Source organism: Rhopalosiphum padi, chromosome 3 (genome assembly GCF_020882245.1).
Source record: "Rhopalosiphum padi isolate XX-2018 chromosome 3, ASM2088224v1, whole genome shotgun sequence".
NCBI lineage: Eukaryota > Metazoa > Arthropoda > Insecta > Hemiptera > Aphididae > Rhopalosiphum > Rhopalosiphum padi.
Genome location: NC_083599.1, coordinates 5,659,686 through 5,730,259, shown reverse-complemented (window position 1 = coordinate 5,730,259; position 70,574 = coordinate 5,659,686). Strand labels below are relative to the sequence as shown.

At 47.6% G+C, this 70,574-nt stretch overlaps 5 protein-coding genes and 1 long non-coding RNA gene across 6 annotated transcripts in view; all 6 read right to left on the bottom strand.

Annotated features, from left to right (window-relative positions):
• LOC132926471 (uncharacterized) overlaps positions 1 to 2,334 on the bottom strand; it is a 3,034-nt gene extending 700 nt beyond the window's left edge. Inside the window, exons 1-2 of the long non-coding RNA XR_009661451.1 lie at positions 2,148 to 2,334; positions 1,939 to 2,022 (exon numbers count right to left, since the gene is read on the bottom strand). This is a non-coding gene — a long non-coding RNA (uncharacterized LOC132926471). The remainder of the gene's footprint in view (positions 1 to 1,938; positions 2,023 to 2,147) is intronic.
• A 1,706-nt stretch (positions 2,335 to 4,040) lies between these two features.
• LOC132924739 (uncharacterized) lies at positions 4,041 to 7,131 on the bottom strand. The gene is made up of 3 exons (XM_060989188.1): positions 4,587 to 7,131; positions 4,308 to 4,531; positions 4,041 to 4,208 (listed from the first exon to the last, which is right to left on the bottom strand). Exons 1-3 carry the CDS (start codon positions 7,129 to 7,131, stop codon positions 4,050 to 4,052), a joined length of 2,928 nt encoding a protein of 975 aa, XP_060845171.1. The 3' UTR covers positions 4,041 to 4,049.
• A 7,965-nt stretch (positions 7,132 to 15,096) lies between these two features.
• LOC132924738 (uncharacterized) lies at positions 15,097 to 15,801 on the bottom strand. Its single transcript, XM_060989186.1, has one exon. It carries the CDS (start codon positions 15,799 to 15,801, stop codon positions 15,097 to 15,099), a length of 705 nt encoding a protein of 234 aa, XP_060845169.1.
• An 8,527-nt stretch (positions 15,802 to 24,328) lies between these two features.
• LOC132924737 (uncharacterized) lies at positions 24,329 to 25,690 on the bottom strand. The gene has a single exon (XM_060989185.1). The coding sequence runs from the start codon at positions 25,688 to 25,690 to the stop codon at positions 24,329 to 24,331; it is 1,362 nt and encodes a 453-aa protein (XP_060845168.1).
• A 15,229-nt stretch (positions 25,691 to 40,919) lies between these two features.
• On the bottom strand, positions 40,920 to 42,731 carry LOC132924736 (uncharacterized). Its single transcript, XM_060989184.1, has 3 exons — positions 42,095 to 42,731; positions 41,895 to 42,051; positions 40,920 to 41,844 (listed from the first exon to the last, which is right to left on the bottom strand). The coding sequence occupies exons 1-3, from the start codon at positions 42,729 to 42,731 to the stop codon at positions 40,920 to 40,922; spliced, it is 1,719 nt and encodes a 572-aa protein (XP_060845167.1).
• Positions 42,732 to 51,299: 8,568 nt separating this feature from the next.
• LOC132924735 (uncharacterized) lies at positions 51,300 to 52,709 on the bottom strand. Its single transcript, XM_060989182.1, has one exon. The coding sequence runs from the start codon at positions 52,707 to 52,709 to the stop codon at positions 51,300 to 51,302; it is 1,410 nt and encodes a 469-aa protein (XP_060845165.1).
• Between the last annotated feature and the right edge of the window lie 17,865 nt (positions 52,710 to 70,574).

Here is a 70,574-nt window from a genome sequence, read left to right as displayed (position 1 = left end):
TCAAATGGAAATGTCGAACAATTATCCAATGCACCAAATTTAATATAATCATCACATAAATGAGTTAATCCATGCACATTGTGAGATATGAGATGACGACCATACAAAATTTCAAAGTTCTTTACAAAATTACTCAACAATTTTTGTGCTATACTAAGATGACAACCATAATCAGGGCTCAATAAGATAATCATCGCCAAACTCAAATTAAATAAGTGTGTCCAATGTTTATTAGATAATACTGGTTTAGTAACAGTACAACCTAAATAAATTATAAACATACGTAATTCTGTAGATTTCCAACGATTAATGAGTTCTAGGCTTCTTGGTTTTCTAGCCATTTCACAGGGTATGTTAGTTTTTAAGCTTACCAATGCCTTTGATATTTCTTTTATTTTCCATTATGCATAACGTATTGGAATTGGCCCCTTTACCCATAATAAAATTAATTTTCTGACAACACCTAAACACACTAAATGTTGGTAGTCTAGAGAAAAATCATTGACACAATTAAAGTTTGTTAAAGTACTTAAAATAGAAATGTTTCCAATATGATGCTCTTCTTTGGATTGAGTAATATAATTCTGATGACTTCTTTTATGAGGCTGTCTATCTGGTGATGTGTATGGAAAACATATTCGGTTAAGCAAGTAACACCTTGAGCATGAAAAGAAACCAGAATGTCCTTTGATTTTTAATAAGAAAGATTTGGCAGGTGCGTCACAACATAAAGTATGGATTTCAATTTTAAAAACTTTGTTATCAATTTCTATACCATTGCTTATTAAATCATTTGCTTCCTCGACAAAATATTTTAAAAAATTATTGCTGTCTAAAGGTTTTTCTTTCCCATAATAAATGCCTATTGGAAACACATCACTTTTAGGGCGTATATAAGCCAATATTGGCCAAAATTGTTCTGGGCTACTTTTAAATAACGGGAGGCCATCCACACCAGCAACAATTTGGATAACTGACATATTATCATTTTGTAATAGACTACTAGGAATATTTCTTTTTATTCCAGTAGATAGACCAAAATGATAATACTCTCCGGGTTCGACTTTGTGCAAATTAGAAACATCTATTGGTTTGGAATGCAAAATAGTTCTTGAATCTTTAGGTATTGATTGAAAACATTTATGTTGTTGTAAAACACTTAATAAACCATTAAGAGCAATATGACTTATTTTGTATTTAATAGCCCATTCTCCAATGAATGATAAAAATGCTTGATCAGATTTAATATTATCATTTAATGAAATTGAAACACTACTTTCATCTGATGAATACCAATTATTATAACTAACATCTGAATCAAAACTAATATTTAAATTATTTTGTACATCAGAATTGGTATCAAAAGAGAAATTAGTTTCTGGTATATCAATCACACTATCAGATAAAGGCATAAATGTACAGTCATTAAGATTTAAATTTAGATTGGACATAGAAGGAACATTTTGAGTATCATTAGATGATAACAGTGGTATGCTATTCAGTTCTTCTTCAACTCTTCTCCTTTTAGACCGAATACTCAAGTTGGACTTTTTATGAAATGACATGGTTTCTATTGATAAAAAGAAAATAGACCTTAAGTACTTGAACCACTAAAAAGGTTACAGTAGAAATAAATAAAACCAAATTTTTAAGTTATACGTTTCAAATAAAAAAAAATAATTAGCCTAGCTATATGAATAAATTGCTTTTATTTTTTTAACATTATATTTAATATTCATGCCATATTAAATTTAAATGTAAGTACACTGTATACATTTCCTATACGAATGATTTTTTATGAAATTTAACTTTAATAGTTAAAATTACAATTTTATTTTTAAATATAAAATCATATCTATAGTATTTTATTGGGATTGATGTGTGCATAACATAAAAAATTGACACTTAGACATTAAAAATTAATAAATAAGTACTTACCACAAGTTAAATTGTACGGCTTGACACGAGTCAGTACACAACGTACGAAATACAAATTGAACAGAACGACTGATGAAATTCTACCTTAAAATAGTTAATATTACAATTTTATTTTTAAATATAAAATCATATGTGTTTTATTGGGATTGATGTGTGCATAATATAAAAATTGACACTTAGACATTAAAAATTAATAAATAAGTACTTACCACAAGTTAAATTGTACGGCTTGACACGATTACAAATTATAATTTCAATTACACGAATTGAACAGAACGACTGATGAAATAACCATCAAACGATAATATTATTAAATATTATAATTATTATAATATTATATTTTAATAAGTAAAATATCACCAATAATGTGACGAACACGGAAAATATTGTTGACTCGTAGACAAGAGACAAGACGTGTACGAAATAACGCTTCAAAATAACTACAAAAATAATCTTATCCCACATTTGTTATCCGTTATCGGTCAATAATATTTTGTTCTGTGGTCAAATATAGCAAGCGGGTAGGTAGTGGTGCGCCGTGCGATGGCTTTGGTAGATCTTTTTGGAAAAACTATTTATAAATTATAAATATAATACATAATAACTAATAAGAAATAATAATGACGTCATTGAACATGAACAAATAAAATTATTATTATACTATTTTGTGGTGTATGGACGTATGGTACATAATAGCTACAGTCGTAGATTACTTATAATTTATATAACAAAAATATTATTTGTCTTTAATATGTTTCAGTAACGAGTAACGTAATAATTCGTAGTTACTATAGTTGACATTTTTGTAAATATAATTATAATTAGGTATAAAATATTAGAGAAAAAATTAAAGAATAAGTTAAGTATATTATATATATATATATATATATAATGATAATATAATATAATCGGCTTTCAAAAATATGTTAGTAGAATCACAGTGAATCACCGTGCCTGACGGGTTCACAATGTTCACGTCATGTAAGTCTACTTGCACGACGATGGCGCGTTTTGCTCGCCGATATGGCGCGTGTGAACTTAACTAAAAACCCGCGCGTACGATACGCGTCCATATGAAACAAGTCTAAGGCCGGGGCTATACATGAAGGATATCATACGCCGCATTTTCATCCGCGGCGGAAAATGCTGGTCGGCTTGCGTTTTGGCGGACGAACACCGGAATAATAAAAACGCTAACTCCTAATTTTCATTGTATTAAATTAGGATGGACTATACTGGTGACGAAAAATGTCGCGTTTATACCTACATTTTTAGATAATTTTGTACGTGGCGGAATACGCTCGACGGATACGCATTGTGGCTTGTATAGTGAGTCCGTAGGAAAAAAACAGTCTTCTTTTCTGATTGTTGCCCTCATGGATGTTTTTCCACATTCATGCCACCAGCTCGACAGCCCACCAAGATATCAACCTTACAAGGTCATAATCAGAAATTTGCACTGCATAACACTATAAATATCTGACGCATTCTTGGAGCGTCATTTGAGGGGGGTCAACTTGGGAATTTGCCCTAGTCTAACATTTACATCAACCTTAAGTCGGCACATTTAAAAATTGTAAGAAGTATTATTATTTTTAATTACTAAAGCCATTTTATAAATTATAATATTGAACATTGATTTGCAACTATAGTTGCACTAGTCAAACAAAAACTGAAATGACACTACTGTCTTGGAGTTAGGTCATTATTACCATATTATATAATAAATAAATATACCTATATAGTATTTTAGAAAATAATTATATTAAATCCTATTCAGTGGCGTGTCATACATGTGTGCGATGTGTGCAAATGCCACGGGCCCTCGGCTTGAGGGGCAGGGGCGGACTGGCTCCTTCAGAGCGGCCCGGGAATTTTTTTTCAAGCGGCCCATCGCCCATAAACCATTGTCTAAGGTCTTTTCGACGGCGTTGCCGGAACTACTTAATCATTATATTGACATATTGTCTAAGGCCTAATCTAATACACTATTACAGCACTTACGTTTGAAATACCAGACATTTTCTCAGTTGAATATTTAAATTATAATTAATACTAACAGAAGATAAATAAAACATTTTAGAAATACATGGTAATGATTATTTATTAGCTCAAGGAATTAATAATTTATGGAGTGTTTTGCTTTTTTGGGCTAAACGGTCTATAACAATTTGGTATGGTATATCACTTAAAATACTTTTTTCTGTAGCCATTAAAACAAAAGCTTCTAGGTTGTCCTGTGTCATACTGTTCCTATAAACGGTTTTCACCTGAAAAATAAAATCGCATTCATTTTTACAGTATAATAAACAATTCAAAATTCAATAAATAAATTTATATTTATTTTATTATTTAAAAATGTAATGTACCTGCTTTAATTTTGAGAAGGATCGTTCACAAGCTACTTGCGTAATGGATAAAGTTAATAATATTTTATAAGCTTTATATAGCATAACATATGCTTTACTATACATATTATACTTATGTAATAAAGTAAAACAACATCTCAAACAATTTCTGCAAGACTCCTTTTTAATTATAGTGCATACGTCGTTCACTACAGACTCCGATTCATCATTTTCATCACCACTGTCTATAAAAACCATAAATTATTAATTTACAGAATACTTAAGTGTATATTATTTTACCTGGATTATCGAGGTTTTCGTGTTCATATTCATCTTGAATAGTTTTCTTAATATTGGGCCATTTTTGTGAAAAATCTATTAACTCATCTCGTAATAAAACTTCAATACGTTCTGTCATACGAGATTCATCATCACCGAACTCTGACTTTTCATTTTCACTCAAATGCTGACATATAAGCTGAGTTATTTTTTTAAAAATATTTTTTCCTGAAATACTTTCAGGTTTCATTGGAAAATTTCGAGGGTCAAACAATGACATGTCGGTGTACAAGTCCTTGTGCTTAGTAAATCGTTCCTGTAAGCTTGAAATAATAGAATCCATTATGCAATTAAAACCACTTATTTTATATCGTTGGGCTGCGTCAGTTGGTAATTCATCAGTAGTTTTAGTTTTATATTTATCTTTTTTACCACGATATCTAGTGAGCGAAAATGATGTTTCTACCTCAACTTCAGAATCCATTTCTTCTAACTTTCTGTTTTGAATGACTGCGAAAGTTTTAGCAGTTTCATATATATCTTCAAAACATCTGGATTGTTTTTTTAATGTATCAATCGACGACCGTACTAAACGATGAGCTTGCATAAAATCTAGTCCAGACGTTTGTAAATAGTTGGACAAAGGATTGGTTGTTTGAAATATTTTTAAATAAATATTGGCTGTTATTATAATCTCAAATTTAGTTAAGCTGTTAAGTAATGTCAAAGCATCAGATCTAGTGTTTTTATTAAATTTTTCTGAAGACGATATTAAATATAATGAATGAACTAAATCTACAAACAGTGCTGTATCTGAATTTCCATACTGGCCAAAAATTCTATTAAGTGCATTACTCTTTGACCACCATCGTGTTGAATTTGCTTTGATCAAACGTTTTAATGAATTTTGTTTTGAATGACATTTTTCTAATTGATTAACCCAGGTGTCCATTCTACGATATGATTCACGAAAAAATACAGCACATTTATTTATCAGACCAAATAAACTAATGGAGGGCACATTAGTCTCACTAGTATCTTTCATAACTAAATTCAGCACGTGTGCGTAACACCATGTATGGATATGTCCTGGAGATTTATTTTCAAGCCATGTAGTGAATCCTGCATACTGACCTTGCATGTTTGATGCACCATCTGTGCTATCTGAAATGCAATTAGCTATGTCAAGATCATGTAATAATAACGTTTTTTCAGTTAATTCAAATAAATTGCGTCCCTCGCCTGAATGACTTTCCACCATTGATAATAGATGCTCTTCAACTCGATCTGTTACGTAGCGTATAATTATTGATAGCTGATCTTTAACTGATACATCTTGAGTGCTGTCAATTTGAATGGAGTATATTCCTGCTTCTTTTATGTTTGCTACAATTTTTTCTTGTATTAATGATTTAAGTATTTGTATGATATATGTAACTGTAGTTTTTGAAATGAAGGTGATAAGATTTCCTCTGCCTTTAGTTATACTAGAATTTGATTCAAGTCTGTTTTTGCTTTTATTAATTACGTTTTCTAAATGATGCCTTAAAACATCGTCAAATTTTGATATTAAACATAATATTTCTAAAAAGTTGCCATGACTCACATTATTATTTTCTAAAGTATATGAAGATTCATTTGTATGAGATCTGTAACTCATACAATTTTTTCCGATACACTTAATAGTTTCAATTATTCTTTCTAGTACTCGGTGTCGTTCCATAACTTCTTTACGTCGAATTTCCCTGGCTGATGAAAACAACATGTGTGGAATATTTGCTCTATGCTCATGATAAAGAAAAGCATCCACTGATTTAACATGGCAAAATGTATCCTCGTGTTCCGCGATACGTTGATAAACATGTTTCCAACTGTTCATGCCCAAAGTAAATGGGTTGCTATCTGTTGACGCACAAAATGCAATGCATACTGAACAGAATAATTTACTCTCAGCTTCAGAAAAAGTCAACCATTTTCGATGTATCCCGTCTGTACGTTTATATGCTTTTTGTGGATTAAATGGAATATTAATAGTAGGTTGGTATGGATGAAATTTAAAAAATGCATCAACTTCATACTTCTCTGGTTTTTTGAATTTGTCAATAATGTTTGTTGCATTTTCGAAATCCACAATAGTTTCTTGATTATTGTCTTGTTTTGTTTCAGTACTACATATAAGTTTTATTGAAGTTTGCTCACATTCTAACTTATTTGTACTTATATTTGGGTTAATTTTTTCTGGATCGTCTATATTAGGGAAATCCACAATACTTCCTTCATTATCGTCTAGTTTTGTTTTAGTACTACATATAAGTTGTATTGAAGTCTGCTCACATTCTAACTCATTTGTACTTGTATTTGGGTTCATCATTGATAAAGTTGGATTTTTGAGGGTAACTGATTCGTTCAGAACGTTTTCGTTCATTGCCATATTATGATTTATTTTTTTAATAAACATGTCTCTTAAGTTGCCACATCTTTTTGCTTCTTTGTTTAATAATTTCGCCTTCTTATCCCGTTGTTTTTCCGCGCCTCCTTTACGTTTTTTTGTTTCATCAATATTCATGATTGCTCTCTTAAAATAATTTTTTTAATTTTTTAATTTGCAGGGTAGATATTTGGTTCTAAAATTTTTACAAAATATAACAATTAGGGATGTTTGATGTAACCAAAAGTTAAATGAGGATTATTAAAATACAGTAAAACGCTAAAACCCTCTACTCAATTTTCAAGCCTTAATTATTAAAATTGAATGTTATATGAATTTTCAAAAACTGCCACTATTATATCTTTCTATATAGTTATTTCTAATAATTAATTAACGATAATTAAATACCATAAAATAGGGTGAATAGAAAAAAATGCAAATGTAAAATTTTGTAACTTTGATGTCCACCCTATTTGCTATCAATAGGTTGGTATATTTCTTTTATATTATTAATCGGTAATCGTCAACCAGAACAAAAGTATATTTTCCTTCTGTGACGTACAAAAACTAAAAAGCTACATAGGTATCATAATTCTTTTTACTTTTTATAGTGTTAAATAAAACCATATTGAACATTTACTATTTATAATGTTTAGTTATCCATAATTTTAAATAAAACACTTAAGAGTAAAAAATATTTGAAATTTTCTATATAAACTTTAAAGTTTTTCTCTTTTTATTACTGAAGAACCTCAATATATAATATAACTCAATAGTAATTTATCATGTAAATAAAATTATATTTTATATTATAGTTATAATTAAGATACATAAATTATAATTGAATAACAATATAACATAAATAACAAAAGGTAGAGTTAAATTATTATTTATTAATAATAATCTAAAAATATTACGTTTGGATGCAGAGCCTTGGTTTTTATCAGCATTTTTATTCAAATACTATAGAAAAGTATAAAATATGTGGTCTTAGGGAACCGTAACAATATGAATTAAGAAGAATTCAATTTAAAAACGACAAAACAACAACACTCGTTGGGGTACAAAATTCAAATAGCTAATAGGGGATAGCAGGATAGGCCTCTAAAACTAATAATTCTATTATATTTTAAACCATTTAACCAATTTTTAATAATGATTGAATATAGATTAAAATGTATAGGCCTTATAACAATAACTTTATTTTTTTTACAATAAATTATAATAATATATTATTTAAAAATTGATTTGACTTACCTTTAAAAAGCTGAAGTTATAGTACAAAATACAAATGAACTAGGTAATAAGTAATATTTATATTTTATATAATATCACAGACGACAGTGTTGTTAGTCGCGGACGAAAACAGTATATTTTTAAATTATATAACAACTAAAAACAATAATACATCGAATTAATAATATATCGTTATCGTATATTATAAACAACACGGCGACGGCGGCCGGCAGGCGGCAGCGTAATTTATATTTATATAAATACCTTATGTTTCGTATGTTTCTTAGAAAAGCAAATTTATATTTAAGGTACGATTATTATCGTATTGACGTATTATTTATGTTATATTCTATAGATTTTAAATTTACCAAAAACTGATAAACTCTTATTATAATCTAAAAATTGTAATTAGTTACTTGTACAACCAAATTGTCCGGCCCCATAATTCGATTATTTGACCGGCCCATCGGGAAATTTCCCGATCTCCCGATCTGCCAGTCCGCCACTGTTGAGGGGCCCATTATTGCTCAACATTCCTTAAAAAAAAGTAATTAAATAAATACAGTTATGTACGAAAAATTAGAACAATTGTTTTCAATTTCAAATGGTTCTCATTTTCTCAGTCTGATATCAGTATATCATTGTTATAAAATATAAATTTATGATGTATATCCAATATCCATATTATTTAGAATAAAAAGATGTAGGAGGGGGGCCTTTTTTAGTTTTGCACACAGGCCCGTTTTTGGTATAAACCGCCACTGATCCTATTCAATGATTTTATTTTTAAATGAAATTAATGTATTGTTAATAAAGCATCATTATCATTACGAAAATAAATTCATCTAGGATATATAAATAATCAGATTTAAATGATATTATGATATTTTTATCCCGATATTATTTTATAATTTCGTTTATGATGTCTTATATTAATACATTTAAAATATCATTTAAACAATTCATGTATAATAACATAATGATATTATAATCAGAATATTATTTTAATATTTTGATTATGACGTTAAATTATTAATATTTTCATAATATTATTTAAAAAAATCATAATTTGATATAATATAATTATTTATATTATAACATTATTTTTTTAATGAAGATATGATATTAATGAAATATTATCATTACGAAAATGCTATCTGGGTTTTGTTATAATAATAAAAAAAAAAAAAATTACTCGGTGTTCGGGTTTGGGGTTACCCTTGAAATAACCAAAATCATACGACCCCAGGCCGTGATAAAATTTAGTGTTCGAGCAACACTGCAACACGCTTTGTCTACTGAACATTAGTGCCCTACAAGAAGACTTCATACGAAGATTAATGGCATAATGCAACTGAACAATTTTTATTGATGGGTTAAATGGATCCATAAATCGGCTAATAAAAGGGATGGTGGATTCGGGGGACAAGTGGAGACCATGAGCGGCAACATAAAATCTACATTTAAACCAAAAAAAAAATATATATGAATAAAATAACAACAATCGATATGCAAAATGAGTGAACGCAAAAAATTACAAAAAAAAATTAGCTCACAGATACTGTCCAAAAGTATCGTCTTCTTTGGCAATTTTATCAACATAAAAACATATTTTAGACCACTCGGAATGATGGATGTGCCACTTGTCAGAGGTTACGTTACCGGCACCTTTCATCCTGCTTAACGACTTGGACGAAAGCCTGGCCAAGGCAGGACCAAAAATAGTTTCAATAAATCGTTTCCGCCAATTCACATCAACGGAATCCAATGATACAACATCCTCCTCAGCAGAGGAATCGGAATCATATTCAGAATAATTCTCTTTTTTCTACGCCCATTTGCTGTAGGTAGCAGGAGAACCAGTCCTGCCGGCCCCAACGTGTTAGGTCTGGGTCGGCTTGGTCCGTTTGCCGTTGTATGGCAGGCGGGCCAGACCATCCGACACCAGCCACCTAAGACAAGTGTCGGTGCTATAGGTGGAACCTCTTAGCACGGACCAAGTGAATGGCCCGTGAGCCCCCCCACCACGGCAAGGTGGGTTCCGTCGGGGGGGGGGGGGAACCTAACCTAACCTAACCTAACCTGACGTGCTGATTTCCACACCACCCTTGAGGTACAGCAAATGGTGCGTTTTTTTTAAGTGGTTTCCCCAGTAGGCCTAATCCACTTTTCACGGATGTGAGAAAAAAAAAAAAAATTAAACAATATCTAACCTTCGTACCATATCTTTTTATTCAGGTCCCTAACCTTGGTCCTAATCGATACCAATGACCTTTTATGGATCTTGTTGAAGGGCGATGTCTTCAACAACTTCATTAAACCTTCGGTAGTGTTAAGAATCCCATCGTTAGTCAGAATGAGTCGTCTGAGCACTTTCTCTTCTTCTGAAGAATACTTAACCCTTGTCGGGGATCTAAATTTTAGCGCATTTAGACCAAACGTCAAATATTCGGTCGGCGAAGGCAGTGATGATGCACGATGGTCTGGAGACGGATTTACGTCTTAATATACATACATCAGAGCATTCGCTCACGTTAACCCCGACATTTGGATCAAACTTAGGACTATTTGAAGAATCCTAAAAAAAAAAAAAAAAATAATTAAACGTCGTACACAATTCAGACAACTGAATTTGTAAAAACAAATAAAACATTATATTATCATACATTGAAAAAGTCGATTTTTTTCCTGCTTAAAAGATGATATCGATTAGCTTCCACCATTTCAGCCTTTGTCGAAATAACGATTTTCGACTTCGGATCATCAATGCCCACGAACACCCAGTCACATCTAGAAATTATCGAAACATCAACAAAATAAAACAAAACAAAACATATAATGGACACTTACGATTTGCTATTGGTATTATTGGGGAACACATACATCGCTGGTATAACTTAACAGTGTCTAATCACCGCGGACAACCTCAATTTTACGGCATGAAAATCATCCCTTTTCTCAAAAATTGATTTAACTATGTCTAGCCTGTAGCTATGGGGATCAATCAGCCTGGCAAAAACGTCTTCAAAAGAAATATTACGGGCGACTGACAGTTTTCCCAGAGAACTGTCACAAGATCCACTGCCATAATCCCGAACAAGTCTCTTTATGGAAAAACAGTTAGTCGACTTCACTGCAGTCCCCATACCACATTCACCAGAAATCATATTATACAACAACAACGACCATTGTTCAGCAGCCTAAGCATAAACGATATATAAAAAAAAGTCATAAAATACAAAAGAAAAACAACAATCAAACTCACCTCGTTAGCAGAAGAATGGAAAATATCATTCTTTAGTATTTCCATTAAGCGGCATAAATCTTTTCTAACAAACGAGCCAATTGGCACATGACCAAAAAGATTAAAATTGCTAAAGTTCACGTTCTTGCCAACTGCTGATGGATTATACCTCACAAACCCGTCAGCGTCACGTCGACTTTTCCGGCCACGGCCCGGTACAATCTGTTTGCAGGGAAATAACAACGACAAGCGGACAGAATCCGAAAATTGAGATTCACCAAACACGTGAAATCTCAAAATTATCTCCAAGTCATAAATCTCGGATAACAACTAAAAATAAAACCATAAAATAATCATTTTTTTAAGGCAAACATAAACGACATTAATCCAATAGAAAATATTGAAAAACATATACGAACATTCCTCTCGAATTTATGCTTATGTGCAACGTCAATGGATTTATTAATCCGTCGAAGAACTGAAACTATTCTGGAATCAACATAAAATGGCCAGTAGAGAAAACTAATAATTGCTGTTTAACACAAAACTCCAATAAACGAGAGCCATACGTCGCCATTAGTGATAATACGAAAGATGAGTTTTCGCCTGTGACAACGCTTTCAAGACGGACGCCACACCCGGTCACGGCATCCGAAAGAAAGTTGGACATAGACGATACGAATTGCGAACCAACGTCGCTGACTTTCCTGACTAATGACACTCCGCTTTTATTTACAGACCGGCCACCGAGTAGCAGCCAAGTGACAACCCCGACATCACTTAACCCGCGACGGAGTAGGTGTATGGCGGGGTTGTATCCCTGTAAATATGTAGCGTTTGGCAACAAATTCTAAAAAACAATTATAATTAATATTTCATTTTTGTTATAATAATAAAAAAAAAAAAAATTACTCGGTGTTCGGGTTTGGGGTTACCCTTGAAATAACCAAAATCATACGACCCCAGGCCGTGATAAAATTTAGTGTTCGAGCAACACTGCAACACGCTTTGTCTACTGAACATTAATGCCCTACAAGAAGACTTCATACGAAGATTAATGGCATAATGCAACTGAACAATTTTTATTGATGGGTTAAATGGATCCATAAATCGGCTAATAAAAGGGATGGTGGATTCGGGGGACAAGTGGAGACCATGAGCGGCAACATAAAATCTACATTTAAACCAAAAAAAAAATATATATGAATAAAATAACAACAATCGATATGCAAAATGAGTGAACGCAAAAAATTACAAAAAAAAATTAGCTCACAGATACTGTCCAAAAGTATCGTCTTCTTTGGCAATTTTATCAACATAAAAACATATTTTAGACCACTCGGAATGATGGATGTGCCACTTGTCAGAGGTTACGTTACCGGCACCTTTCATCCTGCTTAACGACTTGGACGAAAGCCTGGCCAAGGCAGGACCAAAAATAGTTTCAATAAATCGTTTCCGCCAATTCACATCAACGGAATCCAATGATACAACATCCTCCTCAGCAGAGGAATCGGAATCATATTCAGAATAATTCTCTTTTTTCTACGCCCATTTGCTGTAGGTAGCAGGAGAACCAGTCCTGCCGGCCCCAACGTGTTAGGTCTGGGTCGGCTTGGTCCGTTTGCCGTTGTATGGCAGGCGGGCCAGACCATCCGACACCAGCCACCTAAGACAAGTGTCGGTGCTATAGGTGGAACCTCTTAGCACGGACCAAGTGAATGGCCCGTGAGCCCCCCCACCACGGCAAGGTGGGTTCCGTCGGGGGGGGGGGGAACCTAACCTAACCTAACCTAACCTGACGTGCTGATTTCCACACCACCCTTGAGGTACAGCAAATGGTGCGTTTTTTTTAAGTGGTTTCCCCAGTAGGCCTAATCCACTTTTCACGGATGTGAGAAAAAAAAAAAAATTAAACAATATCTAACCTTCGTACCATATCTTTTTATTCAGGTCCCTAACCTTGGTCCTAATCGATACCAATGACCTTTTATGGATCTTGTTGAAGGGCGATGTCTTCAACAACTTCATTAAACCTTCGGTAGTGTTAAGAATCCCATCGTTAGTCAGAATGAGTCGTTTGAGCACTTTCTCTTCTTCTGAAGAATACTTAACCCTTGTCGGGGATCTAAATTTTAGCGCATTTAGACCAAACGTCAAATATTCGGTCGGCGAAGGCAGTGATGAAGATATCTGCGAAAAGCCGGATACCGTGGTTGGTAACGCAAGCGACGTCGCGTCCGTGGGCGTACCCGATGGCCCTGGTCGCTGGCCTGTGCTTAGACCGCTATATGGGCGCCGATGGGGACTTCACTCCCGTGGTGCCACGGTGGATGATGGAGTGACGCGATCAGTGGCACCTCCGACGTTTCGCGGTTGCGATGGTTGACTGTGTCCTCCTTTGTGTGTCCTGGGTGGCTGGATGGCCGGTTAGGCGTTGGTCTGCTCTTCTCTCTCTTCTTCTTCCTTGGTTGCGAGGATTGACTCGAAAATAGCTATAAGGCCGAGCCGATTTTTGTGAGCCTGTGCGAGCAGCCTGGACCTGGATGCTGCGTCGTCGGATAGTGCGTCTAGTCGGGGACCGCACAGGATTTCCTCGACGTCTTCAGGCACCGGTGGTCTTCGCAGGATTTCGACCATGCGGGAGCGGTCGTCCTCCCACCTAGGACAAGCGAACAGTGTGTGTTCGGCTGTGTCTTCGGGGTCCATGCAGTAGAAGCAGTAGCTATCCTCGGCACAGTTCATCCTGTGCAGGTACCCTCTGAAGCAACCGTGGCCGGTTAGAGCCTGAGTCAGGTGGAATGTCAGGTTGAGTGGGGGCTTGGTGAGCCATCGTCCTACGTCCGGGATCAGGCGATGTATCCAGCGTCCATTGGCGGACCGGTCCCATCGTGCTTGCCAAGCCGCTGTGGAGATTGCCCTCTCCTGCTTTTTAATTTCTGGTGTGCTGGTCTCTTCGTTTGTATCATCTAGGCGTAGTCGGATCCTCGCCCTCTCGTTAGCCAGTAGATCGGCTGGGACCATTGTCGAGAGTACCGAGGATGCGCAGGCGGATACTGTACGGTAGCTTCTCGTGATGCGGAGGGCTATTCTTTGTTGGGCCCTCGCGAGTTCGGCCCGGTTCTTTGCGGTCTTTGTCGCTCGAGCGGCCCACACTGAGGACGCGTAAAGCATCTTACTATTGACGACTGAGGATAGTAACGCTCTTTTGGCCTGCGAAGGACCGCTCAAGTTAGGCATCAGTCTTCCAATGGCCAGCACTGCCTCGGTGGCTCTCCGGGAAGCTTGTTCGACGTGTTTGGTAAACATCAGTCTGGAGTCGATCTCAACGCCCAGATACTTCATGGAACGGGTGCACATGGTTTGCGCACATTTACTAAAATTACAACTCATTTGCGCACATTTTTACAACTCGTTTGCGCACAGATTATTTCTTGTGTAACCACTGGTTTGCGCACACATTTCCCTTCCCACTTTTACAGACTTAGGACTGTCAATGAATATTTTAACTTCAATGGTGTGGTTAAAAATGTATTTTTTGAGTGCTATGTGTTAAAAAATATGTACAAGTAATTTTTATTGTAGCGGTAATTTATTTATGTTTATTTTAATTAGATACCTACTTATTTCAAAGGTTTACCTTGGAAGTGGTTGCCCATTTGTTCCAAGTAATTTAATTGATCAATTTCGTTATTTGTATACTTTGTCCACAAATTTTTCATGTACTCAATTGTTTGTAACATTTCTTTCCGACGATAGTTATTAATATTCATTTTTATTGAATTCAGTTTAAGATCAGTTTCTGATTGAATGTTTAAAATAACATCTATTACTTGGTATACGTGTGGATGAGGGTTATAGAATTGATTATTAAAATGCCTATGAAATGCTTCAGCTCCGTTCGTTGTTCTGGGTAAATCATCTGGTTTGCCTGCCCACAGGGATGGATTGAAATTTGAATTAGGTAATATATATGATGAAAAAACATAATCGGAGAAGTAGAATCCATCAGGTGGAGCTATAGCTATTAAATTTGAAAATGCTATTTCTATTTCATCAGATGGCAAGTACGGCAAACCAAAAAAATATTTAAGCCATTTACCTACCTCTGAATTATTATTTTTATATTCCTGTAATAATTTACTACTTTTTTGGATTCGACGAAACCAAGATTGAACTAAATGAAATGTGCAGCATACAATTTTACACTGTGGAAAGACATTTAAAATTGAGCTATGAGCTGATTTTTCAAAATCAACATGAAATTCTTTAATAATAAGTTGCCGATCGAGAATGTGAGTACAAAGATTTTGAAGTGTTTCCCACATAGTTGTGTATGTTGACGTATGTTTATCTTCTAAAAAACAAAATACTACTGGTACGTAAAAATAATTTTGATAAATATGAATAGTATACAGTTGTGTGAATAATTTTGGGCAATAAGAAAATGTTCCATCTCCAAATACATGTGGAGCATCACATAAAGCACTTAAATTTGTTGAGCATGTAAACAATACTACACTATTATCGTCACTGAAATACAAAAATTGTTCATCTTTAAATTTAACTTGAAATTCTTTCAGCTGTAATACATCCTCGTTAACAGTATTTGGGTGTTTTGGGAAATGTTTTTTTCTAGTTGCATACATTGAATTTCGTAACAAATGCATGTCACCATGATTTAAATTATAATCTGATTTTAATAATAATTCTCGTCTAATAATTTTACTTGGTTGTGTATGCATTTCTTCAACGGCCTTTCTCTTAACAGAACTACGGATAATATCTTTATGTACTGCGTTCTCAGAATATTCACTGTGATTATGTTCGTTTTTATGATTAATAATACTTGTACACTGAGGATTTAATGTAGCAATTGCCTTACATTTTTTATTGGTACATCGTAATGAAAAATTCCCACATTTTAATTTTCTGTACTTCGAAAACTTAAAATTGTTAATAGAAACACACATTTTACCGCGACGCGTATAGTATATATTTGTTATTTCGTAATCCATATTTCTGTAAACACTGTACGAGAGAATTGTCGAAACTAAAATTAAAAACTTGTGTTTGTGATTTCAAAACGATTGTACCAGTTTATTGATGGGTCATAATTACTGATAAAGTTTATCGAAGTAATATTGCCGATTACAGACCATTATTTGCGTCTAAAAAGCAATTATCCATATACCTAATATCATTGTTTGCACGTGTGTTGTGTGTAGCTGTGTAGGTATATAATAATAATATTATGTACAAAATATAATCATGACTATACCATATTATTGAATGTCATTTGTTGTGCGCAATCGAGTGGTTCCTTCTACAATATGTTGTGCGCAAACGAGTTACATGTTTTCGCAGAGAAATTTTAAAATGTGCGCAAACTAGTTGTAGCCTCATGTAACGACCGACCGGTATGGCGTAGCCGTCGACTACGAGTTCTGGAGTGGTGAAATTGTTTTTCATCGTGAGAACTACTGCTTCCGATTTTTGAGGTGCGAGATGTAGACCGTTTTGTCGCATCCATGCGGACACGGTGTCAAGAGCAGGGTTCAGGAGGGCGGTGGCTGCCTAACCGGTTCTTGCAATGCCCAGGACACAGACGTCGTCGGCAAATGCGACGAGTTGCACCATGGGTGGCATTTCCAGGTCGAGGAGATGGTCGTAGAATATGTTCCAGAGGGCCGGTCCTAGTACGGAGCCCTGTGGAACGCCGCAAGTCATGTTCCGCCGTAAAAGATTCTCACCGACCTGGATGGAACGATTTTGAAGGTAGGACCTGATCATGCCGATCAAGTAATGGGGAACTTTTTTATCCCGAAGGGCGGAGTTTATGAGAGGCCATGGCGCTGTGTTGAACGCATTTCGGACGTCGAGCGATATGGCGACGCATATGTCGCGATGTTGTACGGCGCCGATTGCTGCTCCGTGTGCGGCTTCCAAAAGTCGACCTATCGCATCTTCGGTGGATCTGCCTCGTCGAAATCCGTACTGGTTCGGAGATCGGCGGCCAGTGCGGTCGAGATGCTCTTCGAGCCTGGACAGCAGCAGTCTTTCTAGCAGCTTACCGGAGGAGTCTAGCATGCACAGAGGCCTGTAGCTCGACGGTTCGGCTAGTGGTTTACCTGGACCTTTGTGCAATAGCACCAGTCTCGCCAGTTTCCATCGTCTGGGAAAGGTGGTGTTCGTCAGACAGGCGTTGAAAGCGTCGAGGAGTGCGCGGGGGCTGATGTTAAATACTTTGTGGACCAACTCGTTTGGAATTCCGTCCGGGCCGGTTGCCTTACCGGAAGGGAGTCTCCTGCAAGCCTCTGCGAGTTCGGAAAGCGTGAACTCGGGAGGTAAGCGATGGTCGTTGTCGTCGTTATCTATCAACAGAGGGATCAGTGCCGTTGGTAGGTGGAGGGTTTGGAAACAGGTGGTCAGCTATTTCCATCTCTCTGCCGCGTGCTTCCACTCCCGGTCGTCGACGGCCTATGTGCTTGGTCACCACTTTGTAAGGCAGACCCCAGGGGTCGGAGTCGACGGCCGCGCACAGCTCGGACCAGCTTTTGGCCTGCGCGTCGCGGATGGCGTTGCGTAGCTCTTTTCTCTTTGCGGTGTAGGCCGCGCGGGGAGCGTCTGTGCGGTATGGGTGACCGTGCCTCCGAGCGGACCTTTGGAGCGCTCTGCGTAGCTCGATCGTCGATTGGCGAAGTGCAGCCAGGTCCTTTGACCACCAGTGGACTTGTCTCCTGCCTGTTCTCGGAGAAAGTCACGTCGATCACGGACTCTGCGATAATGCGTCGGTAGGTGGCTGTGGTGCCGGTGTTTTCCGTGCTCAGGTTCAGACTGGCTGTCAGATCGGACAGCTGGTCATCTCTCTGGTCGTTGCGCGCCGATCCCCACTCGTGAGACCAGGATTTGAAGTCGCCGCAGATCAAAAGGTGAGTTTGGGCGTCACATTCCAGAGCGGATCGGTGGATGTCGTCAAGGAAGGTGGCGAAGTTGTCGGCGGTATCGTTTCGTGAGTTGTAGCAACTGTAGACACGTAAGCCTTGTTCCTGTATCCAAGCAAAACCTCGCCCTGTGCCGCTGGTGTCCGGGACGAAATCGGCCGCAGCGGTCAGAGCGACGGCGCAGGTGCCATCATTGCTACAAACCCACCGGTCGTCGTTGGCAAGGAGCCAGTTCGGTTCGGAGACCGCCAGAACGTGTACTCTTCTTTCTGCCGCTGTTTGTTGCAGTAGACTCTGGGCTGTGGCACTTCGTTGGAGATTTATCTGTAAGACGTGTATCATTTTCGGTTACTTGGGTTCGTAGCTGCTATGGCTGACCGCCGGGCGGCAGAGGCCCCTGAACCGGGCTTGTGGGGAACGCGAGGAGCCTTCATGCGATCGTAAGCGACGCAGTGGTCGGAGAGTTCGCAGATGGCCTGCGTGTGTCCGGAGACTCCGCATCTCCTGCAGGCAGTCGAGAGGTCTGGGCCTGTGCACTGGCGCGTCAAGTGGCCGAACCCGTGGCACTTGTAGCACCTCGCCGGTTCAGGTCTGCGCGGCCGCACCCGGCACTGTGTCCAGCCGCCACGAACGGTGGTCAGGGTTTTGCTGACAGAGATTGGGACAGTCGCTGTGGCCTTCTGCCAAACTGCCTTTCGTCCAGACCATTGTTCGACTCGAGGTAGGTTCTAAGACGGTTGTCTATAACTTTATCCAACAGTTTTCCAGGGCAGTCGAGAATGCACAGTGGCCTATATGAGGACGGTTGGTCTGGTGGTTTGTCGCCTTTTTTAAGGAGAACCAGCCTAGCAGATTTCCATGTGACAGGGAATATGCCCTCCGAGAGACACTTGTTGTATACTTTTAATAGGAAGTCTGGTTTGCATCGAGTGTAACATTTTAGCACGTCATTGGTGATGCCATCTGGGCCCGGGGCAGTGTTACTCCTGAGCAAGCGTGCTGCTGATTTTATTTCGTCAAGTTGTATGGCCGCGTTGATCGCATCCTGATTGCAGCTAGCTGACCATTCGTCCTTGGGTCTTTTTTGGTGCATCGGGAACAGTTTACGGACTATGGTCTCAACTCTGCCCGGTATGTTGATCCCGGGAATCGGCGAAGGTTTTGATAATTTCCCCATTACCAGTTTGTAGGGCATGCCCCATGGGTTATGTTCTACTTGGTCACATAACCTGCGCCACTTTTCGTCCTTCGCTGCCTGGATTGCCCAACCAGCATTCGTTTCGCCTCCTTTGCTTTTGCTTCCACTTCGGTGCAAGAATGAGGTCCCAATCTTTTTTTCTTGCGTTGAAATACACGGCGCAGGTGGTTTGCTGTCTTACGAAGTGAGCCAATTTCAGGGGACCACCAGTATACAGATTTTCGATGGCTGCCACTAGGTAGTGGAGTTATGGCCTTGCAGGTATTCTGGATACTGGATGTGAGAAGTCTTGCACACTCGTCTGCATCACAGCCGGTCACATCCAAGTCCGGTGTCGCTTCTCTGAGGATCGCTTCAAGCTTCTTGGTGACTACTTTGCGGGAATTCCATTGTGGAGGATCCTTTGGGGTGACTGGTGTTTGATTTCGGATTATGTACCTGATATATCGATGATCGCTTAGCGAGATCGTGTTCAGAACTTCCCATTTGGCGATTTTGTTGGCCAGAGCTGGGGAGGCGATCGTAAGGTCTATTATCGACGATCCGTTTCGGTTTCAGAATGTGGGAGTGTTGCCTGAGTTGTATATTATTAGTCTTAACGCGCTAATAGAGTCTGACAGAGCTTCGCCTCTCTTGTTGTTAGAGCTGCTGCCCCAATCTGTGTGATGAGCATTGAAGTCACCCGTTACCAGGACTTGGGAGTTATCTAATCTAATACTTGATTCGAGTCTAGTTATGAAGTCCATGTATTCAAGAAGGGTCGAGTTAGGAGACCAGTAGCAAGAATACAGTCAGACGCCTCCGGTCCGTATCCAGCAAAATCCCTGCTCCTTCGCCCCTATTTGATCGATGCTTGTGTGTTTGGCGTTTATTATCGCTGCCTTGTGTGAGCAGTCGCTGTACCAGTTCGAAGTCTCTATGTGGTGGGGTTCGGTGATAAATATGAAGTCAGCTGCCTCTTCAATGCCTACCTGATGTAGAAGTGCCTGAGCTGCTTTACAGCAGTTCAGATTTATCTGAAGTAGAGTTGTCATTTACTTTGTTTTGCTGCCTCAAGTGCACGTTTGAACACGTGGCATTTGTGGCTGCCTAGTCGGTGGTCACTTGATTCTTCCTCCTTGCAGAGGAGACAATTGGCATTCCCGACACAGTCTGCGCTCTTGTGCCCTTCCTCACCACACTTCCAACAAAGGTCAGATCGCTCATCGTTTGTGCAGGTCCGCCTTGTGTGGCCGAATCCTTGGCAACGGAAGCACTTCAGAACGTCAGTCATACGCTTGACCCTGCAGTTTACGAATCCAATTCTCAGTCGGGTTTTCAGAAGTGTACTCATCGCAGCCATAGGCACTGAGGCGGAGATAATTTGAGTACCACGATTAATCCTTCTCTTGATGATTATTCTGGCGGTTCCTTGCCCCTTGGTATGAGCTTCCAGCGCTTGTAAGATTTCCTCGTTTGTTGCCTCTTCATCTGCGTCTCGAATTTCGACTGTTGCCCTGTCAGTTAGTCTAGTGCAGGTGGCTTCATTTCCGATAGCGGCTTTTATAGCTATCTGTAGGTTTTCGATTTCGGCTGCTTCACGGTTCAACACTAATCTGAGGTTGCCATCTTTTGTCTTGGTGATTGAGTGTATAGTGCCGCCTACTCCTTCCATATCACGGCTTGTTCTTATTTTTTTCAGCATGTCCGCATACGATATGTTGTCTGTCTTTACTATGACAGCGTCAGGTCTAATCCGAGTGTGTGGCTCTTTTTTCCTTCTCCTTCGCGAGACCGTTTCCCATTTTCCGGCGGTGCCACTTAAGGATTGATCTTGGGAGTCTGATCGCAGTGGTTGCTGTTCCTCCTCGAGCTGCGCGTTTTGTCTAGGGGGCGTTTTTTGCTGTCGCCGTTGTTGCGGTTTGACTGGTTTCACCTGTATATTCTCCACCTTTTCGACCAGCTTTGCAATAACTTCCCCCTGAGATATTACCATCTGGCGGAGTCCCTCGATAGCTGCAGGTAGTTCGAATCGGGAGCGATCTGGTGAAAGGATGGTGTTCTCCGAAGCCAGCATTGCGCCGTCCACATTTTCTTTGTGGGGGCTTGTCTGGACCTCTGTCGTCCTCTTCTCTGCATTCTTCTTCTTCGTTGTATCCGGATCTGTTTGGATACCCCTGCTAGAGGTACTGGCGCAAACTTTGCCGGTAAGTCTTCCCCATTGTATGAGCCCCTTGACGCCGTTCGACAGCTGTGTAATGAGCGCCTTAATTTCCCTCTTCGTGTTTGGGGCAGCAGTCACTTCTTCTTCCAGCCCCTTCGACAAGCTATATACTTGTTGAAGGTGTTTGAGGAAGCGGGCATTAGCCTCTTCCATAGAGACTTCTTCATGATGGCTTGAGCTTGAGGAGGCTTTCAACTTCTTCTCAAGACTCCCAGCTGCTGTTGGTCCTTGTGATTGTGTCCTTAATTCTCCGGTATTTCCTATTTCCTTAGGCAGTTGCGCATTATCCGTGGTTGATGATATCGACTTCTGGGTCGAACCACTCCCAGCCGCCGTCCCCTGGTGTCCAACCACCCCAGGTAGGGTGGCATTAGGACGAGACTCGTCATATTGTAGTTTTGATTCCATTTTTACTTTTTATGGCTAGGCTTACACTGACGACGCCAGCCTCGCGTCGTCTGTCCTTGTTCCGTCCGTTTCACCTGGTCTTCCGGGACACCGGGGGTCGATCGGTCCCCCGATGTTGGTTTGCGGTTTCCTTCCGTGTCCGTTTGCTGGTGCTAGCAGGTGGACAATACCTGCCGGTACCAACCAGTGAAGGTCAGACGGCGCAGGGTGGAGACCTCTTGGCACGGACCAAATTAATGGCCCGTGAGCCCCCCCACCACGGCGAGGTGGGTCTCGTCGAGAGGGAACCTAACCTAACCTAACCTTTTTATTTATTTTTTTTTTTTACGTTTTGAATCGAGGATGAGGGTGGTACCGACGTTAGTCATTTCACCCCTCATCGCTCATCGTTTATTTAAATAAAACATTGGCACAGTACATTTTAACAAGTTAGTTACAAATTATTAAATACAATAAAACAAGGGGCCTCTAACCCCCTTGGGTTGGCCTTCCGCCCACATATTATGTATCTTAACTAGTGTGATACTTCAAGGAGGTTGAGTTTGACGGCGTCTCTCTTCAGACTCCTTCGATTTTAGTACTTCCACAATGAATTGGCTCACAATATTCCAGTTTTCCCTCGATTGGAGCATCATAGTTACGAGGGTCAGTGGACTGATGTCGCGTCCCAGAATTATGTTCAGTCTTGATCGGCGACTGTGCCAAGCGTCACATATAAATAACGTATGATGGGCATCGTCTGTAGGGGCGTTACAGTACCAGCAGGCCGGTGATAACAGTTTGCCGATGCTGTGCAGGTAACTGGAGAAGCAGCCGTGTCCAGACAGGGCCTGGGTTAAATGAAAATTAGTTTCTCCGAATGTCCTCCGAGACCAGGGCCTTAGGTCTGGGATTAGCTGGAAAGTCCACATGCCCTTGGAGGAGGCCTCCCACCGGGCTTGCCACAAATTCATAATGTCAGTGCGACCAGCATCGCACCGATCGTTCAAATGTTTTTGGCTGAACGATTCTTGGCGTTCTTTAGCGAGGAGGTCGATCGGAGGGATGTTAGCGATGACGAGGACTGCATCAGCCGAGACTGAGCAATAAGCGGAGGCCACTCGTAGGGCGATTCTCCGCTGGCACTTGGCCATTTCTTTGATGCCGACCGGTGACATTCTTCCTGCCCAAATTGGAGCGCCGTATAGGAGGATCGAGTGGACGACTCCTGATAGTAACCTGCGCTTCCGCGGTTTGGCATTGCTGATGTTGGGGAGAATTCTCGCCAGGTTGGACGAAACTTTTGCGGCCTTTGCCGTTACGTGCATGGCATGAGTGGTGAAGTTTAACTTAGGGTCCAGGTGGATACCTAGGTATTTCAGACTCGGAACAGTTTTGATCTCGATCCCTACGATGAAAACGCGCATGTTGTTGTACGTCCTGGTGTTGGTGATAACCATTGATTCAGATTTGTGTATTGCGAGCTCCAGTCTTTGCGTCTGATCCATTTGACGACCACGCTAGCGCGCCGGCAGTCAGTTGCCGCTCTAGCGCACAAATGTCCCTTCCCCTGGCAACGAGTGCGACGTCATCTGCGTAGGCCAAAAATTCTACACCCATTGGAAGCGGCTCATGCAGTAAGTCGTCGTACATGACGTTCCACAGGGTCGGCCCAAGGACCGAACCCTGCGGGACACCACTGGTAACTGGCGTGACGGTTTGTTGGTAACTGACCGTAGAGAGTAGTGTCCGATCTTTAAAGTAGTCGCTGAGGAACTTTAGGAGGGGGGGAGAGATCACCTTGTCTGCTGCAGCGGTTAGAATCTTCTCCCAGGAGGCCGAATTAAATGCGTTTTTTACATCGAACGTAAGAACTCCGACGAGGAGTCGACACGGGTCATCAGCTTTGCGACTGCGTCTATAGTCGAACGCCCCTTCCGGAAGCCGAATTGGCAGTCGGCGAGATCCTTTCCGGCGGCAAGTTCCTCTTTAATGCGTCCGTCAACGATCTTTTCGAGAAGTTTTCCCGCGGAGTCCAGGAGACAGAGAGGACGGTAGGAAGAAGGTGAGTCCAAGGGTTTGTCTCCCTTTCTGAGAAGAACAAGTCTTGCTCTCTTCCACGCTCAGGGGAAGCGCCCTTGGGAGAGACATGCGTTCGCTATGTCCAAAAACGACTCCGGTTGTTGGGAAATGAGGATCTTCAAAATTTCGTTTGTGATGCCGTCAGGGCCGGGAGCGGTACCGCTTTTGAGTTTACTGCAGGCAGACTTCAATTCCTCCACGTCCACCTTGCGTACGGGTGAAGACGACGGGGTGGGCCATAAGGCGGGCTGTTTCACCGGGTGGGGAGGGAAGAGCTCACGGATGATCATTGGAAGCCTACCGGGCAGGTTCAGCCCAGGGATCTCGGATCTGATTTTCATTTTTCCCATCACAATCTTGTACGGCTTCCCCCAAGGGTCACGCTCCACTTCATCATAGAGGTCCTTCCAGGCCTGGTCCTTTGCGCGCTTTATTGCTTTAGTAAGAGCCAACTTTGCGTATTTGGCGGCGGCTTCTTCTACGGCGCTTGCTACGGGGCCAAATCGGCGGCGCTTTAGTTGAAAGACGCGGCGGAGGTGATTAGCCGTTTTGCGTAATTCGCCCAGTCTGGGAGACCACCAATGAACACTCCTCCTTTTACCCTCCGAGTTCGAGGGGGGCAGACTGCACGCATCATATATCGCAGAGGACAGGTTGTCTGCCATTTGGTCTATGTCTGAGGCACATTCTGCGACAGTCAGCCGGTTGGTTGACAAGAGCGCCTTTAAGGTTGGCGCGTGTAACTTTGGCGGTCTGCTCACGCGTGTTGGGTGGCTAATTAGGAAGTCTTGTAGAGTAAACTGTATGTAAAAATGGTCGCTCAGAGTTATCGTGTCTAGGACGGCCCAGTTCGAAATGTTTGCTGCAACGCGGGGGGAAGCCAGGGTAATATCTATTACCGAGGAACCTGACCCACGTACAAAAGTCGGGGACGTACTGACGTTGCAGATGACCAGACCTAACGATTGAATCAAGTCGAGGATAGCGTCTCCTTTACTACTATTCGATCGAGAGCCCCAGGAGGTGTGGTGGGCGTTGAAGTCACCACAGATGATCGAGTCGCCGTTGTGCGTTATGACGCTGTGCTCCAGATTGCTGAGAAATGCACGGAATTGTGCAATATTGGGGTCTGGCCTGGGGGACCAGTAGCACGAGTAAATACGGAGATTTCCTGTTTGAATCCATGTAAATCCCGGCTCGGTGGGCCCGACGATGTCCACTGTGAGGCCGCGTGGGCAAGCTATGGTTGCTTTGCCGAGCGAGTCGTAGTACCACGTGTTGATCCTCGTAGGGGGAGGTTCGCTGACAATGAGGATGTCAACATTGGATTCCGCTGCCTGCTGTAACGCCAGTGCGTGGGCAGCCTTGCAGCAGTTTAAGTTAATTTGCAGAAATTTATGCATCACGGTGAATGATCTTGGCGCCAGTTTCTATCCCTGACTCCCTAAGCTCGATGGGTGGCGTCTTGTTTTTGGACAATGCCTTGCGGTGGGCGGTGCACTTACTGCTACCGGGGTAGTGATTAGTTGGTTCACCGATGTACGTACAGGCTGCGCAATTTGGAAGCGAGGTGCAGGCTGATGCTCTGTGACCTTCGCTATTGCAGAGGCTGCAGGCTTTTGAGCGATCCGGGCCCTTACATGTGTGTGTGGTGTGCCCGTATCCAAGGCATCGGAAACACCTTGTGGTAGTGGTTTTCAGTCTCACTCTTGCTTTAATCCATCCGATGCTAATGCGGCCCATCTTAGCGAGTTTGATTGCTTCCGCGCTCCTTAGCCTCACCGTGGCTCTTTGCGTACCCGCGTAGGCTGGACGAATGCTTTTGACATTTATCGATGCGTCGTTCGCGGATAATCCAAGTGCGGATTTAACCCGTCGTTGGTGACGCTAATATTTTTACACCGTTATTGTCGTGTTAGCGTTTCACTCACCTATTAAAATACACGTGTGAGCATACAAATATACGATGGTACTGACAAATTTCAATATTAGACTGCTATAGTATAATTATATAATAAGATAATAATAAAATAACAAGATAATAAACCGAAAATAAAAACAGTATAATTATAAAATATACGGTAAGGCGATCAGTGACGGGCGAGTACAACACTAACTACACGGTATTATTACGTATACGGCAACATTGGACTCCGATAACTTTGTAAGTTTATTTATAACTTTTAATGTTTTTCCGTAATCATTTTCGTAAATAACTCAAGGGAGCATTTATATAATATTATCAAAATCCAATAATATTTAAACCAGTGGTTCTTAAAATGGCAATTGTGTGAGCGAAATGCTCATAGCGTCACCAACGACGGGTTAATACAGCTTTCGATCTCCGAGGCAGTGGTGATATTGTCTAGGTCTTGTATATCTACGTCGTCGTGACTGACTAAACTTCTGACTGCCGCGTGGTCTCCCAGGTTGGATTTTAGCGCGTCGACGAGTACTTCTCTTTTTTTGTCCTTGTGATTAAGTCTAATGATGATTTCGCCGTTTCGGCTTTCCGAGATCTTCGAGACCTGGGATCCGATGGCGTTGATATCGACCTTTTGCCTTATAGCCTTCAGAATGTCGGAGTATGTTTCTCCGTTTTCAGGCTTCACCGAGATGGAGTCCGGAGGTGGCCTTTTGGCCTTTATGGCGTTTTCTGAAGGAGGTTTATTCACAGGTGGATGTTTTTTCGTCGCTTTGTTTTTTCCTCTTTTTCTGACGACTTTTGTCCAGTCTTGTGTTTGCTGTGCGGGGGGTGGAGGTTCCTTTGTGCGATCTTTTGGTTTTTGTGGGGGGAGTTGGTTCCTCGCCTTTGAATCGTTGTTAGGGACTGATGCAGGGAGGGAGCTCTTTAGGGCGTTTATGTCCTCCTGTTTCGCGAGCGAAATCGCTAGTTCCTCGCAAGCTTTGAGGATGGCTTCCTGCCTATCCTGGTTCAAAGCATTCTGTTCCGGCTGGGGGACAGTCTGCATTGGTTCAGCCATTTCCTTCTTTTTCTTATTGTTCACGGTCTCCAGCGCCATCATATTTGTCAGGGTCATGTTTTGTCCTTGATTGCCTGGTGTTCAGTAGCTGACCCGGTTTGTGGACCGGGGGTAGTGTCCTGTTCCTCAGCACTACCGACAGTTACATTACCAGCACCGTTGCTGGCCGCAGAAGCCAGCCTCAATTCTTCCGCGTTTGTTGGGTAACCTGGTGTCGGTGATGACGACACCCGGGACGTGCCCACACTCCCGGCCGCCGGCATCTGGGGGTCCGAATCCCCTGATGCGGTACCAAAACTTCCGTTAGAAACGTCCATTGATAGTTTTATGAAGGGTGCCTCTCCCTTGCGTTTTAGCCCTTCCGCCAGGGGGATGTGGGAATCGGTGATGCCTTCACCTAGGACGGCTGCACAGTGGAGTATTTGTGAATAAAAGCTGGCCAAAAATATTTTTAAGGATTTATTAAGTTGAAATGAGTTTAAAAACAATACTAGATTATAGTTTTATAATTTTTAACAAATTTTTACAAATAACAATGTTTATTTTTATAATAAATCACACGTTAGTCAGAATTCTCATCATCCATTTCGTCGTCTTTTTGATTATATTCTTCGGTTATATTTTCTGTTGGTGATACATCATCTAATGGCTCCGGGAAAAAAAGTTTCAATGTTTCACTTGAAAAAGGCATACTTTTTTTTGTGGTTTTGGTCTGATACTGCTCAAATATGGGTCCGAACTTAACAAAAGTCTCTTCAAAACATCATTATTACAAGCCTCTCGTGAACATTTTCTTGAAAAGTTTTGTCGATACAATCTGAAGTGTTTATTCCTTGCTTCGGCAGCTTCCTCAGATAGTTGACCAATAGGTACTATCGCATGTGAAGTAACTGTAGCCCCGTGGATTAAAATTTTGTGTAATGTGGGTGACATAGGGTGCCACCCATATAATTGCACATACAGTTTAGCCGTATCTGTAGTATACTCTTCAAACTTTTCTACGTTTATACTATGACCACTTGAGATTGCTTCTAATATAATTTTAAATCTTTTAATTATGTTTACATCTATTCCAGTGATACGTGAAGATGTATCTGGATCGGCAAAAAATCGCCTGGATGTATTGCCATCATTCGTGTTACCAAATCCTGCCTTAGGTATGTCAACTATTAGACCCATTTGTTCTTTAAATAAATTTTTTTTAAATTATCATTTTAGATACATCAATATTTCCTGCAGCATGCTGACTCATACTGGCTGCAAAAGTCAACTCATCAGCAGAAATAGTTTCTCTTATGCCCTTAGTTTTACGTCTCTTACTTCGATCACTCGATTCACCGAAATCTTTTACTGGACGACCCGGTTTTGGTGTTGTCCAGGTAACTAATTTTATGGAAGTGTTTGGCCATTTTTCATTATTTTTTAAAAACCGTTTTTCTTTATTGCTAGCAGCTGACCATTTTTTTTTAAATTCAGATTTAAAATATTTTAAATTACGCCTTAGTGTAAAGTGCTCACCTGTCGGGCATTTTGTTATTTGAATCAGCTCGTTTTCCATGTACGTTAATTTTTTGTCAAGATTTTTCTCTGAACATTTGCGTACAAGTTCGTATAAGGTTTTTCTAGTCATTGCCTTTAATGTTGTTGGTACTTCTGAAAAGTATTACAATTAACATTTAAAAAAATTAAATTAAAAATAAAAATAATATTCTACCTGGTTCAATTGATGCCATGTTCGCGATCGCTGTACATAAACTACGTTTATTCAAATTGTAAGGTGTCCGCTCATACTAGCACAACGGAATATCCACGACTGGCAATTACTATTTACTTTTATATTATTATGATTATATATCCAGGTAACAAACAACAATTACTTATCTGTATAGATAATAATAATAACGTTAGCTGCAACAACATATCCAAATTGTATAAATATAATGGCACGAGCGCCGCATTATTAAAGTGGTGCTTATCTAAATGGCGTGAATGAGCGGAACATTTTGCTTCAAATATCTAATACTTAGTGTCTATATTATATTTTGAAACAAAAATTTTTGCTTGACATCGCTCGACACATTAAGATTTGTTCAAAATAATATTAATTCCTTTATAAAGAAAAATATATGACATGTTAAATTGCATGTTAAATTACAATATGAAAAAATTATATGTCATTGAACCAACTAAATATCAACTCGACTTCTACCCTAAACATAATAATTATTTGAAACCGCTATTAAATACTTATTTAATCGCATACTGAGTATTAAATAGTAAACGTTAAACGAAACAACAAGAAATAAAATGAGCAATGCCTATTGAACTTTGAACGCTTTATTTGAGTTGCCATTAACAACTATGATTCATAATGTTCATGAGGTCCCGTTTTACATAATAAACTTTAAGAAAATTAGCGTTGCTATGGTTTTAAGCTGTTTTTTTTTTTTGTACTTATGGCCAGCTTTTATTCACAAATACTCCACTGTGGGCTGCCTTGCGAAGCTTAAGAGCCCGCCCTACCCTTTGGAACCTCTTAGTTGTTCCCCTCATCCGCGATCTTCCGGTATGGGTGGCCTGCCGGCGTAGCTCGCGGAGTCGGCGAGAAACGTAAGCTCCCCCACCACGTCAAGGTGGGTCCCGTCGGGGGGGGGGGACCTAACCTAACCTAACCTTTTTTTTTTTTTTTGGTTAAATAGACGACGCCGTGGCCCGTGGGGACCGCATGCGCATTACTTCCACGACGCCGCCATCGTTTATTATACGAAACAATACATACAATAACATTGTACAATATCAGAACTAATAATATAAATACAAATAACAACTTCACCGTGTAGTGGACACCATTTCAACAGCACTCGAAACCAAAAAATACTGCGCTGGAGTCTTTCTAGACGTTGCGAAAGCATTTGATACCGTCTGGTACGAAGGTCTTCTTTTTAAGCTAAAAAAAATATTTCCTGCCCCTTTATACCTAATGCTGAAATCATATCTTGAAAATCGTTCATTTAATGTCTGGCACAACTTACAACACTCCAGTCAATTTCCTATCTCTGCTGGTGTCCCTCAAGGCAGTGATATTGCTCCATTCTTATATACCATATACACGTCAGACCTGCCTACATCTGAAGATACTATAGTTGGAACATATGCTGATGATACTGCTTTATTATCAGTTTCTTCTGACCATACCATTGCATCTCAACAAATACAAACTCATCTAAATAATCTTTCACAATGGTTCACCAATTGGAAGATAAAAATCAACGAATCTAAGTCTTCCTTTATCACTTTTACACTTCGACCTCATAGCTGTCCAGCTGTAACAATAAACAACATTGACATCCCTCACTCGACCGAAGTTAAATACCTCGGGCTTATACTAGACAGATGCTTGACTTGGTCTCCGCATCTAAAGAATAAGCGAAAAAAGCTTAATTCCAGACTCTATCAAACCTATCAAAATAATCCTATATAAAACTCTTCTTAAACCGATCTGGACGTATGGCATCGTAATCTGGGGCTCTGCAAAGAATTCAAATAAAAAAACTATTCAAGCCTTCCAAAACATATTTCAACGTGTAATCACTGGTGCACCCTGGTTTGTCTCAAATGAGTCATTAAATAATGACCTCAAATTAACATCCATCAATGAAACTGCCTCTATCTTCTACAAGCGCTTCCACTCCAAACTACGAGATAATCCTAATCAACTGATAAACGAATTAGCTTCACTTACACTCCCCGGCAACCCAGCTAGACGCCTCAAAAGAAACTGGTGCCGTAACCTGATAACTTAAGATTAAGTACTTAAAATATTCAGGGGTGTCACAAATGTGTGATTTCCCCTTCATGTATATAATTTAACCTGTGAACTATCTGTAAAATATTTATATTACTTATTGTACTCGATGTATAGATTGTAATTTTTCATAATAAAGTCAAAAAAAAAAAAAAAAATAAAAAATAAAAAAAATACAAATAACATACAGTAACGCGCCAACAATAGCGAAACAAAATAATACATACATAAGTCTATACAATTTTATGGATATATATAATAAATAACTATACTATAAACTACGATAGGAACTCTTCCTCCTCGATAATACTTCCGTGAACTACACTCATCAGCAGCTGCCTCTTGCTCTGCGATGGACCGCCGACATTCGGCATCAGCCTGCCCAAGACGGTTGCAGCCTTTTTCGCTCCCGCCGCTACGATCTCAGCGTGTTTCACAAATGACATCCTAGTGTCCAGGTGAACCCCTAAGTAGCGGATAGCGCGGTTAACGGGTATCTGGCATCCGTTAACGATAAAATTGGGGTTTCGGTAGCTATACTTCCCCGTGAGAACGACGCATTCCGATTTTTCTGGTGCCAGGGTTAAACCATTTTCAGTCGTCCAGCCCACAATAGCTTTTAGGATCGGGTTGACTGACTCCTCTAAAAGGTCGGCATTATGGGCTACCGCAACTATAGCCGCGTCGTCGGCGAAAGCCAACAGTTTTATATTTGCGGGAACCGGTAGGCGCAGTATTCCGTCATAGAATATATTCCATAGCGTCGGCCCGAGGACGGATCCTTGCGGAACGCCACAGGTGACTGCAAGGCTTTGTCCTTCCGTGGAAGCGCCCCCGCCAACCAGGAGCTTGCGGTTGGACATGAAGGACCTTAGTATCCTAATCAGGTACTCTGGAACAGACGATCTCTGCAGTGATTCGTCAATCAGCTTCCAGGGTGCTGTGTTGAATGCGTTTTTGATTTCGAGCGTCACAACCGCGCAGAGATGTCTGTTCTGGACAGCCCCTCTTCCAGCTTCGCGTGCCGCCTTCAGGACTTCCGCGATGGCGTCAGTGGTTGATCTGCAGCGTCTAAATCCAAATTGACGGCTGCTGAGAGCTCCAACTGCTTCTATATGGGCCTCAAGACGGTTCAACAGAAGTCGCTCCAGTAATTTGCCACTGCCATCCAGTAAGCTTATTGGACGATAGCTAGATGGTTGGTCCGGTGGTTTACCAGCGCCCTTGTGTAGCAAGACCAGTTTGGCACGCTTCCATCTGCAGAGGAACTGGCCATTCGTCAGGCAGGCATTGAACGTCGCGAGAAAAATCCCGGGGTTTCGTTTCACCGCCAACGCGATTACCTCGTTAGGAATGAGATCTGGACCCGGAGCCTTACCCGATGGCAACTTTCTGGCAGCTGACCTCAGTTCGTCCGCTGTGAACGGCGGTATTAGGACTCCTGACTGTTCGAGGATCGCAGTGGGAACGCTAGGCTCAAGAGGAACTGAATCCCAGTCGACTACTGGTAATACGGGGAACAGCCCTCTCGCGATGTTTATTAACGTCGGTTCTTCAATAGCGGGAAGCCGGCGACCCAGCCGTTTGGTCACAAGTCTGTACGGCGCTCCCCAGGGGTCGCTGTCGACGGAGTCACACAGCTGTCGCCACGATCTCTCCTGTGCCTTTCTTATAGCGATCCTCAGCGACTTTCTTGCCTGATTGTATGTTTGGAACCTCTCCTCTCGGTCTTCTGTATTGAGTCTGCGCCCCGCACGCTGGTAGCTCCTGCGGGCAGCTATAGCCTTCTTACACAGTTCAGATATTTCTTTACTCCACCAGTGTACTGCTCTTTTGCCTCTTACCGTTGATCTAGCCGGCATCGCAGCATCGCAGGCCTGCGTCAAATAGTCTTGGAGACGCTCCACGTGCTCCTCGGTAGTAGCATTCCGCGGAAGTGTGCGGGGTGCACCCGCGCGGTCCCAGTGCTCCTTCATGGCAGCAGGAGACAGTTGTTTTACCGACCATCCGCGCAACCGGGCTACTTCCGTTGAGCGCCCTCGTGGCTCGTGTTTGAGCACGGAGTACGCAACGTATTCATGATCACTGCCAGAGTATCGTTGCTCTAGGACAGACCAGTCATGCACCAATGGTCGGTTGTCCGCAGATCGTGCAAAGGTTACATCGATCACCGACGTGGTGTTGACCCGCCTGAACGTCGGGACTGTACCTACGTTGCACACCGTCAGATCGAGTGCCGCGGCGAAATCGGACAACAGTGATCCTCTGACGTCTTCGGTCGAGGAGCCCCATTCTGCTGAGTGCGAGTTGAAATCCCCCGCAATGATGACGTCAATGCCCTCGCCGGCTTGACCTCGGACCGATGCCTCTAGATCGCCGAGAAACCGATCGAATTCTTGAGTCGTGCAATTCGGGGTGCAGTAGCAGCTATAAAATAGCTTGCCACCCACCTTCGCTCGTGCGTAGCCATCACTGAGCCTTGGTCTGAGACAGTGGCTGTTGATCCGCCCGTTACGTACAAACCGCACTTGTTATCAGAGCTTGAAACCCATCTCGGTGCCTGCTCTAGCGGACGGTAGTAGTCACTCACAATGATGACGTCGATGTCGAGTTCGCCGACCGTTTGCAGGAGGAGCTGTTGCGCCGCCCAGCAGTGATTAAGGTTCACCTGCAGAACCTTAATCACCGTTCTTCGGTCTGTCGTTAGGGGCATGGCTACGATGACGGTGGCTCCGCCGACTCCCCAGTTCGCTGGCCTCGGTCTGGCTCTCCAGACATCCCACCCTGATGGTAGAGCATACGAGATGCAATAAGATGGCCTACTGCCTTACACCTGAAGCACTTTCTCTTCTCTTCGCCTTTACACTCGCTGGTTGCATGGTCAGAGGCAGAGCATTTAGCGCAACCTTTCCTGGATGCCAGCTCCTTGATCCGGCACATAGCCCAGCCCACCTTCAGCTTTTTCATTCGAGCCAGTTGAGCCCGGGGATCATTGGGACTCTGACTATTGCCGTTCTAACTCCGTTCTTGCCCTCCTGTATCTTCAGGACGTTGCTCGTTTTTAGGTCAGGATCATGTTCCAACAGAGTCCGCGCCAATTCCTTCTCGTCGACTGAATCCTCGACGCCGATGAGTAGCAGAGGGACACTCGGAGACGGGCGCCTAATACTCCTTGACTCGCCTAAAAGTCGCTTGAGCACGCTGGCTAGGTCATCAGCGTGTTCCTTGAGGTTGGTTTCTAATATTAAGTTCCCAGACTTCGCCCTCCTAGTCGTGATGTCGAACGATAATGCTTCCTGACTCACAGCCGTCTTGATTTCTCTTACCATGTCTGCGTACGTCGTGTTGCCAGTCGGCTTTTCAAGGACCACCGCCTGTGTCTTGGGCAGACGTTTGCGTTTGACGCCGACTGGTTCTTTGGTCGGTTTTGGCTTAGTCGCAGCTGGAACTTCTGCCTTAGTAATTGCCTTCTTTTTCCTTTTATTCACTAATTTGATGTCGTCATCTTTGGGAGGATGGTCCTCTTCTGCTGAAGACAGTTTCTCAGCTTCCACACTCGGTCCTCCCTGTGGTCGTCGACCCCCTTCGGCAGATCTCGCCAACCTATTGGACTTGGTAGCTTCCCTACGTCCCGTCTGCTGTTGGGTAGAGTCACGGATGTCCCACCAGCAGGGAGTATCTGTTCCGACGTCCTTGGTTTGGACCTCAGGTGGTCTCCTCGCTTCCGCTTCTAGCGTCGAAGTGTCGGACAGCACCGTATTGAGAGCCCGAACAACAGGGTCCCTCTTACCCTTGATGTCTCCCACCACTGCTAGCAGTTCTTCTATTCACGGCCGGACTGCGGCTTTTTTCCGCTAGAATTTCCAGCACGGAAGCTTTCTGGAACAGCTGCTTCAGATCTCCATCTTGCGTGATCAAACAGCTCTTTAGGGATCTCACGCTCTTTGAGAGTTTGGTCATTGCTGTAGGCACGACCGTCTCAGCTCTAGTGGCATTAAGTGTGACGTGGGCCTGGCTGGCCACCCCCGCACACTCACGGTCATTGGATGACGACCGTAGTGGGCCCGCTACATTGGACCCGGCTGTTACCCCGGATCCACCCACTACAGCCGGCACCTGGGGGTCCGAATCCCTGGGGTAACCAAATTTCCGTTATTAACTTCAATTGGTAGTTTTTTTAACGGGTGCCTCTCCCGCACGTTTTAGCCCTACCGCCAGAGGGATTTGATATCAGTGTTACCTTCACCTATGTCCGTTTGCAAGCGCTTGCAGGTGGACCAGGCCTGCCCAACCAATTAAGGTAAGGCTCTGTGATCGGCCCAAGTAGGGCTGGGACCGCTTGGTAAGATCTGGTTAAGGACCCGCAAGCTCCCCCACCGCATCAAGGTGAGTCCCGTCGGGGGAGAACCTAACCTAACCTAACCTTTTTTTTTTTTTTTGGAATTGGAAACCTAGAGGGAACCGCGTTAGCATTACTTCCTCTAGGCCCCATCGTTTATTGGAAAAAACTTACAGTACATCAGTTATAGGTGGTTCTGGGGACACACCCCCATCACCTGCCTTTACAATTTCATTACATATTGTAGGGTTCTAGCCCTACCAATTCGGCTTCGCCTACATTGGTTAAACTTAACTAGATTAAATTAAATGTAGTATTGCTTTTACGTCACTGCTGCTTGTCGGGTCCTCTCAGCCGCGCATTTGTGCTCCATGGCCCGGTGAATGTAGGCCGCGATCAGGTCCCATGTTTTCTTCCCCTTCAGCATCGTCTCGATGAGGTCTTGCGGCGTCAGCCTATGCCCAATCTCCGCATACAACTGTTGACGCCAGTTCTCATACGCATCGCATTCAAACAGCGTGTGTTTGGCGTCATCTATCTCCGCATCACACATTGCACATTTCGGGGAGACTGCTTTCTTGATTTTATATAGGTAGGCGTTGAAGCATCCGTGGTTGGTGAGGGCTTGGGTTAGGAAGTAGTCGGTGTCGCCATATCTCCTGTTGACCCATTTTCCCACGTCCCTGATCAGTGTGTATGTCCAACGGCCCTTCACTGAGTTCTCCCAGTTCTGTTGCCATGTTGCCATTGTTCCCCTTCGCGCATCTTGGAGTGCTTGCAATTTGTTGTTCGCGTTCTGGACTGCGGTGCGTTCCTTCGCTAGTAGCATGATCGGGGTCATGGTCGCTAATAGTGTCACTGCCTCGTAGGATACAGTTCGGTATGCCCTCATCACCCTTAGCGCCATTATCCTCTGTGCTGCCTTCATGTTTTTTGCTGTGTCCCCTTTTAACGGGACGACGCTGTCTGGCCTGTGGTCCAATAGTGGCTCCCACATTGGCGCAGCGTATAGCAGCTGGCTGTGAACAACCCTCGCCAAGAGCTTTCTTTTAGCAGTGGTCGACCCTTCGATGTTGGGTAGGATCCTCGACAGTGCCTGTGCCGTTCTGGTTGCCTTCTGCCCGATCACTTGCTCATGCACCTTGAACCGTCTTCCAGAATCGATCTCTACCCCAAGATATTTGAGCGAATTCTTGGGTGATATTTGGCTTCCTCCGACCACAAACGTTGGTATCCGGTAACCCTTTTTCCGGGTTAACATGACGGCCTCCGTCTTGTGGGTGGCTAGTCTTAGTTGGTGTTCGCTCATCCATTTGTGCACCGCACTGAGAGCCTCGTTGACTATGTCCTCGAGATGATCGACCGTCCATGTCCTTCCCACGATGGCCACGTCGTCAGCAAAGCCCACCATTGTTACTCCATCTGGCATCTTCTCGGTGAGCAAACCGTCATACATTATGCCCCATAGCAGGGGGCCGAGCACGGATCCTTGTGGCACTCCACTGGTAAGGTTTATCGTCTCTTGGCTTTCTGCGTAGGTTACTTCCCTGTCGCAGAGATAGTTCCGCACAACGTTTGTGAGGTAGCCTGGTACCTTCTTTTCGGCGATTGCATTTAGTATAGCCTCCCATGACGCTGAGTTAAAGGCGTTTGCCACGTCCAGTGTAATGAGCACGCACAGCTGTCTGTCGTATATCGTGCCTTTTCCAGCGTCAGATACCTCTGCCATGACCCTGTTAATTGCATCGATAGTCGACCGTCCTTTCCTGAACCCGTATTGGTTCCCTGCTAACCCGGTCCGCTTGCTGGCCAGGGCTTCCTCAATGCGGTTGCACAGTATACGCTCGAATAACTTCCCCGTTGTGTCCAGCATGCAAAGTGGGCGGTAACTCGAGGGTTGATCTGCCGGCTTATCGGCCTTTTTCAGGAGGACCAGCCTTGCTAGTTTCCACGGCTTCGGGAAGACGCCGTCCTTCATACATCGCTCATACACCCCCTGGAACATTGCTGGATGCGTCCTCACTGCGACCTTCAGCGCTTCGTTTGGAACGCCATCCGGCCCAGGCGCCTTACCTGGATGTAGTCTTCGGCTAGCTACCTCTAGCTCCTCGAGTGTTATTGGCGGTATCGGCGTAGTCTCCTGCTCTGCAGCCCGTTCTACCGAGGCGTGGGTCAGGAAGAGTTCCGAAACTATGTTGGGGATGAGGTTGGTTGGAATCGCTGGTCGTCTTCCGATCTTCCTCATGACCATCTTGTAGGCTGTTCCCCACGGGTTATGATTCACCTCATTGCATAAGTTCCTCCAGCAGGTGTCTTGGCTTCTCTTTATCGCTACCCTGGGGCTTTTCCTTGCGTCCTTGAATGTGTGGTTTTCCGCATTGGCTGGTCCTCTCCTTGCTGCCCTTTGGTGCTTTCTTCTAGCTGCTAGTGTGGCTTTCCTAAGCTCGGCTATCTCCGACGTCCACCAGTGTTGCGGTTTACGATAGTTTTGTGTGCTTCGCATTCTTGGCATGGCCGCATCGCATGCTCCCTTGATGGCGTCCATCAGTTCCTGCGCGTTTTTGGGTGGCTCACGGTCGTCCAAGTACTTTTGGAGCTTTTGCGGGTCTAGCTTCTTCCGGCACCATCCTATTTGTGATTGGTCTTGTGTCCGCGCCTGTGCCCCTATCATGAACGTTATATATTTGTGGTCACTCATCGTTTCCTCGTCCAAGACTTTCAAGTCGATCATTAGATTCGCTGTGCGTGGCGAGGCAAGCGTTAGGTCCAAGATGGATCTGCTTGAGCCTCTTTCGAACATGGGGCTGCTTCCAACATTGCATACCTGTAAGTCCAGAGAAGCAATTAGCTCTGCAAGCTCGGTGCCCCTTTGGTCATTACTCTTCGATCCCCATTCTGCGTTCTTTGCGTTAAAGTCCCCGGCAAGTATGACTTCTCCACATCCTGCTCGTATGCTTGTATCTAGTCGCTCGAGGTAGTCTCTATAGTCGTCCATCGTGATGTTTGGGGAAACGTAGCAGGAGTATATCCGGATACCTTGTATTCTGACCCACACATACCCTCGGCCAGGGTTGCCTACATCTTCTGGAGTTATCGCCGGGTGCATAGCGATCGCAGATTTCCCATCAGTTTCCGAGTACCAGTTAGAGAACCTAACCTAACCTAACCTAACCTTTTTTTTTTTTTTTTTTTTTTTCCTGGTTAAATCGACGACGTCGTGGGGACCGCTTGCGCATTACTTCCACGACGCCGCCATCGTTTATTATACAAAAAACAAAAGATACAATGTTTCATACAATATCAAAACTTAATAATATAGGTACAATCAATATACGTAACAGCGCCAACAATAGCGAAACAAAATAATACATAAATCTATACAATTTTATGGATATATATAATACATAACTATACTATCAACTATAAACTACGATAGGAACTCTTCTTCCTCGATAATACTTCACGGGCCGGCTATGCCCGCCGCCCTAGATTTCTCGTTCGTGTCTACTTCTTAACGAGCCAGCTAGAGCCCGGCGCTCTCGAGTCTCGTTCTGGATCCTTCCTCACTCTGCGTTATCCTGCCCACTCTGCCGCGCACGTTCTTCCTCCTCCTTAACAGTGATAATGTCCTCTATTAGGATGTACAGCATTCTCAGTGATTCCAAGGCGAATTCGAGAGCCTCTCCTCGCTCCGGCTGATCGCTAGGGAGTTCTTGCTCGGATGGGCCCAGAAGAATGGCAGACAAGTCTTCGACTGTGAGTCTTTTGCCCAACCGCTCCGCGAGCGCAACCCTATAGGGCTCCCAGTACTCACACGACAGTAGCGTGTGCTGCACCGTATCTACTGCACTTTCACACTGCACGCAAATCGGGCTTGCTGCTCTGCCCATCCTGTTCAGGTAGTACTGGAAGCACCCGTGGCCCGTCAACGCTTGCGTCACCCTGAACGTGATCGGCACTTTCGGCAAAAGCTTGTCATGCCACCTCCTCACGTCAGGGATCAGCATCCTGGTCCATTGGCCCTTCCTCGAATAGGCCCAGCTCCTTTGCCATATCTCCAGCGTTGTCTTCCTCTCCAGCGACTTAAGTTTCTCCAACGACATCGGGGGAGCGTCTGGCAGCGGTTGCTGTTTGCGCCTATATCTTATCCTGGCTCTTTCCTCTACCAACAGGTTGGCCGGGGGCATGTACGCAAGTAGGAGCGCTGCGTCATCTGAGACCGTCCTGTATGCTCTTATGACACGTAGGGCGATGACTCTTTGAGGCCTTACAAGCAGCCTGACCGAACGCGCCGAGGCAGAGACGGTGTCAGCCCAGACCGGGGTCGCGTAGAGAAGCTGGCTCTTCACGACCGTAGCCAAGAGCACTTCCACTGCACCGGACCCTTGATGTTCGGCATCAGTTTTGCCAGCGCGTTAGCCGATGCCAGCGCCTTTTTACCAGCCATCTGAACGTGGTCGACGAAGGTCATCCTGCCATCCATTCTGACGCCTAGATACCTTAACTCCCTGGCAAGCGCGATGTAGTGATCGCCTACACGAAGTCGGGGAGGGGTGTAGGACCACTTTCTAGTCAACATCACCGCCTCGCTCTTCTGGTGAGCCAGCTCCAGCCCTCTGCCCCGCATCCACCGATCGATCGCATCGAGTGCTGGGTTCATGATGGCCTCGAGCAGTGGCCCCGTCCTGGCCCTACCGACCACGGCCAGGTCGTCTGCAAAGCCGACCAGCTGTACGCCCTGCGGTACGTCCAGTTTCAGCAAGTCATCGTACGCAGCGTTCCACAGGGTCGGACCGAGCACGGACCCCTGCGGGACACCATACGTTACTGCCCTTTCAGTCATGTCGTCCCCGACCAGCAGACTCCTGTCTGATAACCACGACCGCAGGATCCTCACCAGGTACTCGGGAGTACCTTTACCTCTGAGCGCATGGTCAATCACCGGCCACCTGAGAGAGTTGAATGCGTTCTTAACATCTAGCGTGACCAACACGCACAAGTCTTTGGGGCCGGTCCCGGCAGCAGCACTCCTAGCGACGCTCAGAACGCTTTCAACAGCTGTTTCTGTGCTGACGCCCTTCCTGAAACCAAACTGATTTGGAGCTCTCCTATGGCCACCTCCGCCGTCGAGATGCTCCTCCAGCCGCTGCAGTAAAAGCCTTTCCAGGAGCTTGGCCGACGTGTCCAGGAGGCATATGGGTCTAAAACTGGAGGGCGATTCCACCGGCTTATTGCCTCCTTTGTGGAGCAGCACAAGCTTAGCCCTCTTCCAGCACTGGGGGAAGTGCAGAGCCTTAAGGCAATTATTGAACACTTTCAGAACTGTGTGAGGACGCATGGTCGCCAATTGTTTAACCGCTTCGTTTGGAATACCAGAAGGGCCTCCCGCCTTCCCCGCTGACAACCTCTTGCAGGCTTTCTGTAGCTCCGACGTCGTGAAGGACGGTATGACCCTCTGGAATAGCAGGGTATCGGTATCGGGGTCGAAGGCGTCGAATATATTCCTAACTTCTGGGTCTGGAGCTAGATCCCAGTTCGTCGGGGGGGGCCATTGGGAACAGGTGGTCAGCAATGGTATCTTCTTTACCTTTCGCGGCGTCTCTTGTGTGACTCTTAGCATTCTTCTTCATAATAATGCGATACGGTTTGCCCCAGGAATCGGTTTCTACTTGATCGCAGAGATCCCGCCAGCTCTTGTCCTTGGCGAGTCTTATGGACAGTCGGAGATCTTTCCTGGCAAGGGAGAAGTTGGATCTCGCGGCCTCCGAGCCCTGCAACCCCACACGACGTAGACTATCTTGGTATATACTGCGGAGACCAAGCACTTTTTTCCTTAAATCGCTGATTTCGACAGACCACCAGTGAACGGGTAGCCTACCTCTGGGGCCTAGACTTTTTTTCGGCATTGACGCGTCGCATGCCTCTATTAGATACGCGTCAAGTGACTGAGCTGAGGCCATCGCGCGTTCCACGGTGTCGCCGCAGCTTAAATTAAGAGGGTGCGCCTCCACATAGCTGGCGAATTTCAAGGGATCCCTCCTCTTGACCGACCAGGCGCGGTGCACTGTCGCGGGTTCATGACGCTGAGGTGGCTGTTGCTCCACGTGTGAACCGAAACACACGTATTTGTGGTCACTCAAGGAGTCCGACTCAAGAACCCTCCAGTCGGACAGGATCAGTCCTTTGTGCCAAGTTACGTCGATAACGGACGTAGCTGTGCCCCTCACAAAAGTGGGGACTGTTCCAATGTTGGCCAGCAACAAACCCAGGCTGGCTGCGAGGTCGGACAGCAGGCGTCCCCTGGGGTTGTTGGTCCTGGATCCCCACTCAGTGTTCCAGGCATTAAAATCGCCCGCTACAACGAGTTTAGCGCTGTCGTTCGCACGGATCGCGTAGTCGAGATGTCGGGCCTCCAGTAACAGCTGAACACTGTCATGTCACCGTATGTCGCCCACGCAAATCCTTCGCCCGCACCTTGCCTGTTACGGAAGAGTGAAGAGCCTTGTGTAGATGCCACGGCGGCCTTACGGTCCGTGCTGAAGCACCATTTATCATCGCGCCCGCACTTGGTAAATGGTTCGCTCACTACCAGGATATCGGCCTCCGTTTCTACGGCCGTCTGGAACATGAGCTGTTCTGCGGCCCAGTTCCCGTTCAAATTTATTTGGAGGAAACTAACCATTGGTGTTTGATTTCGCTCCAGCAGCACGCTTCCTGGCGGCGCAGGCACCCGAACCTGGCTTGTGGCTGGTCTTGGAGAGACCCGCAAGCTCGCAGGGCAGACAACAGTCTTCGGACGCTTTGCAGTCTTTCATTAGGTGGTCGGTGAGGCCACATTTCCAACACGCCCCGGTCCTGTCCGTTTCCGTGCAGCTTCTGGAGTTGTGACCAAAGCCCTGGCACCGGTAGCACCTCTCCGGAGGCAACGTCCTGGCGCGGACCCGACACATCGTCCATCCCACCGCCATTCTCGTTATAAGAGATGCAGCGTGTCGCGACATTTTCGCTGTAGCGATCTGCTGGCCCGAGCGTGTCGGCCAGATCCGGACGTCGCAAATGCTCTCTCTCGCCGCCTGAGCTGCAGAGTCATCCTGATCAGGGATGGCAGAGCGCAGTGCCTCCAAAACTTCCCCTGCGGTGGAAACAGCGTCCAAGTCGAGGATCTCTACCTCAGTCTGGACGCCAAGTTGGGACACTTTCCCAACAGAATCCCCGAGCTTAGCGCTGATGGCAGCAGCAATCGATTTGGCTGCTGAGGCCGATTTCGACCCCTTCGCCAGCTCTAGCAGCAACGACCCGTCGCGGGTCTCCCTCATCGTAACGTTTGTTCCAATGTCCTGTGCCGTCAAGCCGCAAGAGCGTACCGTCCGCACGGTGTCCGAGTAGGACTTGCCCTCGGCTGGCCTGATAAGGACTGCTGGCGGCTTATTAGATTTAGCCGGAGGCTTAGACTTGGCTGTCCGTTCTGAAGTCTGAGCGGCGACGGGAGGTCGGGGATCAGTGGCAGTCTTCCGCTTCCTCGGGCCTCTCTTGACCACACTGGACCACGGGGTAACCTAACCTAACCTAACCTAACCTTTTTTTTTCAGTGTTAAATCGACGGCGCCGTGGGGATTGCTTTCGCATTGCTTCCGCGGCGTCGCCATCATTTATTTATAAAAAAAAAATGCACAACAACAATCGGCCGAGGCCGGGAAATGAGGGAGTAGGTGGGACAGTCCCCCACCAAACCCTCTCACAATATATACTACAAACATTTCGACAACGTAGTTGTCATAATTTACATAGTAAACTTAACATAATATACATAACATAATTTACAAGTATAATTTCGTCTTCGTTTTTTTTTTTTTTTTTTTTTTTCTGCCGCTACCCAATATGATTTCTCGAGCCGATCTCATTCCGCCGCTCTGGAGACTCGTGCTTGTCCGTTAATTCGTCTAGTGATTCCCTTGAGCCCCGCCCGGTGCATGCTGCCTCGTCCTTTCCTCCTCTTCTCTGACTGACATTATCCTTCCGATCAGGGACGTGACCCTCTGCCAGTCCGAGTTTGACCTCAACATAATGCCTATAACATTGTCCGCCGTTAGCTGGTCGACACAGAGATAGACACATGTTTCGGCCCTCCAATGATGAAAAGCGTCGCATTGGAACACTGCATGTTCGGCGTTGTCTGGGGATGCCCCACACAGCGCGCAGCTATCGCTATTTGACTTCCCGAACCGATGGAGGTATTCGCCAAAGCAACCATGGCCAGTCAGCACTTGGCTGAGGTGGAAGGATACTTCACCGTGTTGCCTCCGTAACCAGGTTGTAAGTTCCCTAATCAGTCGGTGCGTCCACCTGCCATTCTCCGCCGTGTCCCATGCCGTTTGCCACTTCCTGATCGAATGATCCCTGGCTACGCATTTCAGGATACCCCCGTACATTTCTAGCCGCTCCTCGGCCAGCAGAGCTAGAGGTAGCATATTCGATACGACCGCCACAGCTTCGTGCGAAACCGTGCGGTAGCAACATGCAACCCTCAACATGACTCTCCGGTACACCACCTCCATTTTGTGCAGTGCCTCCGCCGTAATGGAGGGAAACCAAAATGGGGCTCCGTACAGCATTTGGGAGGTTACCACCGTGGCTAGCACTTTCCTAGTGCGCTGTCTAGGTCCTCGAAGGTTTGGAAGTATCTGCGTGAGTTGGCGGCAGGTATCCGACGCTCTTTTGGCAGCAAGTTCAGCGTGCTCCCTGAAGTGGAGCCTTGGGTCGATTTTTACACCTAAGTATTTAACTGCCGGCTTCGACTCGAAGAGGTGTCCCTGGAATCTTACCGTCATTCGATTATGTTTGTTGCGATTTGTTAGTAGTACCGCCTCAGACTTTTCAATGGCCAGCTCAAACCCATTTGCAGTCAGCCAGTCTACTACATCGCCGAGGGCCTGTTCGAGTCTTTCCTCCAGTAGAAACGGAACGGATGCCGTTGCCAGTAACGCCACATCATCTGCGAACGCGATTATCTCCACGTCGGGAGGGAGCTGAATCTCCAGGAGTTCATCGTACAGGGCGTTCCAAAGATCCGGCCCAAGGACCGAACCTTGTGGCACACCGCAGCTGACGTCAACGTGTCTGGCGCTCCCGTCTGGCGCGTGCACTACTATCTTCCTCTCCGACAGGTATCGTCCTATTATATTTAGCAGAAACTGCGGGGTGTTTTTCCGCGCTAACGCGTCAATGATTTTATTCCAGGGGGCACTGTTAAACGCATTTTTCACATCTAGCGTTAGCATGCCAACGAACAGGTTATATGCGTGTCCCCTCCCGTTCGCGTTTTGGTATGCGGATCGTACCTTCGACATCGCGTCCAGAGTGAATTTTCCAGGTCTAAAGCCAAATTGGTTACCCGCCTGGCCGGCATTCATGAGGTGCTCGCGCAGCCTCCCCGTAAGTAACTTCTCAAACAGCTTGCCTACTGAGTCCAACATGCACAAGGGGCGATACGCAGACGGGTTGTCAAGCTCCTTGCCCGGCTTGCGTAGTAATACCAAATTCGCGGTCTTCCACTCCGGTGGAACCTAACCTAACCTAACCTTTTTTTTTTTTTTTTTTTTGTTTTGGCACCGATCGACAGGGGCGTACTGTTTGCTTTCGCGTCACACTCCTTACCCCTGTCAACCATCGTTTATTAAACAAAAACACATCATACATTGGTATGTGGTGGGCCAATCCCCCCTCTCACAGTACCTTACAATATCGTATTAAAATTACTAATTACACTATTAACAGGGCTCTATCCCTGCAATTATGCTCTTCGAGCCACAATACATTTACTTAATCTAAGGCTGCTGCCGCTGCTGCCTGCACTGCCTTTTCGTCCGCCTCCTTCCTGGTCATGACTGATGTAATGAACTTGACGACTCTGTCCCATCTCTTCTTTGACTGCAGCATGCTCTCCACCATCCTTTCCGGAGTCAAGTCGATACCCAACTCCTCTTCCAAGATGCGCCTTGCCTGCCACCACCTGTCACATACGATAAATGTATGTTCAACATCATCGGTTGGGTGGTCGCAGTACATGCACACTGCGTCATCCCTCTTCTTGAACCGCAGCAAATATTGGTTGAAGCATCCATGCCCCGTCAAAAATTGAGTGAGATGGTAGCTTAGTTGATCCCATCTTCTGTTTTTCCACACGTCAATTCGAGGTATTAGCCTGCGTGTCCAACTCCCGGTACCGTTCCGTTCCCATTCAGCCTGCCAATTATTCATTGTTCTGTCTCTTGCTTCTATTTTCACCTCTGCTAGATCTCTGCCATCTCTCCTTGCCAGCTCGATCTCAGACCTTTCAGCTGCGAGTAGATGAATGGGTGTTATGCCTGCAATCACCATTATGGCCGAATTAGACACCGTACAGTAGGCACTTGCGACCCTCAACGCCATCTTTCTCTGCGGAGATGATAATTTGTTACGGTTGACCTCGTGCTGAAGAGCGTCACACCAGATCGTTGCCGCATACAGTAATTGTGAATGAACAACCGTCGTCAGCAATTTCCTCTTTGCGGCAGAGGGTCCTCCAACGTTAGGCATAAGGCGAGAGAGTGCCACAGCTGTTCTCGTACCCTTGTCACTGGCCACCTCTATATGTTTCCTGTATCCCAGCACAGAGCTAAGCTGTATCCCGAGATATCTCATGTCGTCAGAAAGTGCTATATCTGTGTCGCCAATTTTGAACGACGGTTTATTATAGCCTCGTTTCGTGGTCAACATAATTGCTCGATAGCAACAAACCTTGTGATTCCATCCAGGTAGAAACCAGTTGCAGGGAGTCATTCATGGCTTCCTCCAATAACCAAGTAGTATGCCCTGTGGCAACTACCGCCGCATCATCTGCAAAGCACACTATCTGTACCCCGTCAGGAAGTTCCAGCCGCATCAAGCCATCATAAAATATGTTCCAGAGTATTGGTCCGATGACCGAGCCCTGTGGTACTCCGGTAGTCACCAAACGTCGTCCACTCTCCGTTATAATACTTCGCCCGTCAAAATACGACCTGATCATTTTTATGAGATAAGCTGGGAATCTTTTGTTTATGAGTGCAGCATCAATCTTCTCCCACGGTGCAGAGTTGAACGCATTAGCAACGTCAAGCGAGGCTAGTGCACAAAGTTTGCGATTGTACAGTTGGCCACTACCAACTCCCTTAACAATGTTCATGACTGCCTCAATCGCCTGTGTAGTGGATCTACCTCTCATAAATCCGAACTAGTGCTCCGAAATTCCATCATGTTGTTCCAGCAGATGCCGTGTTATCCTCACCTTTAGTAACCTCTCAAAAAGCTTTCCAATAGAGTTAATGAGGCACAACGGCCTATATGACGATGGTTGGTCAAGCGGTTTATCCCCTTTTCGGAGCAGAACCAGAGTTGCTGTTTTCCAACTCTCGAAGAATACTCCAGTCTTCACAGACTTGTTGAATGTATACAACAGCAGATCTGGTCGTATCTGCACGATGACACGTAGCACTTCATCCGGCACGCCGTCTGGCCCCGGTGCCTTGCCTCTAGGCAAGCTACGCCCTGCTTCCGCAATTTCCTCCATAGTGAACAAATTTAATTCCTGCATACTAGTCGATATTTCAGGATATACTGGTGGTCTACTTACTGGAAATAAATGATCAACTATAGCATCAAGTCGACCAGGGAGCTTGAGACCTGGAATCGAGCGCCTGCCAACTAGCTTTTTAACCACCAGCCTGTAGGGCAAACCCCAGGGGTCGGTGTCGACCTGTTTGCATAGCTCTGCCCAACATCTCTCTTGGCTTCTCCTGATTTCTATTCTGAGCGCTTTTGATGACTCTCTCGCGTGATGATGCTCCTCTGTACACTCAGCCGGTCCTTTCCGTTTTCGAGCCTTTTGATATTTTCTCCAAGGTTGAAAACTCGCGGAGGGCAGCGATCTCCTCTGTCCACCAATGCACCCGTTTCGTGTGCCCATGGAATGATTTCCTGGGCATACAGCTATCGCAAGCTGATTCCAAGAAATTTGCCAACTCTACGTCCACAAATATCATCTGACCTGCTGGGTAGGCAGCCCTGAGGAACGATGTTAGCTTATCCTTGTCTAGGCGTCTCCATGACCACCCCTTGGTATGAGGCTGGGTCGGCTTCGCTGCACAGCCCAACTTAAAAACGACTGGGTGGTGGTCACTTGCCATATTGACCTGCAGAACTTGCCACAAATATAACAGTTTTGATACTCCCGTTGACGCGAAAGTAACGTCGATGTGGGAAGAACGGCCGCCCCGCTCGTATGTTGGTTCAGTACCTTGATTGATGACTATTAAGCCAATAGCACTAGCAAAATCTGTTAAGGCTTCACCTTTAGCACAAGTCGAATGGGAGTCCCAACTCGGTGAGTGGGCGTTAAAGTCACCCGCCACGATGTATTCGGTTGGCCCCTCACGAATGCTATCGCTTAGTCTGCCAAGGTACGCCCTGTATTCCTCCAGTGAGTGTTTTTTACTGGGTGAGAAGTAGCAGCTGTACACCCGGTATGTCTGGATGTCCACCCACACGTAACCTTCACCTCGTCCGTTGTTAGTTACCTCCACGTCCTTGGACAATAGAAGACAGCAGGATTGATCAGTGCTACCATACCAACCGTCGCTGTTTGGGATCTTGTTGGGTTCACTAATAATGGCCACGTCTGCCTTTTGCTCGTACATCGTTTGCAACAACAGAGCTTGAGCTGCTTTTGCTCTGTTGAGGTTGGCCTGTAAGAAGCCTGTCATTTTGTGCCTTTCGTAGCCTCCTTACCTCCGCTATTACCCGCAGTGAGTAACTTCGTGAATTCACTAACAACAGATGTAAGCGCACTGCAGCCGACTGCTTTGTGATCAGCTTCGCCGCAACGTCTGCAGCAATTTGTCCTGTCAGAACCCTTGCAATCTTTGGCCATGTGCCCGTATGAAAGGCAGCGGAAACACCGGACTTTAGGATCGGCGACCCTGGTCCTGCAGCTCACCATGCCTATCCTTAGGCATCCCGACGACAGTAGTAGCCCGCGGGAGGACCCAGTAGGGAGGGATACCAGGGCCATCTGGGAGCCGCCGTACCTCTTCCTGAGGCTAACAACCTTCACGGAATCTCTCGAAGCACCTGTGGCAGTGACCACCGCTTCGAACACCTCCTTGGAGCTGGACCACTGGTCCAAGTCACGTACTTCCATTAATGTTTTCGGCTGCAGTGATCTGACCCCCACCGTAGCGCCAGCTGACCTAGCGACCTCCGTCCTCACCTCTTCGATCCTGGTCTGATCGCCACGCACTTCAATCAGAAGACCACCGGACTTGGCCTGTCGCATGCCAATGACACTGTCACCAATTATGTCCGCATTTACACCGCCGCGAATCTTCCTGGCTAATTCAGGGAAGCCTTCCTTATGACACGTCGACAAGAATCGCCGTTGGTCGAGACCTAACCCGCTGAGCTGTTGCACTGCGCTTCTCCACGACACGCTGAGTCGGTTTCGCCTTGTTCTTCTTCATCTTGACGACTCCCGTCCAAGTGGAAGTGCCTCCTTCCGCCGAGGTGGCCTGCCTATTCGGGGAGTGGTTTCGGTCTTTATCGTCGTCTTCGGAGCTCCTGACTACATCTGTCCAACTGGTCGTTTTACCCCGCTCGGCCAACTCGTCCATTTTTACGCTCTGCGCTTCGAGCATAGTCTGCAGGTTGGCAACTGCCGCCTTGACTTCCGCGCTGTCGGTGCCGCCAGATCCGTCGCCGGTCTCGTTTGCTCCGGTTGCCCTTACGCCTGCGCTTGCGATGGCGTCTAACACTGTCTTATTAGACTCGTTAACCACCGTGTTAATGTTCTGGGTGAGGAGTGTCACCACTTTCTTCGCGTCGATCACCAGCAGCTTGCTATCCGCTTGCTTGGTCCTTGCCGCTCTCAATTCGGCGTTGTTGTTCTCGATGGAGCCTATGATATTGAACACCTGGTCAACGCACTCCTTGAGCCCTTTCACCTGGGTGCGCTTAGCCATCTCCTTTAGGGACTCGACCTCCGCCTTGAGCATTCTGAAGAGCCCTACATCCTGGCCCTCGAGATATTCAAGTGTCGCTTATGGTGGCTGCGAGGACGAGGCTTCCATGGCCATGCTCTGCAGTATCAGGAGTACCAAATCCAAAGGTATCAGCACCCCACGGTGCGTTACCGGTTGGATTCTGCCTGTTGGCACCTAACCTGAGCAAAAAACGCTGCTACGACAATATCTCCGCCCCTGGGAGAGATAGAGGGTTCGGGTTTGTGGCGTCTTATTCCCAAAGGTCCTGGGATGTCAAGGGGCTTTTGGGGGGGGCAAATTTTTTTCCCGAAGCTCTCAGAGCAAACCCGGCTGAGATATTCGCAAAACTGATTTGGGGGGAGGGGGGCTTATGTTCCTGATGGGGGAAGTATAAGCGGTGCCCCTTGGAAACTTCAGTGTCGTTTACCCCGGCTCTCTCCGACTTATACTTTCTTCACTGTGCCGAAAAAGGTTTACCTCCGTGGTGGAGGTAAATTTGAATTTGACCGGCTAAACAGCTGATCTGCTGGAAATCCCGTTTTCCCACGGGCGGCTTTGGGCGGCCGTGTGTTTGGATAGGGAATAGATAGAAAATGGTATTACTCACTCGCTAGTCGTCGGAACTTGTCGGACGAGGTGTCCCTGGAAAGGTCTGGTTGAGCTGCGTGACCCGAGCCACCGCGCGCGATTGCCCGGGTTGCCGTTTGTCTTCAAAACGGCCTCAAACGTGGTGGTTTGAAAAACAGATTTTCTCGGTTGGTGGGGCACCTAGCACTGCGCGCGGTGCGCTTGAGGCTGCTCGAGAGTGGGGGTTATTTTAATCAGGCCGACTCTAAACCGACACCGGCCCGAACACGCACTTTTTAGCGAAAAAAAAACCGTTTTACGCGTAACACAGTAGCGGTTCACACGTGGGTTGAAGATAAACAGTGATATCTCCACGAATATTCACCCGATTTCCGCGCGGTTTGGATGCGTCGACGCAGAACAACGTAACGCGTCGATTGGCACGACGTGGTATTTCCGAAGAAAAACGAAAATTGCCCGGGAGCGACGCAGGGAGACGTCCACACACTTCAACAGCCGCCGCTGAACTAACCTAACCTTTTTTTTTTTTTTTTTTTTTTTTTTTATTAATCGCAACACGGGAAGGAAAAGCTATGAGCAATACTTCCTCCCGTGCCACATAATTTATTAAATCATAACATTACAACGTTGTTGGTTCGTTAGAGGGACATGCCCCTCCGACTCGCCGATACAGTTTTTTTACAACAGTTAGAGGTTTTCCCTCAAAAGTGGCCTTCGGCCCACAATACTTCCTTATCTACCTATCTGACGTTCTCTCTCCGCATCCTCCTTCTTTTTCATTATATCTTCAGCAAAGTCCTGCACAGCAATCCAGTTTCCCTCTTAGCCAGCATCCTGGTCACTAGCGACTCCGTTTCGACCTGGCCTATTGTCCTCCGCAGCTTCTCCCTCTGCTGGTTCCACGCGGCGCACTTTAGTAGTGTATGGGCAGCGTCGTCTTCCTCTGATGGATCGCCGCAATGTGAACAGATCGCATTCGGGGCCTTCTTTATCCTTAGTAGGTACTTGTTGAAGCATCCATGTCCCGTCATTAGTTGTGTTAATCGGTACGTCAGTTCTCCGTGGTGCCGTTTACACCACGACTCCAAGTCAGATATAAGGTCCCTGGTCCATTCTCCCTTCTCCGACGCTAGCAGTTGACTGTTCCACTCCCTCATTGTCCTCTTCCGGCTGGCATCTTTCTCGGCGGTTGTTGGTTTGCGCCCCGTGGTTCTTCGTATGTTGTACGCTTCTTCGATTTCTCTAGCAAGATATTGGATGGGTGGCAGGCTCGCCAGTACATTGGACGCCACGTGACTTATTGTCCGATACCCACATACGGTTCTTAACGCGGCTCTCCTCTGTACTCTCTGCAGTTCCAGTACATTCGCGGGAACGTATTCCAGTGTCCTGCTCCACACTGGTGCCCCGTACAGAAGCACCGAGTGTACTACACTGCACAGGAACTTCCTCTGTCGCGTGGCTCTCGTTGGTCATAAGAAGGTGCTGGGGGAAGAGTCTGTCAATTACTCCGGCAAGGGTATTCGGTTCCAGTCTGTTCAGAGCTGGAGGCCCCTGCAGCTTCCTCATTACGATTTTATACGGCTTTCCCCAAGGATCGTCCTCCACCAACTTAGTTAGGTCCGCCCAACATTTTTCCTTGCTCCTTCTTATTAGATTGTTCAGCTTTTTCCGCACCTCTTTAAATTCCGCGTGTTCCTCCGCGGCCTCTCCTCTTACCCGCCGACGAGCTCGGGTTAGCACTCTTCTGCAACGGACGCATTCGCTTCTGGCTGACGCGATCTCGTCATTCCACCACGGGACTGGTCTCCTCTTCTGCGGGGCTTGAGGCTTTGCCTTGAATGCGAACTCGCAGGCCAACGTGATTCCTCTCTCGAGCTCCGTAGCGGCTGCTTCTGGTTCCATGTTTGTGGTGTCGCCGATCGCCGTCCACTCCGCTAACATTAGTCCGGTCGATAGCAGGTCCGGGTCGATGTCTTTGACAATCCAGCCCTGATCGTTACTTTCTCCATGATCGGGGTGATGTAAGCTGCTCCCAAGTTGGAATTCAATGTAACGGTGGTCACTTGCGTTCTCGTCTTCGAGGACCCTCCACTCCGTCACTCTCCTCGCAAGCGTTTCTGAGGCGAACGTGACGTCTACTACTGATCCAGCGCCCCTTCCTACGAATGTCGGGTCGCTGCCTGTGTTGACGACGTCCAGGCGAAGTGTGTCGACGAGGTGAGAGAGTTCCTCTCCCCTGGCGTCTGTTGTTGTGTCCATCCATGCCGCTGATCTTGCGTTAAAATCTCCCGCTATTATTATGTGTCCATCTTTCAGGCGCACACTCTGCTCCAGCTTATCAAGCAGTGCTCGAAAGTTTGCAATCGGCGAGTTTGGGGAGGCATAACAGCTGTACACTGTTACCCCGTTCACCTTCGCAGCTATGTAGACATCTTCTTGTTCAAATGCACTAACCGTAAAGGTGTCGTTTATTACCCCTAGGGCCGCTCTTCCTGATCGGTCCAGGCTCCAACGTGTGTTGCCAAGAATCGATCTCGCGTAAGGCTCGCTGATTATGGCGACGTCGGTTTTTTTCTCAACCATTGACTGGCACAGCAGGTCTTGGGCTGCTCGGCAGTGGTTGAGGTTTGTCTGCAGAAAGCGCATCATTGGGGGTTTCCCTCCGTGGCCGCTCTCAGCCCTGAAGCGCTGTCGCCGTTTCCAGTGGACAGTCGACTGGCCGGGGGTCTGCCAGGGCAGTCCTTGATGAGGTGGCCTCCTTGCCTACACCGAAAGCATAGCCTCTCAGCTTCTGTCGCTTTGCAGTCTGCCTTAAAGTGACCTGGTTTCTGGCACCTGTGGCATGTGGGTTTTTTACGCTCCAGTAGTTTCACCCGGCACAGGCTCCAGCCAATCTTGACCCGGCCTGCCGCCGCCATTTTGCTAGCAGTCTCCATTGGGATGACGATTGTTGCCACCTTGCCTCCTCCTGTGTTTTCCCGAATCCTCGCTGTTACTCCTGCTAAGCTGGGGTACGACGCTCTTATCTGCTCCTCCACCTCACTATCATCCATCCAGTCTGAGACGTTGGTTATTAGCACTGGGGTAGTCCTAGTGGGTCTGCCGATTTTCGCGATGTTGCCCACAGCGCTTTGCAGCCTCCCTGATAATTTATCGGCTTCTTCCTTGTTCTTAACTTGCAGGAGAATACCACCTGTCCTGGTCCTGCGAACCGCTCCGATCTCCACTCCTATGTCAGTTAGTTTGACGCTGGACATGACAGTCCTCATGATTGATGCGTAAGTGACTCCCTCCGCAGGCTCCGATATGGTGACTGCTTCGGTCCTGGGGGTTCGCCTTCGCACCAGGGCCTCAGCACCCTCGTCACGCATCCGACGGCTTCGGTTATCAGGCTGGCCCGTGGTTGACCCATTGGCATTCTCTAACCCCCCCGTTTCTTCTCTCCTCTCGTTGTTAGATCTTGCGCGCTTCCCTCTTTTGCCCACTTCTGTCCATGCTGTCTCAGTTGGCGGTGTCCCACCGGTAGTTGGCTGGTTAGTCTTCTTCGGCTGTTTTGGTGCTGCGTCCTCTCCAACCGTATCAACTGGCACCGAGGTGTGAGAAGAAGAGCAGGCGATTGTCCGTTGCTCTCTCTCTACTAGGGTGGTCCGTAATGTTCCTACCTCCCTTTTAAGCTCTGCGATTTCACCGAGCACAGCATCCATCTTCCCGTCATCTCTGGGCTCCAGCTTTTTCTCGCATGCGAGTAGAACATGTTGCTGGTCTTGCTTAGTTCGAATTATGTTCATGACGGCCAGCATTTTTTGCTGTTGCTGGTATAGTGCTTGCTGATTATTTTGGATTCGTTGCTCCATGACCCCAGGAGATCTTGCTAATCCAAGCGCCTTCGCTGCTTTGTGAAGCTCTCTTAGAGCTAGACCGAGAACCTTCGTGCCGTTTTTGATATCTATTTTCGTGTTTGGTGCACCTTGCACTGCGTTTTCCAAGGCTTCCATATATCTCAGGGAATCTTCTAGCTGTTTATCGTACTGCTCTTCCGCTTGGGTTCTCATTGCCGATGTTCCGCCTGATAGTCCTGTCTTGGACGTGTTTCCTACAGTCGCTTCAACGGCTTTCCGGCCGTTGGAGAGGGCCTGTCTCGCACCATCTCCAGCAGTTGCTTCACCAGCTCCGTTGCTGGCGGTAGAAGCCTGCCTAGTCACTTCTACACATTTGGTGCTGGTGGGTGATGACGACACCTGGGGCGAGCACCGTCCCCCAACCGCCGGCTCTGGGGTTTCCGAGGCCCATGTAGCAGTATCATCTAGCTTCGTTGTTGTGTCCATCATAATTGTTAGGTTGACTTGTGCGCCACTGACAGCGCCAGTCTCGCGCTGTCTGTCCTACTTCCTAAACGTTCTATCTGATCCTCGAAGACACCGGGGGCTGATCACATCCCCGGTGGTGAGCTTGTCTGCGACCGCTTATTCGTCCAATCCCAAAGGGTATGGCTTATTTCGCGACTACCCTGCTTATTTGCAGGGCGTTCCCCTATCTGCAACCTGGGGACGCGCCCGATGGCATGCTCAACGCACGGGGAACTAACCTAACCTAACCTAACCTAACCTTTTTTTTTTTTTTTTGCGAATTGCTTTCGCATTACTGCCGCGACGCCGCCATCGTTTATTGAAATAATCAAAAATTTTTTTACATACGGGGGAGGTAGACGGGACAATTCCCCGACTTACCCCCCCCCCCTTACATGACAGTTTATACAATTATATCTACATTACATTTTAGCGTGTGGTTGTTCTGATCCTGGTCTTAGCGGGCCGACCGAAGTCAGCCGCCCTGGGGTGCCCGTTCGTCCTGCGGTGCAGTGATCGCCTTACCCTCCCGTGGTGTCACAGGGGGGTGGGGATGAAGGAACGGTGGTCGGTGACACCTCCGAAGTGTCACTGCTGCGACTGCGGAGAGCGTCTTCGGTCCGTCCTTCATCGCTGTACGGAACGTCTTCCTCCTTTTCAGCCATGATCGATTCGACCATGGTGATAAATTCCCGGCGGTTCGTTCTCGCCTGATCGAGTATTCTGTTTCGCGCCTCCAGGTCGTCTGGCAACTCGTCATTTCGGGGGCCGCAGAGAATTTCCTCAACGTCACCGGCGTGGAGGGGTCGGCGGAGAAGGCTGGCCATAGTGGAGCGCTCATCTACCCACCTCGGGCAGACGAACAGCGTGTGTTCGGCGGTGTCGTCTGTGTGCATGCAGTAGGTGCAGTAGCTGTCGTCTGCCCGGTTGAATCTAGCGAGGTAGCTCCTGAAGCAGCCGTGAGCTGTGAGTACCTGGGTAAGGTGGAAAGTGAGGTCCATTGGCGGTTTAGTCAGCCATCGTGCTATGTCGGGTAGGAGTCGGTGGGTCCATCTCCGCGCTACCGCGCCAGGTGTGATTGCTGCCCGGTCCCATCTAGATTGCCAGGACTTGACCGATATCTCCCTCTCCTGGAGCTTCACCGCTTGTTTAGGTCTGACCTCGCCGGCGTCGCTCATCCGGTCGTTGACTCTGGCTCTCTCGTGAGCGAGGAGGTTGGCCGGCAGCATAGAAGAGAGGACGGATGACGCTTCGGTAGACACGGTTCGGTACGCCCTGATGGTGCGTAGTGCAGTAGTACGCTGAGCGCGAGCCATTTCGTTTCTGTTCTTAGCGGTCTTGGTACCGACTGTCGCCCAGACCGGAGAGGCGTACAGTAGCTTGCTGTTCGTGACCGAACCCAGGAGTGCCCGTTTCGCCTGGGCCGGTCCGCCTACGTTTGGCATCAGCCGTCCAATGGCTCTGGCCGATTCGGTTGCCTTCTTTGCCGCGGCCGCAATGTGCGCCGTGAATGATAGCCGGGTGTCGAGCTGAACGCCGAGGTATCGGATGGACACCTTGACCGGGACGGCGTGTCCCTCGACGTGTAGGACTGGCTCGGTATATACGTGTTTGCCGGTCAAGACGACGGCCTCGGATTTGTGTGGCGCGACGGATAGACCGTTGTCGCGCATCCAGCTGCTGACCGTTTCCAGCACTGGGTTCAGGAGCTCGGCTGCCGACGGGCCGGTCCGGGACGTGCCGATGACGGCAACATCGTCCGCGAATGCGACCAACTGCGCTCCGGGAGGCATGTCGGTGTCGAGCAGATCGTCGTAAACCTAACCTAACCTAACCTATCCTAACCTAACCTAACCTGGTCGTCCAACGACAATTTATCACAGAAGTTAAAATGTTCTACTTGTAGCTCCAAACAGAATCAGTTTTTCATTTTTCCAAAAACTCGTTATTTCAAATTTTGGGTTTTCAAAAATCGTTCGACCTAAGTACGACGTTTAAAAATCCTTAATAACGGTTTTTCGAAAAATCAAAAGTATACAACTTATGAAGCTGGTTATGGGGATCACTTTTATGTCTTACAACTTTCGTCCTATCTCTCACGGTTTTCCTGTAAAACACTTCGTAAACGAGAATTTTCATTTTTCGAAATTTTCAATTTTCATTCGCGTTTCCTAGGTCACCTGGTCGTCCAACGACAATTTATCACAGAAGTTAAAATGTTCTACTTTTTGGATTTTCTGTCGGGGGGACCTCGTCCGGGAAGTGCCTGGGGGGCTTGTGCCCGAGTCCCGGGGTAGTGGGACCTTCAGGGCCTGGGTTGCGGGTGATTTTGCAAACGGGGTGAGGGGAAAACTTTCGCGTGGGGGTAGGGGCGGGTGCCCCGACCTTGGGTCTGTTTTCCGCAGCGCTCTCCGAGCGCTGGTTCTCGCGCACCGGCGTTTTCAAATTTCAGAAATTCGGCGAACCGACGCGATCGCGGTGGCAAAATCCGTTATCACGGCTTTATGGGCTGCGCGATAGTACGGGCAGCCGTGTTAACCTTATGGGGAAGTGTAATAGTGCACTCACCTGGGCAAAATGTATCCGATTTGCCCGTTCGTAGTCTTGAAAATTCGGCCTCGACGATGCTGACCGAACTAGGTGATGCACCTAGCCGTGGGTCGTTTGGTTTGCTCGGGAGGTCGGTTTCAGTTGGACGGTTTTTGGGTTCGGGCGGCTGGCCGCGGTGGGCTTAGGTCGCGATAGCGCACTGGGTTTTTATCTTACATTCGCGCGCGATGTCTCATTCTCTTAGTTAGGGCCTAACGGAGATTTTAAGACCTCGAGCGTGAAGATCGGACGAGCTTTTGGGAAAAAAATTTATTTCCGGCGGCGAGCGGCGGATTCCGGGACACTGTTATCGCGATTTCTCGGCCGCTGTCAGATGGATTTCGACGCGCGATGTCTTCACGTGACGGCGGAGTCGAGACGGAGCGAAAGACACTGGATTCACTCAGATCGGTTAAGATTTTTCGTCGAAAACAAAAAACTGCTCGGGAGCGGTACACGGGTGCGTGCTATCGGTATGGCTTTTTTTTTTTCGTTTAATCGCAGTCAGGGAGGGAAAAAGGTTTCCCCATTACTGCCTCCCTGACCACATCGTTTATTTCAAAAAATAACAACACAAAATCAACATTATTTGAATGACAAAACATGGGGGCCTCTAACCACCCTGATTGGCCGTTTCAGCCCACAACAAATATCAACATCAAAATAATAATAAAAAAAAACAATGTTTAGTTTACAAAAAACCTGGGGGCCTCTAACCACCCTGATTGGCCGTTTCAGCCTACAACAAATAAACTTAACTACGCATTCTATCTGCTCATTTGGCGCTGACGCTGCCTCTCCAATTCTTCCTTCTCGGAGAGAATGGACTCCACCATCTGATGGAAGAGTTCCACGTGTCTCCTTGAAGCCGCGATTAACCTTCTCCGTTGGGATGTTTCTCCAGGGAGCTCTTGTGGGTCGGGACCACACAGGAGGTATGGAACGTCCTCTGGTCCGACTGGATGTCTTAACGCTGCTGAAACGTCCGCTCTTGCTGCGTCCCAGAATGGACAAGCGAACAACGTGTGTTCGGCATCATCGAACACGGCCGGGCAGTGCACGCACCCCGGATTTTCAGCTTTCCTTTTCCGCCATAAGTAGCTCTGGAAGCAGCCATGGCCCGTTAGGGCTTGGGCCATGTGGTAGCTTACTTCCCTTGGTCCTTGTCTCCACCATCTTCGCAAGTCCGGGATGAGCGCCTTCGTCCACGCAGCCTTGGTGGAGACGTCCCACATCGCCTGCCACTGACCAATCATTTCATCCTCCATCTGCTGCTTTGTCAAGACCGCACCTTCGTGCCTGAGAGCAGTGGCACGCTTGCGCACAACTGCCTGCAGAGTGACTGGCGGCATCCTTGCCAGAACAAGAGCAGCCATATCAGAGACCGTTCTATAGCATCTCGCCACTCTGAGAGCAGCGCACCTCTGACTCTGGAGCATCAGGTTCCTGTATTTGGCCACGTGCTGTATCTTCTCTGCCCAGACAACAGCACCGTACAACAGGCGGCTGTGCACCACACTCATAAGCAGGCTGCGCTTGCATTGGGCTGGACCACCTACGTTTGGCATTAGCCTGCCTAGCGCAGAGGCGGCTTTCCTCGCACCCGTCGTCACTGCCTCCACGTGATTGCCGAAGGACAGGCGGGTGTCCAACTGGACGCCTAGATACCTAACCGCCCTTTTGACAGCTACCGGGCACCCCTCGATGTGTAATACTGGATCCCGATAAACATACTTCTTCGTGAGAACCACGCATTCTGATTTATCTGGGGCGAGCCGCAATCGATTTTCGGTCATCCACTCGCAGATCATGCTGAGAACAGGGTTCACCAATTGCTCGATCAGGTCCGCATTATGGGCCACCGCCTCCACCGCCACATCGTCCGCGAATGCGATTAGCCTGATTCCGTCAGGTACTGGGAGCCTGAGCATTTCATCATAAAACAAGTTCCACAGTGTTGGGCCCAGCACCGAGCTCTGAGGAACGCCGCAGGTGACGGGGAGGCAGTCGCTATCCCCTATTAACAATTCTCTATTCTCCATGAATGATCTTAGGATGTTTACCAAGTAGTCCGGGGTCGCACAGCGGCGTAGTGCCGCATCAATTAGCCTCCACGGAGCTGTATTAAAAGCGTTTTTTACGTCGATCGTCACCAAGACACAAAGGTCTCTGTCCCGGATTGGGCCGCTGCCCGCAGCTTCGGCCACGTTCAGAACTTGGTGGATTGCGTCCACGGTGGATCTCGACCGCCTGAAACCAAATTGGAGATCGCTCAGCGCACCAACACTGTCGGTGTGGTGGATCAACCTCTCTAGGAGCAGCCTCTCTAGAACCTTGCCGGAGCCATCCAGTAGACTGATCGGACGATAACTCGACGGTTCGTTCCCCGGTTTCCCTTTGCCTTTGTGCAGTAACACCAGCTTAGCGCATTTCCATGGCGTGGGAAAAGTCCCCTCCGAGAGGCAGGCATTATAGCAGTCAACAAACACATACGGGAACTTCTTAAAAGTTGTTTTGATGATCTCGTTCGGAATGAGGTCTGGTCCAGGTGCCTTGCCCATCGGCAGCTTGCTGACAACCCTCGCCACTTCGTCGGTGGTAAACAGTGGTATACCTAACGGGGCCTCGGGTAGTATGACAGATAGAGCAGCCTCTCCACTTGATGTGGGTATGCTTCCCCAATCTGTCCTTAGTGATGGAGGGAATAGACCTCGAGCCACGCTTATTCTTACTGTGTGCTCCATTGCCGGTGATCGGCGGCCTAGCCTCTTGGTGACCAGCCTGTAGGGGACTCCCCAGGGGTCGTTATCTACTGATCGACACAGCTCTAACCAGCTTCTCTCCTGTGCCTTGCGGATCTCCGTTTTGAGGTCTGTACGCGCTTTCCTATAAGCGTCGAGTTCGGCCTCTCGGGTTCCCCTACCCGATCTGCGGCCGGCGCGCTGGTAAGCTCTCCTCGTTGCAATTGCAGTCCTGCGAAGGGCGGCGATGTCCGCGCTCCACCAGTGGACAGCCTTCCGTGCCTCGAACGCCGACCTGGGTGGCATGGATGCATCGCACGTGGCGTAGAGTAAGGCCCCAAGTTGCTCTGCGTGCTCCGAAGCGAGTGCTTCGGATGATGATAAACATAACGGACCAGACAGCTCGAAAAACAATTCGGCCGCTGCCGCGTTGAACTTTTTGACTGACCAGCCCGGTGCCCTAGCTATCGTGGTGTGACGCGTAGTTTCCTGCGCTGGTCCTGTAGAGACAATGTATTCTATATACAGATGGTCACTTGCTGAGTAGGTGTCCTCGAGTACCGACCAGTCTGTGACGAGCTGGCGGCCGCGGGAGGGAAAGCGTTCCAGCGTGACATCTATAATTGAGGCAGAGTTAGCCCGCCTAAAGGTAGGCCTGGAACCGACGTTGCATACGGTTAGACCCAGCGACGTAGCAAAGTCCGACAGCATAGACCCTCTGATATCTAGCCTCGTTGAGCCCCATTCCGGAGAATGGGAATTAAAGTCGCCTGCAACAATCAGGTTCACTGGTAGTCTTGGCTGATGCGAGATTGAGAATTCAAGACGGCCCAGGAACAGGTCATATTCTTGGACTGAGCAGTTTGGAGTGCAGTAGCAGCTGTACAGCAGTACATCGCCCAGCCAGACCCAAACGAAGCCTACGCCCGCTCCTTGCTCGTCCAAGATGACGTCCGAGGAGTTTGCTGCAAACACGGCACATTTCTTGTCTAGGCTTCCTGCCCAGTGGTCGGAGTCACCCATCGGCCTGTTGTATTCGCACAGGACAGCGATGTTCGACCGTCGTTCTGCCATCGTCTGCAGGAGTAGCTGCTGGGCCGTCCAACTGTTGTTCAAGTTGACTTGAATGACTCCAGTCCCCTTGGCCGCGCTCATTTCCGGGCTGGAGCCTCCGCCACCAGGGACCTGGCAAAAGCACTGACTGCGGTTTCGATCGCGTTGCAGGCAGCTACCTTGTGACCTGTCTCACCGCAGCGTCTGCAGCATTGTGTTCTGTCCGGGCCGGAACACTCCTTCGCTGTGTGGCCGGGGCAGAAACAGCGGAAACATCTTAGCTTCTGGTCAGCGAGCTTGACTTGACAGCTAATCATGCCAACGCGGAGCCGCCCGGAATTGAGTAGCTCGCGTGAAGGTCCGACCGGTAGCGATACCAACACCGTCTGGGAGCCCCCGTATCTTTTCCTAAGACTGAAGACTTTGAGTTGCTCCGATGGAATGCCGGTGACGGAGGCCATGGCTTCAGCCACCTCTTCAGCAGTTGACCATTGATCGAGGTCCCTGACCTCGACCATGACTTTTTGCTGGAGCGCACGCACTACCACCTCAGAGCCCGCAGAGCAGGAGATCTCTGCCCGCACCGCCTCAAACTGCGTTGGGTCGCCGCGGACTTCGATGAGTAAGCCTCCTGATTTCGTCTGCCTCATGCCGGTGATGCTATCCCCAATTACCTCGCGGTTGACGCCGCCACGAATTTTCGTGGCTAGCGCCGGAAAATCGGTTAAGTTGACATCCACCATTATTGCCTGAGGGCGCGCGCGAACTCGCGGGTTTGCATTCTTCTTATTCTCGGGGAAGTCCTCCTTGCTAACATCGACCGGAATTGCCGGGGGGCGGGTTCCCCGCCGCTGAGTCATCACTGGCACATCTGGTTTTTCAACTGGTTTGTCGTCTTTGTCTTTTCTCTTATTCTTCTTGACCACTTCCGTCCAGCTTGACTGTTTCCCCAGCTCTGCTATCTCCTCGATCTTGGCGCCCTGCGCTTCGATCAGTGCATGTAGATTGGCGACTGCCGCCTTCACTTCAGTGCTGTTATTACCGCCAGATCTGCCAGAGTTGTCGTCCTCGTGTTCTCCGGTCACCTTTGCGCCTACGCCTGCGATAGCGTCAAGTACTACTTTATTGGACGATACCACTGCCGAGTTTATGTTCTGTGTGAGAATCGTCACAACCTTTTTTGCATCAACAACCATCAAGTTACTGCCTAGTTGCTGCCTCCTTGCCGCTTTCAGCTCGATGCTATTGGACTCGATGGAGCCAATGATGCTGCACACCCGATCAACGCTCTCCTTGAGTCCCTTCACCTGTGTGCGTTTGGCCATATCCTTGAGGGACTCGACCTCCGCCTTGAGCATTCTGAGGAGACCAACATCTTGGCCCTCGAGGTGCTCAAGTGAGCTTGAAGCTGGGTGACCTTGGTCTTTTCCAGTATCAACCCCTGTTGGCATTCCACCAGGGTCGCTCTGGGGGTTCATAGCAGGGGGAGGTCCGGTGACTCTTGCCCCCTTGCTGCTACCGCTTCTCCGACTAGTGACCGACTGTCTCGGACACTGTGTCTATCACGTATACCGCGTCTTTCACTCACTGTCCCTATCCTTACCCCTAACTCGGCTCCGGGGGGGGGGGGGGGGGTTAGGGGGGTAGGGTCTTCGGGATTGTATCCGCACTGGTCGTGGTAGGACGGCAAATTAGGGGGGCAAATTTTTGCTCCCGACGCCCTAAAATGAATTCCCGCCGAGTTATAAGCGAAAAACTGATTTCGAAGGCAAATTCGAATTTGCCGCCAGGTGACGGGTGACGCCGTCACTTATGCTCCGTCGCTTGGTCACAGGCCGTCAGCTGGTCACCTTCGTCGATCGCGTCGACAACAGCTGTTCCCCGACGCGGAAACAGCTGTTTCTTTGTTTCGCCGTTTTCGCCCAGGCGGCTTTGGGCGGCCGTGTAAATAGATAGGGGGTAAGTGAAACTTTGTTTTACTCACCCGCTATTTGTCGGACCTCGTCGGAGAAGGTGTCCCTGGCTTCGTCTCCTCCAGCCGCGTCCTTTGGGCCACAGCGCGCGAACGTGGCGCGTGTAGTTCGGCCGCAGTCTTCACGGCGGCGCAGGAGCTTGGGTCGCTGGATTTCCCAGTTCCGGGAGTCCGAGGGGGAAGCGCGGTGCACCGACCCCTTCGGGAGGGTGCGGTAGGTCTTATCAGGCCGACTCGAAACCGACACCGGCCCGAACGCGCACTTTTTAGTCGGAGGTTGCGTTCTGCGTAACACAGTAGCGCAGAACACACGTAAACACTGGTTTTGAGTTTTCTCGATGAAAACTCAGCCGATTTGTACGCGGATTGTACCGGTCGCTGGGGAATTTAATTCCGCGTCGATTGGCACTTCGCGCGTAAAAAACGGTGCACTATTTTCAGCGAAAACTCGAGGATGAACGGGAGCGACGCAAAAACACGTCCGTACGCCACAACAGCCACCGCTGAACTAACCTAACCTAACCTAACCTTTTTTTTTTTTTTTTTTTTTTTTCGGGTATAAATCGACGACCGAGAGGGAACCGCTTTCGCATTACTTCCTCCCGGCCGCCATCGTTTATTTAAATAAATAAATACAGCTATTTTTGGAGTTAGCCGAGGCCAATCTCCCCGACTTACCTCCTTACAAAAATATTACAATATCGCTTAACAGTACGGCAACAAAAAAAAAAAAAAAAAAAAAAAAAAAAAAAAAAATATCAAAATATAAACGATAACTATAACAAGAAACGTAATTTAAGACTATTTTACTGCTTTCAGCATCCGCAGCATCCACTCACTCTTTGGTGCCACTTCTTGGACCGGCTAAGCCCGCCGCCCTGGACCCGCGTTCTGGCCCACCTCTTCGGCGGCTTGTCTAGCTCTTTCTTCATCCTCCTTTGCCGATAGCAGACCTTCAACCATTCTGTAAAGCAATCTCAGAGACTCTACATCCTCGTCGATTGCCGACCCACGCGTCTCCGGGTCTGGGGGCAGATCCTCTTCTGCCGGGCCGCAGATTATTCTCGACAACGCTTCCACCGACAGCCTGTGACCCAATCGGTCCACGAGCTCGGCTCTGAACGGCTCCCAGTGAGGGCACGCCAGCAACGTATGCTCCGCCGTGTCCACCGCGTACCCGCACTGCAAGCATACCGGGTTCACAGCCCTTCCCATCCGGTTTAGGTAGTGTTGAAAACAACCGTGACCGGACAGCGCCTGTGTCATTCTGAACGTAAGCGGAATCTGCGGTAGTGCCCTGCACACCCACCTTTTCACGTTCGGGATCAGTCTTCTCGTCCACTGTCCCTTCGTTGAAAAGGCCCACCGTCGCTGCCACAACTCCAGAGTCGTCTGTCTCTCAGCGAACTTCATACCGTCCAACGACATCACCGGACCTTCTGGTGGTGCGGGCTGCTCGCGACGCTTCTTTAACCTCGCCCTTTCTTGGGCCAACAAGTCCGCTGGCGGCATTTGAGCCAGTAAGAGGGCGACCTCGTCCGACACCGTCCTGTACGCCCTGATCACTCTCAGCGCTACCGCCCTTTGGGGCCGTATCAACCCTCGAGTAGCTTTGCGAGAAGCCGACACTGTGGATGACCACACAGGGGCCGCGTACAGTAGCTGGCTCTCTACAACCGAAGCCAGTAGGCGCCTCTTCCACTGTCCGGGACCGCTTATGTTTGGCATGAGCCTCGCCAGGGCCGTCGCCGAAACCGTCGCCTTTTTTGCCACGAAAGCGATATGTTCGTTGAATGACATCTTGCTGTCCAACCTCACCCCGAGGTATCTGAGGTCCTTGACCATCTCGATCGCATGACCGCCTACCTCTAATCTAGGGGGTACAAAGGCCCGCCTCCTGGACAGGATGACTGCCTCGGTCTTGTGATGGGCCAGCTCCAAGCCCTTACTTCTCATCCATAAGTCGATCGCCCGGAGGACGGGGTTGACGGCGTCCTCCAAAAGCTGACCCGTACTGGCCACGCCCACCACGGCGAGATCGTCGGCAAAGCCGACCAGATGAACTCCACTCGGGACGTTCATCTCCAACAAAGAGTCGTACGCCACGTTCCACAGCGCAGGGCCCAACACCGATCCTTGCGGCACACCGCACGTCACAGGCCGTGGGTTCATGTCTTCGCCCGTCAGGAGCTTTCTGTCTGTGAGCCAGGAGCGAAACATCTCCACCAAGTATTCCGGTACCTTCTTTTTTCTAAGAGCCTCGTCAATGACCGGCCAGCGTAGAGAGTTGAACGCATTTTTAACGTCGAGCGTAACCAGGACACAGAGGTCCTTGTTCCTCGCCTTCGACGCGGCGTTTGCAGCTATGGACAGTACTCTTTCAACGGCCGACTCCGTTGAAACTCCTTTTCGGAACCCGTATTGGTTCGCCGCCCTTCTACGACCGCCGTGAGCGTCCAGGTGACCCTCGAGACGTTGCAACAGTAGTCTCTCCAGCAACTTTCCCGGAGTATCTAGCATACAGATCGGTCTGTAGCTAGATGGAGCGTCAGGAGGTTTATCTGCTCCTTTCCTGATGAGTACCAGACGGGCTTTTTTCCAGCAGGGTGGAAAGGTCAGCGCCTGTAGGCAGTCATTGTACACCTTCAGTACAGCCCGAGTATTAGCCTTCACGTACCGTTTCAGGACTTCGTTGGGGATTCCCGAAGGTCCCGGAGATTTCCCCGACGATAGCCTTTTGGCGGCCCTACACAGCTGGTTTTGGTAGACCCGCCGGAGGGCCAGACATTTCCGCCGTAGTTCCGCTAACCCTTCCGACCACCAATAGACCGGACGTTTGCCCGGGGGGCCCGGTCTCTGTCTCGGCATGGAAGCCTCGCACGCACCCCTGAGGAAATCGTCCAGGCCCGCAGCCGATGCCAAGGCCTTTGTCACCCCTATCGGACCTTCGCCGGTTTCCGGGCGCGTAGATCGGAAATATTGGGCGAGCGCTTCGTCGTCCCTATTTCTTTTTGACCATCCTCGGTGAGATGCCGCGGATTCGTCATGCGGAGGCGGTTGTTGCTCAGCAGGTGACCTGAAACACACATAAGCGTGGTCGCTCAACGAGTCGGGCTCGAGGACCCTCCAGTCTGACAGGATCAGACCTCTGTAGAACGTAACATCAATCACAGATGTGGCAGTTCCCCTCACGAACGTGGGGACTGATCCGTCGTTGGCCAGTAGCAGACCCAGGCTGGCGGCGAGGTCTGACAGAAGGCGACCCCTGGGGTTGTTTGTCCTGGAGCCCCATTCAGTGTTCCACGCGTTGAAATCACCTGCGACTACTACCTTCGGACTGTCGTTGGCGTGTATCGCTACCTCGAGGTCGGCGAGAAAGGACGCGAACTCCTGAAGCGTCGTGCCCGGCCTCCAATAGCAGCTGAAGACGGACAGGTCTCCAAAAGTCGCCCAGGCGAATCCTTCGCCTGCACCGTGCCGGTTTCGAAAGAGCGATGACCATTGGGTTAATGCCACCGCAGCCTTTCGGTCTGTGCTGAAACACCAACTGTCTTCGCGTCCGCACTTTGCGAAGGGTTCGCTCACCACCAGTATATCCGTTTTCGTTTCATCGGCCGTCTGAAACATCAGCTGCTCGGCCGACCAGTTCCCGTTGAGATTTATCTGAAGGAAATTAACCATTGGTGGTTATTTTCACTCCAGCGGCCATCCTTCTAGCGGCGCATGCGCCCGAGCCTGGCTTGTGGCTGACTTTTGGTAGTCCCGCCGTATCACAAGCCAAGCAACGGTCTTGATCAGCTTTGCAGTTTGCCATCCGATGATCGGTGCAGCCACATCTCCAACACGCTCCGGATCTGTCGGCCGCGGTGCAACTCCTAGAATTGTGGCCAAAAGCCTGGCACCTGAAGCACCTTTCTGGCGGAAGGGTCCTCGGACGCACTCTGCACATTGTCCACCCGACCGGGATCCTGGATATCAGCGAGGCGGCGTATTTGCTAACCTTCGCTGTGGCGATCTGCTGACCCGAGCGGACTGGCCATATCCTGACATCGCTGATTGCTTCACGTTCAGCTACCGCCGCCGGGTCGTCGCCCGGAATGGCAGCTCGAAGAGCCTCGAGGACCTCGGCCGCAGAGGAAACAGCGTCCAAATCTAAGATTTCGACCTCGACTTGAACGCCAAGTTGGATGACCTTTCCGACAGAATCCCCCAGCTTGGCCGATATAGCGGATGCGATGTTCTTGGCCGTTGCGCCAGATTTGACGCCCTTCGCCAACTCCATGAGAAGACATCCGTCTCTCGTCTGCCTCATGGTAACGTTCGCGCCTATATCCTGCGCTGACAGTCCGGAAGACCTCAACGTTCTCAGCGTGTCCGCAAAGGTTTTTCCCTCCGACGGTTTAATGAGCACTGCCGGCGGCTTTTTCGACAGTGTCTTCGTCTTCTGTGGTTGCCCTGGCGTTGTTGTCTTATGTGGCTCGACGGCCGGCGAAGCTCTCTTTCTCGGATGTTTGTTTTTTACTACCATGGACCAGTTTTCCGCGTCCGTTTCCATAGCAGACTCTGCCTCTGTATCCCTTGGCTTTTGCATGCCCGTTCCTACGTGTTTTGCCGCTTTCTTGCGTTTGGAGGCCGCCCTAGCCTCTATGACGCTGTCGCTGTCCCACCAGCTGGGCGTCAAAATGGTGTCCGTGGACGCGTCAGCCATGACAGGCTTTCGGGCCGATTGCTCGGCTGCTGTGGTTTTTGGCTTCTTCTTAGACGGCGACGTCGAATAGGAGACGAGGTTCCCCTTGTCCGCCAAAATACCATCGAGTACCGCAGAGAGATCAGCCAGGATCGTCGAGAGCCTGTGCATCCCTGGGGGTACGTCTGACTTGGAGAATTCTATCCTTGTGACCGTTACCGCTGAGTTGAGGGTCGCCTTCATTAGGTTCAGACTAGCCACTAGATCAGCGGGGCCCTTAGTAGACATTTCCGGTGGACTCACTCCGCCCTTCCTTTTGCCGAGCATCTCTATTGAAGGGTCGAGTTTTCCCGTCGCTAAGTAACGACTGGTGGGGGACATCATCTCTACGTCCGTGATCTCCTCCGGACTGTCGTCCCATTCTTGGTCCGACATCTTGGGCGTCCCCTCAGTCCCTGTGTTTTGTTTTTCCGTTTTTTGGCGGATTGCCGGTTTCTGAGCCCTATATCTCAGCCCTGGATAGGGCTAGAGGGTTCGGGTTTTCGGTGAGCTATCGGTGGGGGCCCTAGTAGGACAGAGGTTTCAGGAGGGCAAATTTTTGCTCCCGAGACGCTCCGGGCGCTCCCTGCCGAGTTATAGGCAAAAAACCGATTTAGGTCCTTTGCGGCCCGTTGGCCCTATCTCCGGCCCTGGTGGGGCTAGAGGGTTGGGGTTTTCGGTGAGCTATCAGTGGGGGCCCTAGTAGGACAGAGGTTTCAGGAGGGCAAATTTTTGCTCCCGAGACGCTCCGGGCGCTCCCTGCCGAGTTATAGGCAAAAAACCGATTTGGGTCCTTTGCGGCCTGTTGGCCCTATCTCCGACCCTGGTGGGGCTAGAGGGTTGGGGTTTTCAGGTGCTTGACTGTGTTGATCGACGATGTCGGGGGGATTGGGGGGGCAAATTATTGCTCCCGAGCCGCTACGGGCTCTCCCAGCCGAGATAACGGCGAGAAGCCGGTTCGGGGGGAAACAACTTTCTTACCTTGTACAGAGTCCAACGGTGCCCCGCGGGGGGTATGTTAGTCAGGCCGACTCGAAAGCGACACCGGCCTGAACGCGAACTTTTTATAAGGGGTGCGGTTGTGGTGCTGCCACTTCAGACACTGTTTACGCGCACAGCTGTCACAGGGAGCGGGTCACAGAGGGCGTGGCCACTTGACTCGGTGTGCGGGATAGTACGGTATACTGCCACTGGAGGCGGGCTTCGGAGCGTAAGACGAACGAAGGACGTGTGTCTTGAACGACTACCGACGCGAGACTGACTACCGACGCGAGACTGACTACCGACGCGAGACTAACCTAACCTAACCTAACCTAACCTTTTTTTTTTTTTTTTCCTGTTTGAACCGACGACCGGGAGGGAACTGCTTCCGCATTACTTCCTCCCGGTCGCCATCGTTTATTTGACAACAAATAATATATATACATACGTGGGGTCGTTGTCGGGACATGTCCCCAACTAGCCGCCCCCTTTGATACTTGTACATGTTTTAAAGAATAATACATTTGCATAACGTTCAGTTTGAAGTTCCCATCACCATTGCAGACTTGTGCTGCTCGTCTTCGCGGGCCGATCTGATTCCGCCGCCCTTGCAGTCTCGTTCGTCCCTGCGTTGCAGTGATCGTCGTCCCTCCCTTGGTGCCATTGGTGGGGTATGAAGAGCGTGGTCAGTGGCACCTCCGACGTTTCCGCAGGTGCGGATGGGTTGAGGAGCTACAACTCTTCTACCTGGTTTCTGGTGGTCTGTACCTCAGTCTTCTGAAACTTGCAGTGCTCGCAGCCTGTTTGCTGAAGCTCTGTAGTCGGCCTCTTATTCACGTTCGTCTTTTTCTTTCTTTGTCATTATCGACTCGATCATGTCGACCAGTTCTCTCCGATTGATAGCAGCCTGGGATAGGAGCCTGCGTCGTGATTCGACGTCTTCGGGCATATCGTCTATCCGAGGTCCACAGAGAATTTCCTCAACGTCGCCAGCGTTCGGAGGACGCCTGAGGATCTCAGTGACGCGAGAGCGATCGTCTATCCACCTAGGACATGCAAATATAGTGTGATCCGCCGTGTCGTCGGGGTACATGCAGTACACGCAGTACCCATCGTCTGCTCGGTTCTTTTTATGTAGATAGCTTCTGAAGCTGCCATGCCCACTGAATACCTGGGTAAGATGGAATGTCAGATTGAGGGATGGCTTGGCGAGCCATCGTCCGACGTCCGGAATCAGACAATGTGTCCAGCGTCCTTTGACGGAGCGGTCCCAACGCGCTTGCCAGGCCGCCACGGAGATTGCCCTCTCCTGTTTTCTAATCGTCGGTGTGCTGTCCTCTTCGGTTGCGTCATCTGTGCGGAGACGGATCCTCGCCCTCTCGTTTGCCAGTAGATCGGCTGGGACCGTCATCGAGAGTACCGAGGATGCGCAGACTGAAACGGTGCGGTAGCTTCTCGTGATGCGGAGGGCTATTGAGCGTTGGGCCCTCGTGAGTTCGGCGCGGTTCTTTGCGGTCTTAGTCCCTTGAGCGGCCCACGCTGGGGACGCATACAGCAGCTTGCTGTTGACGACTGAGCCTAGAAGCGCTCTTTTGGCCTGCGAGGGACCCCCGAGGTTTGGCATCAGTCTGCCGATGGCAAGAGCCGCCGCGGTGGCTCTCCGGGAGACTTGTTCTACGTGCCTGGTGAACAGCAGCCTGGAGTCGAGCTCAACGCCAAGATACTTCATTGAGCGTCCGACCGGTATAGCGTGGCCATCGACAACGAGTTCTGGTACGTTAAATTTGTTTTTCCTGGTGAAGACTACTGCTTCAGATTTCTGGGGAGCGAGATTTAAGCCGTTTTGACGCATCCATGTGGACACAATGTCGAGGGCCGGGTTCAGGAGGGCAGTGGCTGCCTGGCCGGTTCTAGCGATGCCCAGAACGCAGACATCATCAGCGAAGGCGACGAGTTGCACCATGGGTGGCATTTCCAGGTCGAGTAGCCGGTCGTAAAATATGTTCCAGAGGGCTGGGCCTATTACGGAGCCCTGTGGAACGCCGCAGGTCGTGTTGCGGCGGGAGAGGTTGTCGCCGACCTGGATGGAGCGTTCATGCAGGTAGG

Excerpts from the sequence above, each read along its gene's own strand:
- LOC132924739 (XM_060989188.1), bottom strand. The coding sequence starts at position 7,131 with ATGAATATTGATGAAACAAAAAAACGTAAAGGAGGCGCGGAAAAACAA. Across the intron at positions 4,532-4,586 it reads CGAAAACCTCGATAATCCAG|ACAGTGGTGATGAAAATGAT; the intron begins GTAAAATAATAT and ends TGGTTTTTATAG. Across the intron at positions 4,209-4,307 it reads CCTTCTCAAAATTAAAGCAG|GTGAAAACCGTTTATAGGAA; the intron begins GTACATTACATT and ends TTTATTTTTCAG.
- LOC132924738 (XM_060989186.1), bottom strand. The coding sequence starts at position 15,801 with ATGTGGGAAACACTTCAAAATCTTTGTACTCACATTCTCGATCGGCAA.
- LOC132924737 (XM_060989185.1), bottom strand. The coding sequence starts at position 25,690 with ATGCATAAATTTCTGCAAATTAACTTAAACTGCTGCAAGGCTGCCCAC.
- LOC132924736 (XM_060989184.1), bottom strand. The coding sequence starts at position 42,731 with ATGAGGGAGACCCGCGACGGGTCGTTGCTGCTAGAGCTGGCGAAGGGG. Across the intron at positions 42,052-42,094 it reads AGCGAAATCAAACACCAATG|AACAGCTCATGTTCCAGACG; the intron begins GTTAGTTTCCTC and ends ACTGGGCCGCAG. Across the intron at positions 41,845-41,894 it reads TCTTCACTCTTCCGTAACAG|TGTTCAGCTGTTACTGGAGG; the intron begins GCAAGGTGCGGG and ends GTGACATGACAG.
- LOC132924735 (XM_060989182.1), bottom strand. The coding sequence starts at position 52,709 with ATGATGCGCTTTCTGCAGACAAACCTCAACCACTGCCGAGCAGCCCAA.